Genomic DNA, 72,089 nt, shown 5'->3' with positions numbered 1-72,089 from the left:
AGTGAGATAGAGTAATAATTGTTTCGATTATTAAAACTACACAAGTAGATAATCTAAATTGGTTCTCACTTATAACGTATCCATATATTTTATATCTCACTTAGTTTTAACTCATACGTGCACACTTCTTATAAGCGTATATTATTATCTCGTTGATTGTAATATATTTTTTAGAACGTTGGGTCAACAATAATTTAATCGGCAAACCGTTAACACTATAATCGTTTGGTAATATCGAGTTTTATCATGAAATACTATTTAAAACGTGACCGATGAATAAGTACAAAGAAAATGTGATTTAAGCAAAGTTCCACTAAATATTATTTTTTTAAGTACTATGATATATTTTCGTTTTAAAAAATTTAGTGAGTATTTTACACCAATGATCTAAACTTGAGTATCTTTCCAGTTAAGTTTTAATTACCGACAAAATTACTCTAAAAATATCTTATTTTATCTTAACAATATCCAATAGCAAATAATTATAAAATATATTACAATATAATTAAAATATTTTGTAAAATAAATATAATGCAAATAATGTTTATCATTGAGAATGATCATAAACTGTACTAAAGCTTAAAATTAAATTTAACTTAACTATGGATATTTTAAAGATAACAATATTATATTTTACACTAATTCAACTAATTTCAATATTAAAATTCTTTAAATTGTAGTTATAATTATAAACTTAATTTGATATTAATTGATTTTCCTTTTTGATTTTAAGCAATTTTTCTATAATGACTATAATAGACAGATGCAAAGAACGTTGACGTCATTTTTTAAAACCATCTTGACTTATAGTTGTTAACACACATCGTAGTCTTTTTAGTTTAATAACAAAAAGAGGAATTTAAAAAAAAATATGCACTTAGCATAATTCAACTACATAAAAAAATATATAAATCGTAAATGCTTAAATAATAATTTTCTAGCTTTGGAATAATTTTCATTTTTTGAATACTTCAAGCTGTTTATAGAGAATTTAAATATTTGATTTTTTTTTGATTTTTTTATATATAATTATCAATAAAAAAATATAGGATTGGTTAAAAACTTGAAATTTAATAAAAGATTGCTCATGATATATTTTAATAGTAGAAATAGAAAATAAAGTTGAACATAATTTCCCAAATAACTTTTTAAGAGTATTTTAAAGTTCAAATGTTTAAATAACATTGCATATTTTCTACCCCGTAAAATAAATTTTTCACCTTAAATTATTTTTATGGTATTTTTTTGCAATTTAAAAACGAATAATGGTAAATATTTAAAATTTTAATCAAATGTTTGTATTAGTGATTTCCAATTTTTTTTCAACGATGCCCTTTTCTGTACTAAATTTAGGCATGGTACCCTGTTGTGAGAATATCATGTGAAATATACATAAAAAAAACAACACTAATCTTCATTGATAATCAGCTTTTATAATTTTTTTAAATATAATATTAATTATTGTAAACGTGAAAAAATAACATTATTATTAAAATTTGTGTGGCTGCTTATGCTGACAGAATTTAGACAAAAAAATTTTGCGTTGATACGATACAATACTTGATTTTAGCAGTAGTTACGCCAAAAATTCTGATTCGCATAAATAGTGGCCAAAAGGTAATAGTAATGTTTTTGGCTTTTAGCTTAAAATTTCGTACAAATTGTTGTTGAATGATTTTTTTAGTATTGAATCTAAAATCAAGACAATCAAAGCTTTGTACACAGCTGAAGACAGCCTTGAAAGCTTTGCATTAACTAAGATACAAGACATAATCATGGTGTGCAATTTGGGAACCACTGGTTTATATTATAATTTTCTATACATTGTATTATTTTCAAAATATTTTGACTTTTTTGAAGTGAGCTATTAAAAACATGAGTAATTTTTATTTTTTATTTTGTTTTTTCATAAAATATGTTGATAAATAACTGGATCGACATTTTTGAAAATTTAGTACAAAATTCCACATAAAATATTCTTATATTTTGTATAAAAATATGCAGATACAATTTCATACTGTACCTATAAATATGAAATTGAAATAAAAATTTGGACAAAATTACAATTATGAATAATGGTTTTCATTATTTTGTTATAATTAAAAAAAAAAAAATTGACATTTTAAAAATATGTACCAACGTAGATTAATTTTAGATATTATCTATTTATAACATATTAAGCTTATTCACACTATTTTACGGTAAAGTCGTATTGACTCAAAATAAATAATTAACCATAATTTTAATAGTATAATAAAGTACTTTAGTAGCAATGTCAAAAAATTCATCATAACATGTAATATGTACTTAGTGATGTATATACTATATTTAGATCGACATACCGTCTCAACTAGAGATAGTTAATCGTTTACAAAGATAATACATTAAATCAAACTTAACATAATATATTCTTAACAGTGAACTACTCCACAACTATTTTAAGCTGAGGTACCTAATCCACTGGTAGTCTTTTTGATAGTACATTCTATCGTTAAAATTATTATTTTTTTAAATTTAAATGTATTGAAAATTCTATTGAAATTATAACTACTAGATATTAGTGTTATAAAGTACAATATTTATATTTAATTGATTATTTAATACAATTCTATTTCTAAATATTAATATATCTAAAACTATAATGCAATACAATTTGCAGAAATATTTTAAAATGTAATTCGAAAATGTATAAAATACAATCTACAAATGCATATTATGGTAGTTATAATATAAAATAGGTACATCATACAACTGATAAAAAGTAATAAATAAGATATATAAATTTTGGCAGAATTTTTAATTTCAGGTCATTAAACCTTATAAAATGTAATTTTAAATAATTTATATTTCAATTGTATCTATAATCATAATAATATTATCCTTACAACAATTAAAAAATTTTAAAATTTAAAAAAAAACAGAGGTAACATTTACCAATCAGTAGTATTTTATTATTTATTCACATATTATAAAAACAATTCTTAGTATTTTGAAAATTAATTTGCTATACAAAATGTTTTCATTTATATTTTCATTTTTTCTTTTTTCAATATACAAGTACTACAGAATTAATTAAAAAATATCAATAAGTTATACTGCAGTTAACTTATCGAGGTTTTTTAGCGCTATCAAATATTATTTTCAAACGTTAGACAAAATAAATATTAAAAAAAAAAAAATAAATAATATTATTATTATTATTATTTTTTTCATTAAGTAATACTACTGATTTTAAATACTTATTATTTTATTTTAAAATATTTTATAATTAATTAATTAAAAACTGTAGTGCCAAACAGAAGTTTTCAAAAAATATCACAGATAGAAAGTACTATACTGTCATATGAAATAAAATATACAACGATTTAATATTTTAAATCAGAATTCTTTAAACTATAGATAGTGGACAGCATCTGGCATTAAACAAATCTTATCCGGGTCTCTGAATGACAATAAATAATTTAAAAATATTCATAATATCTCGTAACTATTATTGTATGCCCTTTCTCAAACCTCATCATGATGTGTCGTGTATTACATATGCGATTTACAACTTTACCAAATATAATTATCATCTAGCTATATCATAATTTAATATACATTTTATAGTTAAAACGATATGGGGTTATATTAAAATTAAATATGTATAAAATAAAAATATAATAGCTACAGTTTACATATTGGTTTATACGATGATGCACTGTTGACATAGGTAAAAGATTATATTGTATTTTTATTTTTGAGTACAAATAAATATTGGCTTAGAATTTTAAAGTAGATTGATACCAGAAATCAAAAAAGTAATTTTAGTACATTAGAAAGATATAGAACTTATTTAAAGTCATTTTTCAAAAACGGTCGAACTAAGGTCAAATATTGAAGTTTATAGCACATAGAATTTATTGTTCACGAAATATTTATTATTTTATTTTTAAATTACAATTAAGTTTAAATGATATAAAATATATATGTTTATTATCTTTATAAACACCCAATCGAAAAATAATTTTTGAAAAATGTTGCGTTTAAATAGTCGAAAAAATTTGTCGAAAATAGCATCTATACACCAAATCAAAAAACCAAAAATATATTTATTCGCACGCGTTACACTAAGCTTAGTAACACTTTGTACAAATTGTGAATTCTTTTGATAAAATCTAACTAGTAGTTTCATTATTTCAATACAGGTAAAAAAAATATATATATATTTACAGTGAATTTTTAAATCAAAGCTTACATAATTGATTTTTATTTTACCAAATTTAATTTTTAAGTTAAATTCAAAATCTTAAAAGTTCAAATATGTGTTCGTTTATATACTATTCTATATTTTGTAGTTTTATAATCTCAAAATATATGATTTAATAATTGAAAAATTAAGTTTTTATTTTTAATGATAGCTTTTTAGATTCCAAATCGTGAAGGTGGAATCGGAACCGACAAAATTTAGTACAAAAACATGCCTCTCGGGAAAGGACTCTCACACCTTGTGAAATAGTCAGATTACGATAATTGTTTATTTTTTTTTGAAAAACATTATTAATTCGATTTGGACTTCAATAAAATCATTTATATTTTTGTAAAGTAATAAAACCTTATACGCAATAAGTTGTTTAGTATTAAGGTTGGGTTAAAGTCGTGTTTTACTGATTCATCATTTGATCGGTTTGATATTATTTTTCTGTACGATCTATTGCCAGTCTACACGACATAAGTATAATTGTATGCGTTTTGCCTCTTAATAAATAACCCGATACGATACTCTTGAATGTAAAGCTAAATAATAATCAATAGTAATCTATAAAGCTGTACATAGCCAGCTATATTTATAGCTTACTTTTTTATATAACAAAAGTATGAAAAAAAAATGTTGGTACAAAATGTAATAAACTAAAATTTCATTTTATTCTTAAAAATGAAACAAATGTATAATCATGTATATCTATTTAAATTTGACGTGCAAAGACAGTTTAAAGCTAATTTTTTTTTTTTTTGGACACGTATTACAAAAAATAATTAACAACTTGTGAAGTATAAATTAAACAATCAAGTAAAAAAATTAATTAAGTTACATTTTTAAATCGTTATCGTTTTAAAGTTAAAATAATTCAACTATATTCTCTTGTAATAATATTCAGACCATTCGTGATATGAGCAGTGTTGTTTCCTGAGTAATCCATGTTTAACTGGCCAAAAATCCACCATCTACTGGAATTGAAACACCATTTACATAGGTAGAATAGTCACTGAGCAAAAATAGAGTGACATTTGCGACGTCATCACACTCTGTAAGTAAATGTATAAAAAAATTATATTACAATAGTAGCTAAAGCTATATTAAAACAATAACTACATATTATTATTTAATTTTACTAAATGAATTTAGTAAAAATATACTATTTTGAACAATACAGTAAAGTGTGTTTGTGAGTATGACAATTGTTAAAATCATATTCAAATATTTAATTAGGTAAATAATCAATTTTATATATCCAATCAATATTTATACTGTTTAACATGTTTTTAGAAAAATCTAAGCTTTGAATTAAATTATTTAAATTTAGTCTAGCTGCAGTAATATATTATACAAAACTAAATAATACTATAATATAACATTTAATACTATTATAAAATCTAAATTGTCTAATATTTTTATAAAACATTAATTTGTCTATTAAATTGAATACTTGTGAATAGACTGGATCATTAATTCCTTCAAAAATTAACTGTATTGTTTTTCTTAATAAAGTAGGTATAGGAATTTTTTTAATTTTACTTATAAATTATATTAATATAAAAATTTAATTTAATTAATTTTGACAAAATATATTTTTATTTAGTTAATTTATCAGAGTCATACATTTATAATAATTTAAAATGTATATATTAAATTTTTATGCTACATCTAAAATTAAATTGTGCACACAATTTTTCAAAATCCTGTTCAACAATTTTTAAATGTAGATATTTAATATAAAATAAATATTTTTAAAAATTAAGTAGCTACTCATAAGTCATAGTTTCTAATTTCTATATTTTATTAAAAAAAATTACTTGTAAAAAAATTGATGTAAGCATATATCATTTAATTACTGCTCAGAAGTGAATTTTAAATATTTATTTTATTTAAAATACTTTAAACTTTTACATTCCTCATATTTTTTAAAAAAATAGGGAAAACTGCTCTAGTACACTATTTATAGTATAATGCTCGAGTAATCGATAAATAATAAATGTATTATTGTATTTATATTATAATATTATACATAATACGAGATAGTTTATAATTAATTTTAAAACTAACATAACATCATAATATTACTATGGTTTTAAATTATGCATTTTTTAAACTTTATACTTTTATGGAGTCTTATATTTTATAATAATATTTAATTGGGTTATAATAAAACAGAAATACATTTATACGTAATACAGCAATAATTACTACCTACTGAAACTCATTCTTAGAAAAATAAGAGAGGTGATATGATTTACTAGAATGTAAAATACTGTTGGAAGTATTAAGACATATTATAGACCTTCTATACGTATGAAGAAAAAGAAGATATAGTTGATAATTTACAAAATAGAACTACTAAGAATACAAGTACTTTAATAAAATATAGTTCTGTATTATGTGTATATATTTACCAGCAAATCGTCCAAGTGGTATTCTACTTAAAATTGGGTTAGATTTCTCTGGATCTGACCATGCTTTAGCACCCATTTTTGTCATAACCACAGTCGGGTTGACGTTGTTGGTACGGATACCCAATTTTCCCAACTCGATACTCATAACTCTTGTCACTTGATTGACTGCACCTTTTGATGCACAGTATGACGTATGGTCTGGAATAGCTCTCTACAATAATAATAATTCAATTAATATATTATGTTTATAGTGTTTACCTACTTGTGGTGATTTTAAGTTAATTCAAATAATTCACTACCTAAGTAAATATAAGTGTAAAATATTACTTTAAATTTAATGCATACCTAATATTAAATATAATATAATTATGTATTACGAATGCGCACTGTGCACTATGTATTTTATACATACAATGCATTCATAATTTATAATCAAACTATTTTGTTAATTTTTGAGAAATCATTGATATAAAATTTGTTTTTCTAAAATTATTTCAGTGTGTTTTAGGTAGTCACTTGAAACGTTTTGCTAAATTTAATAAATTATTGTATATAAAAAAAAACAGTTACCATTTTAAAACTGATAGTTTTTTTACTTAAAAATAATTAATTATGTATAGTATTAAAATATATAAAATATACGTAGTTACATGTGTATAATGATTAATTTACTATTAATATATTATAAGGTCATAGATGTGAGCATTTTATCAATTTTAAATATATAAAAAAAAAAATGTTGATATTCGTGAACTTATTCGTATTTAAAAAGTTTAAATATAATAATATCATATAATAGCTTTATAAATATTATTTAACTATCATTCTAGCCGTATTATTCCAATATATTATTAAATATTAAAATTATAGTTTGATTCTTACCGGACAACAATAACCGCCAAGTTCATCATTCATAATTATTATAATCGATATGATATGTATGTACTTTTTACGTACATCGAATAGATAACAGTTTATTAGTTGTAATAATTTAATTGGATCATAACCATAATAAGAAAAATATATGTACCTAATATTTATTTTATGAGCTTAGTGTGACTCACGGTTACAATTGATTGACGTTAAAAATATTAACAAATACACTTAGGTACAGGCAATCTGTGATTCTTAACTTTAATATAATATAATGTATAATACATACTTCAGAAATTGTCGAGGACACGTTAACAATGGACCCTTTAATTCCAGCGTCCTTCATGTTCTGTGCTACTGCCTGACTTATGCGAACGATTCCTCTTGCATTGATGTTTAATGTTCTGAGAAAGCAAATGTTTTAAAAATATTAAATCGATGGCTTTTAATTAATTCAAGCAAATAATATTACCAATTCTAATCTTATTTTAGTTGAAATTAGGTTTATATTGAACTCATATTTTATTAAATAATAAAACCAGCAGAGATGTTTTACATATTGTAATGTTGATGTTTTAAGTATGAATATATGTCAGAATGTACATTGTACATTTCGGAATAATAATTACTATTAATATTAAATGTACTTTTAATAATATGGTGTATACTGTATTTACGAAACTATAGAAAATTAATACGTTTTTCTGAATATTCTACCTTTTAAAATATTTAAAATCTACAAATTGTTAATAAAATATCAATAAAAATCATTTATTTTAACAATTCACAAAACATCAGTATTTGAATAAATTACGTTCAATAGTAATAATAATATTGTAATTTCATTTTTGACAAGTAATTTAAAGATTTTTTTTTTTTTTTTGATTTCTCTATTTGGTTATATTTTTGTTTTGGTAAATCAACAATATGTTACATTATGATACAATAAGATCTGTATGTACATAATGTAGTGAAACGTAAATGTAGAACCAGGTGTCCATTGATATCCCTTCAAATTTATTTTAAAAGATAATGTTATCTTATAACATTATTTAATTTTAATTAGAATAGATCATTTTTATAATTCAAGTTATCTTTCAACACCCATATAATATTAATGAGTTTAAAATTTTAAATGTTTCAATGTACATTAATTTATTTAATAATAGAATATGTTAAACAAATCACTTTGAATACATACGCTGATTATTACTCAAGCTTTTTGTTTTTAAAGTTAGACAATTTTAGCTTTGGAGGTTTAGAATTTAAAATTTAAAACTATAGCATAAAATATTTTATATCATATTATAAATTGTACGTTTGATTTAAATATTTATAAAAAAAAAAAAAAAATTATTAACATACATATTTATTATTTTTTTTAAGAACTTCAAGTCTTAAAATATCAACATAAGCAATAATATGTTCCTTAAAAAAAATGAACTTCGACTAATTCAATTTTAAAATGATCTTTCTAAACACTGTTATCAATATGATGTATAACAAAATATAAGTAGGTAATTAATAAGTAATAAATCATGAAATTATTAATTCTATAATAAAAGTATATTAATATTATTAATTATTTTTGCTAGAATACTATCGAATACTCATGTTAAATAATAATAATGAAAAAATACATACTTGTCCCATCCTTCTTGTGTCATGTCAAAGAAAGATTCAATGAATGCAACTCCAGCATTGTTCACCAATCCATGGACTGGTCCCAATTTCTTAATAATATCATATGAGTTCCAATCACCTACATCTGCACAAACTGGAGTTAAGTTAGGTCCGGCCGGTGGTAATTTCTTTGGGTCACGTCCTACAGCGAAAACGTGAGCACCCAATTGCACTAGACGTTTAGTGATCGTCTCACCAATTCCTATAATCACATTCTCAATATTAAAATACAATACTATACGAGATTTAATTTATTTTCAATACTTTAAAACAAATTGTTGTTCAACGAAAAACTATAAGAATATATAAAAATACAATATTTATTACTGAAATATCTTATTATCGCTTTCGCTTTGTTACATCAACAATTATTTGTTTAAAATGTTTATCTATCAATATTACATAATTCATTTAAAGCAAAATAATATTAAGTTGTTTGAGTTATTATTATAATTTTAATGTGATACGCAATGCAATTGAAAAGTCCTAATAATAGTATACAACAGTCGTTATAATAGTTTTTTTTTAACTGGGTTTTCCCTATGAACATAAAACTTAAATTAAAATAATATCTCAGCACATATAAATTTTTAACTACTGCAAATTCACATAAATACATATTTTAGGTAGGTATTATTACTTTTGCCTACTAATATTTTATTTTATTCCATAAAACTAAAAGCTTAAATATAATATTATCATGTTACATTTATTTAAAATCAGTATTTTTATAGAATTAATAAAATTGCAACTTAAAGTTATTCAAATACACTAACAATACAGGAATATCATAATTCATAGATATAACTACTTATGGCAAACCTATATCAAAATATGTCATACCTATGAGTATCATTACTTGAAATAAAATTATCACAAATTTAAAAGTAATACCTACTAAAATCTGTACACATCAAATATCCTAAATCAATGCGACGGTAAAAAATTATAAAAATTATCTAACTTATAGAACGGGGTGAAAAAGAAAACGAACACTGTAAAAGATTCTGGTTTCAAGTTTTTCCAAAGTCACGTAGATAAAATAATTTCGAATTTCGAAAGACCGACTAAAAAAACTCGTTTTTAAATATCAGTAGGTAAACCCGTCGGAAGATGTATAATATTCAGATGTAATTATCTTGTAAATTATTCATAGTAGACCTAATTGTTTGATGTTCGATAAAATACTATAATAATTATTAATATAATACCGTATATCCGATCGAAATAATAAAATAAAATATAATATTATTATAAACCACCGATCGCATTGTGTATTAATAAAAAAAAAATTTTTTTGTAAACGATTTTTACCTGCATTGGCACCGGTAACGATGAACTTTTTTCCGACAAAGAATTCTTCCATGTTGTCGTATAGTCGTGAAAGTTTGAGAGTATGAATGAACAGCAGTACGATTGCGCGGGTAGGTGGTACTGAAGGTATATGGTCCAAGTCGCTAGCCGATTGACGGTATTTATATTGTTTTCATAGCCGAGCCCGGCCCGTTATCTCTGGAGCACATTACATAAACATAATATATTATATTATTAATTTACCATACGTGCCTGTTGTTTTTGTTGTTATTACTTTTTTCCGATTTAATTGCCAGCCGGTGAAACCGATTTATTAGTACGTAGTAGTATTAACGTTCACGCGGGTCGAAGGGCAGTGTCAAATTGGTTCGAAACGAATATAATATTAATATATTATTATAATAATATTTTCATAATGCTACTATTGCCGTAGATGAAGGTTACACCGTAATAGATGTTTCCATTTCATCGAAATATTATACAATTATTTTCTTCTTTTTTAATTCTCAACACTTGTTGGATAATAACGAAAACCTTAAATTAAGTTTAAAACTAATACAAATTCGACAAACAAATTCGAAGACCCTGTTTAAAATTCATTAAAATAAATGTATGAAGTATTAATTAATAAGAATAATATACAAGTAAAAAATAAATTTTATTTTATCAAATTTAATTGATAGTAAATATTTAATACTTCAATGCGTTTAATGTATAAAAAATTATTATAATATTATCATCATACTTTTTTTTTTATTCTTAATACCAAATCAAATTTAATCACAATTTTTCGTGTACAATTCACATATTTTTAAAAAAATTTAAAACTGCGTTACACAAGTACAATATATTATCTATACATAATTTAATATATAAACTCATAATAATTCGGTTATAGTAATGTTGTCTATTTTTCAAAAGCCAATAAAAACTTAACATTATAAAATGTAACTTATAACTTAAATGGATTTATATAATAATTTAAAGTTAAAGTATTATTAAAAATAAAATAAAATGAAATGGTATACATACTATACCTAAACAAGCTTTAAACAATCACACTTAGTATTAAAATAATTATTACTTACTTTAAAAAAAATTATATTATTCTAATACTTGAAAAATCGGTATCAATACAAGTGAAATAAAATCCATTTGACAAATTAAATAATAATATGTTAAAAAAAAAATCATACGCGATATAATTAAAAGGTTATATTTTCAGAGCGGTTAGATACTTGTTACTTACATCATATTAATTATCAGATTATGTAACATCAACAATTTTAGGTAACATAATATAATTATACTTATTAATTCGTTCAATTTTTATAAGTGTATAGTGTATACCCACCAAACACCGTGTTGATGCTATTGATTCTACAATTTTTTCAATATTTTTCTTGATTTTTATCGTAGATGCTTATTTACAACAAATAAACATAATATTATACTTTGATTGTTTGAGCAAATAAAGGTCTTAATTGGCTTATAATGTAAATAAAGAGTATAAAAAATGATAAAAAAGATTCAAATTGCAGATACAATCATTGCAATTTCTAAATGGTACTTTTCTGTAGTGATGTATAATTTAAAGTACTTTTAGTTCACATCTAAGGGACCAAAAATATGTATCATAACAACCAAAAATTATAATTAAACTAAAAACAGTATAATATTTTGTTCATTAAATTATATTTTTATCACTAAATATCAACTCTAATAAATAATAGGTATGCATATTTTATAATTAAAAAGTAAAATAAATTTTCAAAATACATAATTTATTTTAAAGTTGATATATTATTTAAAAAGTAATTAAATTTTTTAGTAAAAAAATCAACAAAAATAAATCATGAAATAAATTAATAAAACTTAATTAAATTAATTTTTACACATGACTATGTGAGCGATTTACCATCAATATACTTATAACAATCAATACACATCCAATACGTCAATACGTCATAACCATATTTGAAAATAAATAATGCATTTTTAACTAAAAGCATAAAATATTTATTAACTTTTGAACATTCGTCATTCGTACAACCATTACATTTATTTTGAAAACGATTTTTTTTTGTCTTCAACGAAACTTAACTGTCTTACATATTTTACACAAACACAGTGCAATAGTTTGATCAGTTGAACTGTTATGATATATTGATATAGTACCTATATTGTTAAATATTTTATGTTTTTTGGAGACGTTTACGAAAGTTTTCAGTATTATTGTGCTTACCTATTACAAATAATATAATCTTGGAGCAATTCCATGTCAACATTTACGACTTAACAAAAACACGTTACCTACTCTCTAACGTTGGCTTATGTCCTAGCAGTTGCAGCATGTCTGTAATGGTTAGGACTTAGGGTAACTACTAACTGCTGTGTCGTGCCAACATTTTTTACTAAAGCTTTTTTCTCTTTTAATATTGTATAGTCTACAATAACTGCTATGTGTTGTTTTCGAGTACAATTTGTAGTATATTGTGTGGGCAATTCTATGTACAATTATAGTGTCGCCATGTATCTTCGACCCTATTCTATCTTATGCTACAACTATACAGTATTATCGGCTTGTACATGTTATGTATAAATTATATTTTTTGAGAACGTTGAATAAAAAATAACAATTTTATGATACTCATCACTTAAATAATTGTGAGCAAAAGTCCAAAAGTCTATTTGTTTATCATCAATAATTCACTATTGGATGAGATCGTCTTGATATTATATGCTTACATCTTGTATTCCAGATCAAAAGATAAAAAGTGCATTTTTCCTAATTTTAAATTTTATAGTATAGAGAAACAAAGTAGTAAAGTGAATATATTTTTGCGAAAAATATATCACGCTCCATTTGTTTTATCTTAACATTAAATCGAATTACTCATCTAAAGTGGATTTTTATCAGCTTCAATAAAAAAAATTTTAGATACAAAATTGTACGCACACATACAAAGTAAATTTTTAATTTGATGTGAGTATTATAATAGTAATATTCACGCCAAATTATAGCCACGTTTCGAGTTGTTATACTTATAAACCTCTACGTCCTTCAAAGTAGTGACTTACACTATGTAGATTGAAGGTATTTATAATACATACTATCTATAGTTACAATTTACCTATTTACCTCAAAATGAATAGGTTTTAACTATTATTGTTTAAGAGTATGATATTATAAAATATAAATTGTATTACACTTTTATAAATATTGACATAGTCTTATAGTTTTTTGTTAATTTATATTATATTTGTGCGTATATGCAGGTATATATAATATATAATATATACGTGTGTGTGTGTATGTGTGTTAAGAATAAATAAATAAATAAATAAATAATACCATTAGATGATAATGTTTAACAAATAAACACAATGTGCAATTAAATTTAAAATATAATTTATTAAAACATTAATTAGATTAGTTAAAAAAAAAAAAAAGATAAGTTCATTCATATTTATCAAATTATTAGGTATTTGATATTAATTTTAAGTTTCAGCCATAGTTCACAATTGTTTCTTATTGTGACTATTATTGATTATTGGTTATAAGTTTCTCGAATATTCTATATAATTCTAAAACATCATCGATAGTATCGATTAATAAATTAAATAAATTAAAATATTATATCCTTCGTATCATATTTTGACCTGGTGAGCTTTAAGTTATCGAATTATTTTTATCAGTTTAAAAGTTAAATGATTAATAAATACGTTTAAATAAATACATAAAATAACATTACCTACCAATGTGTCATACTAGCCTATAGATATTATTTATTTAAAAATCAAAACTAAATTGTCATATACTTCCATAGTCTTTTATATTTTTAATTGTATGATTATGATTGATGACAATAATTTGTCAACAAATAAAACACTTCTAGAATGTAAATTCTCCAACAAAATACAATTAAAAGAAGCAAAGAGTACTTAAAATAATTTAGAGTAAGATTATTTTTCCAAATAAAATATAAATTAATACAGATTATTATTACAAAAGTAAATAATAAAAAAAATGTACGTTTTAAAATTAGATATCGGTTAAAAATTGCAAGTTTGATGAAAACATCAATTGAATATTGATTTATCAGTTTAAGTATATAACTTATAGGTAGGTACGTTATACTATGTTAATAATTTTTGTTACTATTATTATTAATATATAATCATTTTGAAATTCTAAAAAATATTATGTTTTAATATCACGAGTATAAGTGTGTCGTAGGAGTCTTTCACGTAGGAAAATAGTTTAGTATGATTTAATGTAATTATAATAAAAATTAACTATAATTAGTAGAACACAGTACATTATCACCTAAAATTTGAAAGTTATGGAAAATATAACCTTTGTAACTTTTAAATCTATTTACAGCGCCCATCAACAACTGTCTAAAATATAGTAGGTTCATATGTTCACAAAATATTAAAACTTTTATACATTATTTATTATAATATTGTTGTTATGTATTTTACTATCATTATACGAAAATCCAATTAATATTATTTATAAATAGGACAGCAGTTTTATCTCCAACGTGATTATTCCAGTTAAGTTTTACTGATCGCACAGCATTAATAAGTATATTGATAAATAAATTATATATTCAAATACATGTTTTTATATCATATACCTGCTGTGATATAGGTTCAAATAATGGTAACCTATGGCCACAAAAGTCACGGACTTCTAAACGCAAGTAACTTATTAATGTACAGAAATAAACGAGGCTGAACAGTGAACACTCCTTGCCAAAGGATCATTGGTGATACATGTATATTAGTATATTAACATACGTCTTATACAATGACAATAATAAAAAAACGTAAATAGAATACCACCGTTGTGTATAGTAGGTACACGATTATATTATCAGGTTAATGAAAATTTCTACTTATACTCTCTTCAGAAATAAGTTATTTGCAAGTATTGCATTCACTGATCATGTTTGTTCATACTGTTCGAGGAAAATGTGCACAAACTGATGTAATCAACTGCAAAGAGCAAATATTTCAAAATAAACCTACGGATAATCACAAAAACTACGTCATGTTTGTAAGAAACTTAAACATACACAAATACCTCAATATTTGAGATCACATTCAAAATGTGATTTCAGGTTTCTTCAATTTCCCTCACAATTTAACAAGTTCAATACACAATATCGTTTCAACATAGGACTACAATTTCCACGCCACCTAAGATAAAATTAAAATATTAAAATATTCTCCCAAAATTATCTTATCACACCACTATGGTTAATAGTTTTAAGCTACTAATAATTACTTAGTTACTAATCACGTCATAATTTAATACTATTTTTTCGTTTATCGCATTTAACAGCATACGTATTATAACCTTTAGATCACCCTTAGATATAGATAGCGTAAGGAACGAATATTCTATTGTAATAATTAATAAAACAAAAGAATAATAAGATATTAAAATGCATAGCGTTATTCCTTTTTATCCGACTATAATAAATAAATTAAATTTGTATACTTAAATAACAAATAAAACTAAAATGTTCATTCTTGACGATTATAGAACCAATAAAACAAAATTAAGAAAACCAATTTTTAACATTTTTAATACAATAATACTAACTATATAATATAATTTTGCTATTAAACTTTCAAGCCTAAAGATAAGTTATTCTCAACTTCTTTCTCGACAAAATTTACAATTTTTTTTATTTTCACAATTGTATTTTAAGTGCATACAAGTATAAATAATTGTATTAAAAACAATATAAATTCGTAGTCCCATGCAGAATCTAGTACTTAAAAATAAACATCAAACGATCTACATAAAATTAAAAAATCCATGAAACAAAATATATAGGTAGTGTGTAAAAAATTATTAATTTTTTTTCTATATTTCTATTAACTAATAAAAATTTAAAAATATACTAAAACTGAAAATATTTTTTAAGACAATCATTGTGAAATGTATTAGCTAGTATCATTGAATAGTTCTATAAAGGTTATAGTTATTGAAAAATAATATACTATTTGCCAATATTTTTTTTTTATCTAATTAGAAAACCCGTAGAATCTATTGGAACAGTCGATTGCGATTGCGAACTTAATAATATTATAATTAAGAGTATATAATATAATATATAAAACTACACGTGAAGCATCGGTGTATAATAACTATCATATTATTAAAATGATATATAATAGGTATGCATACAGGTCGTTACTTTTTATAGTTAATACAGGTAGATTTATAAATATATTTTAATGATGTTGAAAATAATGATAAATTTACTGTAATATTATTGTGGATTATTATTTAATTGAAAATGTATAATAATCAATACAATTTTATGAAAGCCTGACAAGATACTAAGCATTTAGTAGAGACGTATTAAAATATTTTACGCACCAAGTAAGAAAAAAATCCACCCCGAAAAACATCTACCCATTATTACCTTTATTATTATTATTTTTTTTTTTTTTGTATCAGCCAAAAACCAACAATATAATGTCAAAATTCTCTCCAAAATTTATTGCGCGGGGCCCAAGCCTCCCTACTCACCGCTAAATACGTTACTGGTATTTTGACTATAATTACGTTTTACGGTATTAATTGACAAAGTTCACATTATTACTTGTTTAAATTCTTGACAAGTTTTACTCAAGTCATAAATTTTAAAGTTGTATATAATGTTCATATTATCACTCTTGGTTAAGTATCACATAGTGTACACCATACTACTATAGTATACAGTCATGTATACACGTCATACTCATAATAATCTTAAACGAATTCATTCACATGTTTCTGCATGTTAACTTTTCACAAATTTATATGTTTTCACTATTAATACATTTTACGTTAAATATTATTATTATAAATATCTTTACCACTAACATCGATTGTATTATTATTTATTTACGACATAGGTATGGAGTACTTGACTAAAACAATAAAATTAGCGTTATTAGATTTTAATATTTATATGAAATTTGATGCTCAATAATTTGTAAATATAATAATAAAACATTTTACAAAATAATTGTATATACACATATCATATTATAATATTCAATTTTAAACCAACTAAATTGCAGTAGGTATAAATTATATACAATCCACACTACCTATATTAATGTCATTCGAAAGAACATTAGAGCCTTCCTACCCACATAAATCATATATTAGACAGAATATAATACATACTTCAAAAATTCGTGTAGAATATACGACTTTTTAATGTATTATTTTCCCAATTACAAACGCCTAAGTTGTATTATATTGTGTAAAACATATTTTTATATCATTATGTCAATGCGATCGGTTGAACACAATTAAGTGAAATCTATCGGTTTTTTGGTCTTACATTATTATGTACCCCCTAACTCACCTAATAGGTTTATTGTATTGCATATTTATATCCCGTTTGTTGTCAATCTGTCATAGGTAACGAACCGATGACATAACACTACAAACATTTTCGATGGTCTTTAAAAAAGATTGTTTCAAAACGTGATACAACAAAACATGTACTACACAGACGCATTATATAAGTACTGAATCCATACATTGAGATCGCCTCAAGTATTCTCCAATTATACGAATACGATGGAGATATGATGTTATTATGTTATAAAAATATGCATGAAATAATAATATGATGGCGTATTCTCAAACCAGCATTTAATTTAGTTACCTTCTACAAATTATTAAAATTAACAATGTAAAAGAAACTCGAATGAAATTATTTATTTAATCTTTTTTCAACCGAGAACGACTGTACTACAATGTTTAAACTATAGGAAATCCGTAGAAAATTAATTGCATTGCTTAAATTATAACTATCATAGTATATTTCTTATAGTTAGATTGAATACAAGATAAAAATAATAAAAATAAGCAATAAAATATTGAAAATAATTTCAGTTTTTGATTAAACAACTGGATATCAGAATTTCCAAATGTAGTTTTATTTATGAGATTAAAAATTTCAAATCATTACCTATAATCGTACTTCTCGATGATTTCGAATTTAAGAAAACTCAACATTATTAATATTTTTAAAATAATATATTGATAAAATGTAATGTACAAAGAATTAGGATCATTAGGAACACTCAACTTTGTATAGTCAATTATACATACATAGATGTATGTGTAGTGGCCTACCCTATGTATTTCGTTAAAATTTAAATTTACTAACTTCGTTTAATCCAACATTACTTATGCCTTATAGCAATGAAACAAAATACACAAATAATATACTGAATAATTACAAATAAATACTATATTAAACAACACATGTATTTCAAATGTTGAACTCCGTAAAAAAAAAATATATTACAAATACTAACAATTTCAAAATAACAAAGCATTTGTAGATGGGTCATGAACACTAAATATTCACTAAAACATCACAATTTATAACAATCATTTAGAAAACATAGTTTTCACATTAAATTATATTATACGTCATATAGATAATTTAAAATCAAAAATACAATTTATGAATATTATAATTTATAAGTTAACATTTTTAAGTATAAAACATAATTTTTAAATAGCGAATGTTACATATTTAAAATAAATCGTCTTAAAATTGACCAGAAAAATATAAGTCTATACGTAGCTTAAAACTCGATAAATTAATCTGACTAGACAAAGTAAATTCACTTAGCAATATTTAGGCCTTAGGGTAACAATATAGAATTTTGTCACATTAAAATAAAACAAATATTGTAATCAAGTCTAACGGCGATATCAATTCAGCGACCCCTTTGGGGTGACAGTCTTTTTGTATAAATAAATTCTGGCGATAACATAAAATTAATAAACAAGAACTCGTTAAAATGTATAGCCCGAATGCTAGGTTAAAGAAAAAATTTTACTAGAGAAGGAAATTTACCCGTATAAGGAAATGATTTATACTAAAATGATTAATATTGTATTAAATTACGGTTTTTGGATAATAAAGTAAAATGATTTTGAATAAAAGGAAATATTATGTTATTAATTATTAAATTTTTGTAAATTTGAAGCTTTGCGTTAAAAAGATTACTTTTCGATCAGATTTGGACATAAATTATCCTATAAGTATATCGTCATATCGTTTTTTCTCTTATTAGTTCTTATTTTCGATTCAGTATTATGGATGTAGTGAGAATACATAATATTTCCAATTATATCATTGAATCAGCGACGCCAGAATTTCATTTACCTTAAAATATTTATTAGTGAATGAATCGCCTTTAAAAATTGAATTACGAACTTATATTCAAAACTAAAAAATACTGATTTTAAATAATACTATGGAATTATACTCATATAATAATTCTTAGATAAATTTTAAAAATTATTATGGCTTTTAAAAAACTTAAATAGACGACTTAAAGTACACGTTAAAAGTAAGTCGTCGTCATTAAACTAATAATATAGGTATAGTTAAAGGTAGGTAATACAAAATATTGGTTGAGATTTGTATGACAATGAACGTAATCAAATTCGAAAAATCAACAATAATTCCGAATGACATAAAGCTGAATTTGAACAGTTGACTTTGAAAATATTGGTATCCAAATCACATTTCTATGCAGATCTCAAGACTTTATCAATTTTGTTTTTTGCAATAACAGTACTTATTGAGTTGTGGTTGAGTTTTCGCGACACACCAACTTTGGTTTCCGTACTCATTAATTCTGCTGATGGCTTTTTCCTGTAACGTTAAAAAAAAACCACAGATATAGTCTAAGAAATATCATATTATATAATTATTCTATCGTCATCTACTTAATTCAAATCAGACGAATGTGGACATAAATTGGGGCAAAACTCACGTTAATCGTATACCGCTTGGTATTGTTGTTATACTGACACGAAAATTCGAACACAGCCTTGGCAGGTTGTCGCGTGATCACTTTGATTTGCAGATAGATATCAGTGATTTTCGTCTTACCCGACATGTCGGGCACAAACCCATCGGGATCAGCGGCATGGTGGAATTTCAATAGCCCTTCGTTGGGCGCCATCTTGTTAGCCCATTCGATCCGATCGATCTCTATCGGCGCACAAAGGTCAGTGTACTTAGCGTTTAACCTGCGTGATGAGACATCTGAGTATAAAATAATACGATGCACAAAGTACATATAATGGGATCGGGACAACTAGATCTACAAAAAATACATTTTTTTTTGTCGAATAGAGCCGGTTTGATATTATAAAGAAAATTAGCTCAACAAAAAAATTGTCCACCAGATGACAGCATACGTTTGCATTATGATTGTACTGAAATAAATTAATTTAATTGCCCTAAATAAACATAATATTCCTAAATAATTAATTTCGTATATAGTAGGCAAGTTAATCCATATTTAGTACAGATCTATGCCCTAAACTTTAGATATTTTTTAAAGACCCTTGTTAGATGCGTATGGGTTATTCTTTCATTTTTTTTTTTTAATTTTATTTCATTTTTTAAAGCTGCGTAGTGTTATATTTTGTTTTTGAGAAAATTTGATTAGAATAGAAATATGTAAGTTTGTAAAATACTAATTGTAATATTTGATTTCAAATTTACAACTGCAAATATTTTGTGCTTAAAACTACTTCTAAAACAACCTTAAGTAATATTATATAGATATACTTTTTTTACTGTAGATAGTCATCAGATAAAAATAGTTATCGAAACAAAATCATACAAAAAATCTCGAATGTCGATTTGATTTACAATCATCATTAAATGTTTCAAAGTAAAGTGCGTTTTTGCCGTTTGGCTATTTCGTGCTTAGGTATTTTTAGCTTTCTATTAATTAATTTAATTTGTTCAGTATTGTGGCATACTTTGATAACTGACACAATTTTATACTTAATTTAATTACATTTCATAGAATTTGTTTGTCGAATATAAAACAGCTACTTACAATATGTTATTTACGATTGCGGCATTATACACACATTTTACGCATATGTGAATATGAATAATGTATTTATAAGAGTTATTTGTGACTACGCTAAATTTAACTTAATATTTAGTAAACATTTACACTGGAAAAAAGGGACTCAAATAAGTTTTTTTCCGGGACTACATTCCATAAACCATGGCCTGGTACTAGACTGGTAGCAAAATAGATGACGTATTAACGTGTGAGACATCGATCGTTTTATACATATATACATATATAATATATTTAGCTGCAGCCTGCAGGCTGTGCGCTTTTCCTCACCTGTTAAGAAACTGTACAAAGTTTGCGACTGCATCAACGGCCAACGGAGCATCCACGCTTATTGGCTGCCATTTTAGACAAGCACACCAGTGAGGTTCAATATAAGCGTCTCTGCACGTTCTATCCAACGGTATCTAAAAAAACATGGAATATTGAATTTATGTGATTATCAGGCGCAATGCTCCTTCCCAAATTTACAAAAAAATGTAATTATATGTCATGATCATTACATTTACTTCACACGATAATAAATGTATATAATTGAATGTTTACTGTTGTTTTGATAGGTACCTATACTTATATAATATTATTTTACCAATATTATACGACATGGACAATACTACGATGTTTTACGAATCGTTTTATTTATAGGTAATTTCTAAACGTGGTGACTAACGACGTGACGTCGCGCGCATTGGTCTTGTATACTATTCACCCGCACCTATATACGACCATACATTGTAATAAATATTATAGTAACAATTAAATTCTTGACAGGTTTTTAAAAACCAAAAAAAATTAGATTTCACCTAAGAATTTATGATCTGTATGGTTATACAAATATTTACTTTTTTTTTAATATTTTTAGTTATTTATAATATTTTAAATTTAATAACTTACATAAAGTGTTTTTTTGTTGAAATATTATTTCCCAATTTAAATAAATATGTGACGAACTACGTAGTTCAACAATCATCTTATAATATATTTATATATAACTGCATGATATTCATAATACAAAAAACCCCCCTCATTAATACTCTAGATCCGCACCTGATGATTATTAAGAAATTTTTCAAAACAGATTCTGTAATACCTACTTATTGCGGTGATTGTCATTTATGAATGGATCACGTAGACGAGTATCAAATTTAAAGGTGATACTCAACAAATAGAATATTTGAGAAGAGCAAAGTGTCCTTCAGTAGAAGAACCGTGTTATTTTTAATCTATTTGGATTTTTTTAATATTAATAGAATCATCAATTCAGCGTTAAACAGAATCAAAAATTAATAATATAGTTAGTGAAACAAAGTTATTAATGGGTATCTATTGAAAGTTGTATTTAAATTGAATGACTCTCCGTCACATCTTGATCAAACTTCAAATATGCTACTTTAGCCTATACCAATATACCATCACTATATATGGCCTTAAAAAATACTTGATTAAATTATGTCTTTAATACCTCGTTGAACAGCGATATAGAACGCTTGTTTACATCGTCAGTTTTAAGCCCATCCCGATGCAGGACACTCATTAGTGTTGAGTATATATCAAATGGAGTCGTTAGACGGTTAGTGTTGTCGTTAAAATTTGACGCCATTTTTGGATACTTTCGGTCAAACCACTTCGGTAGTATGAACGAGAAAAATGGCATCCGTTCTTCGAGTTTTCCCTGTTGCGTGTCCCTTATGGCCGTAAACCTAAAGGTTGACGACAAATAATGTATAGATATCCATTAAATCGGATAAATCTTCTTATTATACCTTTGACCGTGATCACTCATAAACACCAGCATAGTATTGTTCAAATAACCAGACTTCTCAAACCATTCCAACCACTCGACCAGATCATTTTCCGCGACTGATACTTTGCTAGTATAATCATGAGACAATTCACCGTGAAATGCAAACATGAATTTTGGTTTGTCTTCGTAAACCCGAAACATGTCTTTGATATAGTTGAGCATTATCTGTAAATCAACGGATACCAAATTATTAAATACTAAATTGAATTTATCAAGTCCACTTTAACTTAGAATATAGGTAATCCCCAAATTTAAAAAAAATATATCAAAATATTTCTTTTAATAAAATAAATGTAAGTTCATTTTTTGCACAAAAATAATCAATTATTCGTTTATTATATTATAGAAACGGCCTTACAATAAATTATAAAATCAATTTTTATTATCAATTTATCCATTATTAGTACTAACAATAACACTTTTTCTAGTTCTAATCATTTAGGGTTAGGTTAGGTTAGGCTGCTAGCTATGAGATCACGGGAACACAAGGATGTACTAGATGTATTTGTAAAACAGGGTGCACAAATTATAGATGTGCTTGTAAAAAAAATAATGTTTTATGCAATTCAAAGTATTACAGCTCATTAAATTGTGAAATAAATAATTATGTATAATTTATCTTACATTACATTATTATTAAAATGTTGACCTATTACAAATTAACGAAAAATTCTAATTTTTAAAGCCATTTATCCATGTTTAATTTTGTATTTTGTGAAATCATTTATCGTAAATTTCAAGGTATAATAATATATATTTGATTAATGTGTTTTATAAACAATGTTTATATATACACTTTAGTCATAATAATAATAAGTACACGATAAAGTAACCGATAAAATACTATTTGAAACTTTTATGTTTATATGTTATTTGCTCATCATATAATTTTCAATATATATTAATTATTAACTATTTTTATCTATTTATAGGTGCGAGAAATTTCCGATTTTTTTTATTTTAATTGTTTTCTATAAATGTTGATTGGAAATTACTTACAGGGTTAAAATTCTTTAAAATTCAATACAAGATACTACATAAGTTTTTTCTCCTGTTTGTATAAAAAAATCATTAAAATACATAGAAACTATTTTTTTTATATGTATTGAAATTAATATATTCAAATTCTTACAAAGTTCTTCAAAGTCATGAAAGTTTTTTATATAAGAATAATATTATACTATGATCCTATTCACACTGTTTTACGGTATCTTTAATGTAATGTTGTATTATTAACTCAAAAGTTTATAACAATAACATAATGGATTGTGTGTATATATATACATATATATTATTATAATAGTTAAATATTAATTAAATAATAAATTTAAAGTATTTAGAAAAAATTTAATTAACCTAACATAGTGTCATAGTACTAAAACTAAAATAAATTACTTAAATATCTAAATCAAAAAACATAATATCATGAATTATGCTTTTAGTAATATAGATTTACAGACCATCTCAGCTCAGAATTGTTTTTCGTAAACAAAGATTGACGTCTAATAACAACGAAACGGTACCCACCAAACTACCTTTTTTACGTTGCACAAGAATTGCGTCCCGAATTTTCTTCCATCAATTTGAAAAACCTGAAGGTACCCTTTCATTTGACATGATGTCTACAGTTCTACACTATTAATAATGATTTGTGGATTGCTCTTTCAATATCGGACTTAAATTTTAAAAAATCAAATAAAACCGGACGCAATTTATATAGTCGTTTTACGTTTAGATAAAGACTGACGCAATTCGTGTACCCACTTATCAAATTTTTATTTCGAGACACAATTCAAATGTAGCCCTTTTTTAATACTATATTCCTTTAATTGGACTATTTATAAACGCAATACTAACTATTTATTCATAAGTTCATAACCATTCTAAATATATCACACAGTCACATAGTATGCATCGTAATTATACATAATTATCTTACAATTTTGCTTTGTCCACTAAGTATGTTAAATAAAATGCATAAGATAATAAAATAAAATATTTAAGCCGTTTAGAAATTACCTTGTGCCTGGGTAGAGAACCATAACAAAAAGGTTTTTGATGTTGGAACATTGGAGCGGCGTCTACGTAATATGATCGCATATAATGATCGGTCGGCTGTTGGTCGAATCCTTTTAGTCTATACGTAAAAATGCCAACATCTGGAACGTCTTCAGCATAACCTAGAAAACCCCGAATAAATAATCAATTAGCTAAAAGAAAATACATTTTTTTCTGATTTTAATTCTCCGGAGAGATCATTTGGATTTTTTCACAATATTTATATAATAGCACAGTAGTCACCGCTAAAAGTGAATAATAATAAATACTTCTACGGTTCAAATAACCGTTAAGTACAAATAAATATTTTCGAAACGTTTCAGGCATAACATTAGATCATTGGATACATTAATACATTCCACGATATTCAAATTTATATTTATGTTCGATATTGAGACTTTGTATACGATATAATGTATACGATAGCAAAAACATAAGAAATGGCTCAGTTAATAAATCTTTAAAGAAAAATTGGTTTGCGATTGGAAACAAAAATATTATAGTTTATACTAGTTTCCATTTGTCATGCATTCATCAACTTCACGGCACCGGCACCGAGATGACGTGTCGGAATTCAAACGGCGTCCAAAACGACAACAGCAGCCGGTGCCCAGAGGTTCAGTTTAACACGACACACCTTCTCAGCAAAATATAAAATCGAAAACGTCATTCAAATTGACTTACCAGTGACATAACCGTGTTTTTTAAACTCATTCCATATGAACGGATAGACGTTTACGTATGTTGCTTTGTTCCCCATTCGTTTCCTAGTGTCCGGAAGTTCCAGTTCAGTGCGTCCTGTGACGAAAAGAATATTGCAATGGTAAATTGTAAGCACATAATATGATTATAGGCCTAATAGAAAATATTATTTTAATTAGACATTAATTAGGCCATAAATATATAATTATAATCACCATAATAAAAATCATTACCTGTCAAAATCGGTATCAACGCTTGCGGAGTCCCGTCACCGACAATGTTATAGCCTTTTAACACACGTGCGTTCATAGACTTGAGTTTAGCATACACCTTGGGCAGTCCTCTCTGTACCATCATGTGTGACAAAGAGTCCATTCCAAACATTAAAACGTTAAGACCTAACCCGTCTTTAGGCACTTGATCCCATCCAGCTCTATTTATCACATCTTCGTCAAATCGTATACCAGCCATACGACTTTCCCAACTGAATTAAAAAAAAAAATAAGCCATTTAATATATTATACGAACTGATGATCGTGTGATCTAAAATAATATGAAAAATTAAAGGGTTGTGGATAAATATAAATAAACCAAAACTACGATTTTAATATAACTAAATTATTATTAGTGACCGTTTGACAATCTTAAATAAACATCAACCGTTGTAATATTACATATTATAATGAACTTCTGTTAATACTTTACAATGCCCCATTGTAAGATCATTAAATGCTAAATAATAATTACGTATTTACTAATCTACATAGAAGTTTTACTTCGATAAATTTTTACTAGAGGTCTCTATTCCACGTTTAGTTAAATTCGAGATAGTCTATGAATTAATTTCACGCAAATCTATGAATTTATTTCACATACATTTTTTTTATGAATACACGTGACATTATATTTTAAGTGCGTTTAGTATATTCCAATGGTTTTTAGTTTCTAGTGTTTTTACACAACAGTGATCGGTAATCAGTTATTTTTTGTAAATCCGAAGTATTTGCTTCACCCATCCTGCCTTTTTTAAGACAATACTACTCATGAAATATTTTTTTTAGTATAATAGGTAGGCACAGTATAGTAAGATACTTTAGTTTTTAGTTTTTTTATAGCAATTACCAATTATTAGATAGCACACATATTTATATATTTTATATTTATATTTATTTTAATTTAATATAATATATTATTATAATTTAATATGACGTTTATTAAATATTATGTTTTAAATATACACGTGAAATATGTATCCATGATTCACTAATTAATTGTACGCGAATTCAATTCAAGGATTTTTTAATTAAAATACACGTGAACAAAAAATACATTATCACGTCAATCTTGATTCACGTTCAAATTCAAGAGATATACTTTTGACATTGTATTTTTAATACTTGGACAAAGACCAACTTCAAACCAGAGGATTACAAAAATCTAGTCATAATAAATATTAAGGTTGTATATTTTACCCCTCATTAGTAGATGCACGATTCTTGGAACATATAGTATTTGATATTAAATTTATATACGTTAGGTATTTAAAAATTAAATGTATTTCACCTAAATTTGCCATTTTCCGATTCACAGTAAACTCTGAAAAAATCCGATGTCTCCAAATTGTACTCTGTATGAGTAGTGGTCACGACACCCAGTGATGAAGAGAAGTCGTTGGCTCTCAAAACGTCTAAAAACCGTACAATTTTAAAAATAAAACAAAAAAATCTAGTGCAAAGTTATCTTATTACCCATAAATTTGCACTGTATATCGCCGTATTTCTTGAGCGCTTTATCGGTGATACGCGCGATGTTCCCTTTGACTGTAACCCAATCCTCTTCTTCGTCGCAAACCAAAGGCGCCTCTTTTTTGAAAAATTTCATCATAACTGGGTTGAATGGATCCAAATTAGGAAGCGGGCATGCTGTATAGTTTTCGGTTTTTGAACTTGAGTAGACAAAAGAACAAACAAATGTTCATAACGTTATTATATTTTCATATCATACATCATATTTATGATTATAATATTAATATTATATTGTAAATTATTTTTAATATAGATACAGAACAATACGCACTGAACACCCACTACAAATTATATTATACGTATAATATCATTGATTAATCAATGATAATATATACGTATATATATATATAGAGGTATAATAAGTACCTCAAAAAAACTTATGGTAGAAAAAACTATTTTTTATATTTGTTATTATAATTATTTTTTTAAACAGAATTTTTTATGATAAAGTATAGCGGAAAACTAATCCAAAATCCAAATTATTAGTTATTTTATATTTAGATATTTAGGTTAGCTTATTATTTAATATTCAACAATTTTATATTTAGATAGACTAAACAATGCATCACGAATTCGTAGGTATGACCTACACTATACCTATCTAAACTTTAAATCAAAAACAATATAATATAGCGTGACAAACTGTTTCTTTCTAATTTTAAGTAACTAAAGTTGACTTAAGAGTAGAATATTAAATGGATCGCTTTGTTTATATAAATATAACATTTTATTAGCGTACATTTATAACACTGTGTATGTAAATATTTTTTTATACGATGTTCAAGAAACTAAATTCGGTAAACATAAAATAGTGCGTGCAATAACATATTAAGCCAACAACATAATATAGTTTAACAATACAACCGATACATATTCCAAAACAAAGTATAACATACTTTGCATACTTAATTAAGAAACGCTGCATATTAATGTAGGCAAAATTTATAATAAATAATAATATGAACTAAAAATAAGAACAAACACATTTTCATGTTCGTCATAATATGGATGTTTATAATTTTTATTAAAATAATTTACATTGAAGAATACACGAAATATTTGGCGCTTAAAATATTGTACACACACGAATAAATAATTTTTCCTAAAATACATGCCAAAGTTCACATACCAATTTAAATTAATAGAGTAAGTTTTTTAATATTATACTTGAGAAACAATTGCCTCAACAAATTATTTATATTTCCACGATTAATTACTTACAGTAAATCAATAAGTTTTTAAAAAAAATTATAAGCTAAAGATGAATAATTCCATTTGAATACAACTGTTACGCCTAATGAAAAAATATAGGTACTAAAATTATTGATGTATTGATGTAGTTGAAAAAAATCTATCGCTAGTATGACTATAAGAAAAACTGGACGTGTAAACGAAGTTTTTAAATATATCATTACAGCCGTCGTCAACAAGCACAGAAACAATTATAGTTACTGAAACGATGTTAAAGCCGTTTAATTTCAAAAATAAAATTAAATAACAATAGACTATCAAAATAACGTATACTTTGCAATGTATACATTTTATCATCCTAAATCTTAATTTTAATTGTCCGATTGCACGAACATGTTTTCCTTAAATGCCGACGATGTACTTATATTTATACTTCTGGTTAATAACGAGTTACGGAAGGGATCAAAACAGGTAAAAAACAAAATCCAGGTTTCAGTCGTGGATAACAATTATCTAGTTTTAAATATTGATAACTACATTATACTTAACGAATAAAAATACTGTCAGTGAATCTATTTTTTTTTTAGACATTGTTTAATTCTATTTTTAATACATTTTTAATTAATGCTCTCAACGCTTTTAATAGTTTCCAAATCTACTGAAATAATAATGTTTTTTACACATTTACAAAATTTAAATATGTTAGCATGTGGCAATTCTCAGTTTTGAATTTAGAACTGAAAGCTTCACTTCCATTATTCGTTCTCCAAACACTATTTTCCAAAACTCCCCAGAATGTACTTGGAAAAGTAGCATCATAGTCAATATAGTTATTGATCAAATAAGCGATTTATTCAAAAACGTATTTCTCACTTCACTTAAAAGAATAAAAGTAAATCCAAAAACTTAATGGAATCATTTTCCAATTTCCTATTTATTATTTTTATACTCTATAGTACGTCCTAATTCTAAAATTTTTCTCCACCAAACTTGACTGATACGAAATTTGAATACAATCAAATTAGTGTTCATAAATTCTTTCTTAAAGCTTCTATAATTCCTTTTTATATATATTTATTTTAATTAATGGAAAGATAATAAATGATAGAAAAGAATAAACGTACATAACTGTTAGGTATGTCTACACTGAAAAGTATAAATGCTTGGAAATGAAATTAATACTTTAGCAACAACATATAATTTCTGACTTTTCTAACGCTAACTACAATAATTAAGATAAAATAAATGCTTATCGAATGATCGATACCTTATTAAATAAGGGCCACGATTAGGCCGGTAATTTCGCCTTCAGTATTTTTAAAACCGAAATAAAATCCAACTATTATTGCGACCGCAACTAGGACACAACGATACTTCTTAGTTATTTTACTTGCAACGAAAAATTACGCACCCAAGTATGATTAGGAATGGCTAGATTGTCCTTATACACGCCACTTATGTTTCCGTTTAACACTATTTTATTATGGCAATACTATAACTGGCACACGGACCATAGTGAATGTTAAGTACTTTGGATATAATGATGATATATGATGACACGTGCCCCGTGTTCAGATAAAGGTGTAAGTAATGCTTATAAAACAGACTTTACATTCATATAATACAAATTTATAATATTGTATAAGACTTCACTATGGAGAGTTGGAAAATAATAGTACAAGAGGTGTGTATATAAGAACTTACTGTATTCAAACATCGTATACAATAGTTCTGCAATACCTATCTATAATCCTAAAATATAGTTGTCCTTTTTGTAATCAAATTCCCAATTTTTACCAAAAATACAAATGCCATGCTAGTTAAACATTTTATTTATCACATAATATCTATATAAGACGAAATAGTGAAAAACTCATATCTACTGCAGATTATTAAGTTTTAAATTATCAAAAACCATAAGTAATTAATAGGGTTCGGATTTGAAGAAGATATAATTAATAAAAGAAAGTATTTAAAATGTAAAAAAAGGTATTTAATTTATGCAAAAAAGCAATTCAAAAATATATTACAAAATTAAAATATATACTAACTATAGTTAATATTAAAAAAAAATGATTCGATGAATGCGGACTGATGAACAATCTTGAATCTACGCATTATGAACATATTTTAATTTGTATATAGGTAGTACGGGTACTTTTATGGCCATACCAAATACTCGATAAGACATAAACGGATAGAGTATTCAGCGATAACGATTAATATTGCAAACAATGCAATGAATAAAACCGATTTGTACAGACTACCGATAACACGTAAGCTGTGTATAAAATTATTTAATCAACTGAAAATTAAACACAAAAAAGGCATTTACAAGTACAAAAGGCAAAAAAAAAGCAAAAAATAAAATACATCAATCGTCTTAGAAACTAAATGATACATATTATTGTACAAATATTATTTTTCTATTATGATTATAAGAAAAGCTTTTGACTTCAAGTCCGTACCTATAACTAATACTGATACCATGACAATCAGATACGCTATAAATGTTAAACATTTTTAGAAACATTTCATTTGTTTTATCTTATGATTTTAAATTCTGAACGAAGTGATGAATGTATTGATTTTACAATGATGTGTTGTTTTTTTTGTTTGTTTGTTTTTGTGTCTGTGTACACTATACAGCATAACTATAGTCGAAATAATGCTTCAATTTCAAACTTCGAGGATGGTCTCCGATGGCAAAGTAAATATCCTTGATACATTATAAAAGTCAAAAGACGAAATTTTCCAACCGATTTCAAAAAAATTGAGAAAAAAAATGACGGATCTACGAATTACGAATTTTTACGCAAACCCAGTTTTTGATCAAATCGATTTTTTTATATAGTTATGACTCAAAGACTAATCACTTAAAATACTTTCACCAAATGTTTATATTAGTATATCTTTATACAATTAAATTTTCAAAATATTTTGACTTTTTTGAGCTATTTATAGACAACTTAAATTTTCGACTTTTCTAAGAAATTTTTTTGAAATGTACTTAAAAAAAAAATTTTGGGTTACTTAAAAATTTGAAAATTTAATACGAGGTTTCTTATGAGTTGTTCTTATTGTAGTTAAAAAAATCAAAAATCGTTAGCCACATTTTTTTATAAGCGTTTATAGTTCAAATTTTTATAAAATATGTCAAAATCGCGAAAATTTGCAAGTAATTTTGTAGTTGAAAAATTATAAAACTTTTTGTGTTTATATCTAAGGTTCAAAATTCAATAATAAGTTTTCCTTCAAATAGCTGTAGAGAAAAGTAAAAACTATTATAGAAAAAATGTTATGTGCGTTTGAATTTTAAATATTTGTTATTATTCAAAATTAAAAAGTCTAAGTCGTAAATACTTGAACATTTCTCCAGTTATTTAGATTGGCATTTTCCTTGAATGATTTAATTTTTAAAATATTTTGCTTATTTTAATGCTATTTTTAGGCATTTGAAATATTCGTTTTTGTTTAGTTTTTTTTTTAATAAATATCGATAAAATTTTTGGCTGAGTCAAAATACTTGAAAATGTAATACAAATTTCCTCATAAGCTTAGTCTTATAGTGATTTAAAAATTATAAGAATATAATTGGCACAATTTTTTTTACTAGCATTTAAAATTCAAATATTGACAAAAATTCGTCAAAATCATGAATATTTGCCAATTTATTTTGTAGGTTCAATATTTCATAAAATTTTTTGTATAAGTAGCTAAAAATTGAAAATTGAATACAAGATTTTCCATAAGTTTAGCTTACAATAATTTATAAAAGAACTTAAATGTTGGTGTATTCAGGTCATTAAAACATAAAACTTTTTCACCAACCACTGGAAATTATATCCTAGGCTGACAAATCATCTCCGTTCAGGTAAACACAGGTCAAACACTTATGTCATTTAATTAACTCCTTAATTAATAACTTAAATAATAATATTAAAATAAATCATTGAAGTGAATTTGTCTTATACTAATTCCAGAATACCTTTAACAATTTATATGTTAAGGAATTCTTGCATACAAGTTAAGTTACCTTAGGTGATAGTCCCCTTACCCCTTCCATATTCCATTAATCCAGAAACATAATATAGTTGCATTTAACTTGTTTTCATATAAGTAATATCAGTATTATATTGGTACGTTAATAATATTTATATAAATAAAAGTAAATATTTTTTTCTAACGTCAACAATTTACGAACATCTCAAAATAAATTAAAATGTACTAAAATAGATACCAAACATGAAAAAATACGTAAAAAAATTGAGGTTATTTAAATTATAACGATCTAAATATTACTTATACATTTTTTTCGTCAGATTAAAAATAAGTAATTAAAATACAATTTGTTCCCTACATTTATCTGTAATTTAGTAATTATGAATACATCCGACATCGTTAATGAATTAACACCTTTTTGCGTATTGCGAACGTTTTATCTGCCTTTAATCATGCGGTGTTGCCAGATTTGGCGTTAGTCAATTATTACCATAGACATATAAAACAACTAGATAGCGGACTGCGTATTACATTCCCATAGGAAAGTTGAAGTCTTGCGGCCATAATATGCCAACAGGGCAATGTTTACAAATAAACTCAATAGATAAAATAGCTATATTGATAATAATAATACAAATAACGAATTTATTTTCATAATAGTATACAATTTCGTAAACATTGCCCTGTTAGCATATGGCCGCTGACTTCAATTTTATCGTGCACTCCACTATCTAGTTGTTTTATACGTTTATTTTTATAACAAAATTATAAATAATCGTTATTTTACGAGTAAAAATTTAAACTAAGGATAAAATTTCTTTCATTAGCCAACGTTCAAGTTCTTTTATAATTATTGTAAGCCTAACTTTTAGCTACTTATACAACATTTTTTATAAAATTTAACCACAACATAATTTGAAATATTCATGGTTTTTGGTTGAGTTAAAATACTTGAAAATTCAATACGATACTCATCAAATATTAATTTTATAGTGATTCAAAAATTATAAGAGTACATAAGCACAATTTTTTTTTATTAGCATTTGAAGTTCAAATATTGACAAAAACAGAAATATTGTTCGTGCGGTTTCAAAAAATGTAGTTTCAGAATTGTTATCGCTTTATTGTATCAATCGGTACGTTGGACAAAAAACACGTCTGAATTTTTATGTATAATAAATGAATACAACAAATATAATAATGCGATAATTTTTGAAAAAATTAAAATAACCATTGTAATACCTACTAAAAGTAAAATAAGTGAATTTAATAGTTAGCTAGGTAGGTATATCAAAAAACATATCATAAAATATATACGGTAGATATGATATAAGCTGACAGGCCGTCTCCACTCAGAATCACTTTTCGTATATACAACGATATATATTATAATAATTCAATTCAAATTGATCACATATATAAGTGACCTACCAATGGGTTTTTTTTATTAATTATTTTCTATTGAAATAAAACAGCTATATCTACGTTATAAATTCTAATACATTTTATAATTATATAATATATATTCTGAATGTATTACTATGTCTAATAAGAAATAAATTATTATTTTTATCAATATAAATAACGAAAGAATTGAATCGATTTTAAAATGTCAAAACCTGAATAAAATAATTTAGGCTCAAAGCCATAAATAAATAATACTATTTAATATTTATCTAATGTAATAATATGACATAATTATACGTTACTTTTTAACAGGAACTTCATTGTTTGATGATTTAATAATATCAAGTTCGATTTGTTTTCTAAACATACAAAAATCAAATCATAGTTTATTAATGACTCGTCATGATTAATTATTACAAATATATGAAAATATTATATTTCATAAATTATACTGTAAATTATCATTATATTATTTTAATACTGATTTTTTACGTAAATGGAGATCTATTTTGTATAACATACAGATTTTGTTTAAAAATGTTTATTTTTTGTAAGTATGAAATACAATAAAACATTTTTGTGATCAATACAAAATATATGCATCCAAACGGATGTCAATTATATCGTATATACGATAAATTTTCATGTACACCATATACAATTATTTTAAGTTAAGCCCGAATGATTTAAAACTGAATTCTTAAAAATAGTCACCTTTTTTTAAATACAACATTCAAAATAGATGTATAAATATATTACACATGTATAATATATATAATTACATGAAAAAATGTCTTCCAAAAATATGAAATATAAGTATAGTTTACCAAAGCAGGTTTGACGGAAATAGGAAACAAACCTTTGTTAAAATTGGCGGAAACTGGTGATGACGGAAACAGTAATGTTAAATGTAGATAAGCGGAAACGGGACATGGTCAATTATATTCGTATATCGATTGTCGACACGCTATACAAAAAGAGCCCCAGGTACAATATTAATTGGGGGTAAATTAAAGTTTTAAATATTTCTTATATTAAATATATCATATATGCAAATATCTATCTGAAATCTGAATTAAGAAAAAAATAGTTTTACGTACCGCATAATGCTTCGATCTGACATATCGTAATATGAATTGCTGCGGGTCATTTGAAAAATTGAATAGCCCATGATTCCTAAAAATATGAAGGCACATACACGCCGAACCAAAAAGGACGGTGCCCTTACAGTAACCATCTTCAACACCAACTGTAAATAAAAATTATTTAAAGCTAATAAAATCGACTATTTTCAGTTATTTAAATAAAAACATTTTCTATTTAAGACAAGAAATATTGAAAAGACCATATTAGTTTATATTCTATACAACCAATTAAGTTTATATTATACAAGGTATTTTTATTTCACTTTTTCCCCTTCTTAATATTTCTGAAGACGCCCTTGCTTATTAATATCTATGAAATATGAATAATGAATATATTATATTATATATATTAGTAAATACTAAATAATTACATTAAATTATAAAACCCAAATTTAATAAATTAAATAAAAAATTAATTTAACATAGTTATTTGTTATAAGACTACACAGTGAAATTTTTCAAACTAAAACTAAAAGTATTATGAAATATAAATAAATACCTAGCACATAGTTTTTAAGATAATGTGTTTTATTGATTATATTTCTGAAGAAAAATAAAAAATAAAATAATAGTAAGACAGGAAACCTATATATTTATGATTATATAATTACTACCAGGCTTTTAGTCAACGTTTACCTATATAAAAGTTTGTCTTATTTGCTTACCTGTTTAATATTATATTTATGAATACTCATAATTTATGAGCCCTAAATACACAGTAAGTGGGTTATATACTTATATAGTTATATTATCACTTGTATTAATGCCTTAGAAATTAAAATAGAAATATTTGATACAATGTCGCGTCGTAAAACAAAAAGTGAAGTATACTAGTCACCTATACCAACTAACTAATCGAAAATTTATGAATTTACATTTGAATTATTTGGTAGCAATAGCATAGACTAACAGTGGGGAGAAGTTAACATGACTCCCAACACAAACAAAATGAAATTTTATATGTGTCACTAGTTACTTGTACAGTATAATATTTATTTATCATGATTTTATCATACAAACGGATTCATAAAAAAAAATTCAAATTATGAATAAGCGAAAACTCGTCATTTAATAATAATAAAACAAAATTTGAATAATTTATTAATATAACAGTTAACTGTTAATATAGTTTCATCGACTTATCTTCAATTTTTAATGAATTCTGCAAATTAAATTCTACCATAGACCATAGTAATTTTGATTGCACGTATGACATAGGCAATTTTTGACAGGTGCGGATCCACAATATATATATGGGAAGCGGAGGGGAGGGGCGATGACCAAGTTAATGAAACGAAATTGACAAGAAAACTGGCATGCTAGAATTCACAAGAGTCTACAAGAAAGCTATCACCCCTTCCCCCCTTAGATCCTCACCTGACTTTTGATCAGTAACTGATAAATGAAAAGTATCAGATAAAGAATATTTCTGAATAATACTTTTTTTTATATGTTATACAAATAAGTAATTTATTTTCTAAAAAGATCACGTGGTGATTTTTCTAACATAGAAATTTCTCCTCAAATTTAATGCAATAGCAGTAAAACCTCGACTAGTGTAAAAAAGCTTACTCTCACATACCAAAGATAAAAATATTATATAATATAAGAAAAATATATAATGTATAAATGTTATCCGCACGATTATAAATGATAATAAACAAAATATGTTTTTTAGTAAACAATTAATGATTATCCACGCACCAATAGCGATAATTTACTTTTATACAACTGAAAAAAAAAACAGAAATTATAAATAGATAGATTTATCTTTTATAAATTCAGAAAATAGTAACGAAGTAGTTAAACAATAAAATTCGTTTTCAAATTTTTTTGCACACTGGTTTCTGACAAAATTTATTTTTTATTTAAGCTTTTTCAAAATTAAAAATTTTACAGGCTGTAATGTTCACCAAATTTTAAATTTGCATTTTATAAAAATATAATTTTAAAAATATTTGGTAACTTTCTGTGTTATTTATTAGTATTTAAAACTTTGTAATTTTCGATGTATGTAAGATCCAATTTTGGTTTGTAAATTTTAAAACTTCAAAATTCAATAAAAATTACAAAGTCGCATAGGTTTTTCTCAAAGCAATTCAAAAATATTAAAAATACATACATTTTTCTTATATAAGTGTTTAAATTTCAAATTTTAACATAAGTAATTCATTAAAATCATAAAAACGTGCAAATTATTTTACAGTAATACACTTTTAAATTGTTCCATTCATTTCGAAGTTTGAAAATATATAAACTCCACCCCCCCCCCCCCCCCGCCAAATTACACTCACATATTGTACTCCTGTGGGCTGTGGACATCATATGTGATCAAGGCCGTAACTGGGGAGGTCCAAGGGTCCGGAGTTCTTCCCGCAACTACCGAATTTTTAAAGTAGATATATTTAACGTAAATTACAGATAAAAATGACAAGTGTTCAATATCTAGATATTTAAAAATAAATGTTGGACCCCCCTCCGATTTTTTTTCTGTTACGGCCTTGTATACGATAGCAATCCATACAAAACTAATGCAGTTTTATGATGGCAGAGCTACGAGGACGAACTACGATAATGTGGTGGCCGACAACTGATCAGACTATGTCTTGAAAACCTTATATATAAAGTCCTCAATCGTGTCGACGCTAAAAAGGCACGTTGTTATCCTGATCTATAATCGGAGTATCAAGAATGAGGATGACGTCCATAGTAAATATACTTCTAATAAGTCGTGATCCAACATTTCGTAGACAAACTGCAAATGTGTATAATAAAGGTAATATTTTTTTCAGCAAATTTTTGGTTACGTTTCTACAGTGGCGGATCTAGGATTTTCTCATAACATGAATAGGTATATGAGCTTTATTCTACTAAATTTAAAAAATAATATTTAATTTCCATACCCCCCCCCCCCCCCCGTAGATCCGCCACTGCGTCTTTATGATAATATTATGCATGGATGATTGTAATTCAGTGCGATAATTACCAAAATTTAAAAAAAATTTGTGATGTAAATCACAAGTTGCGCATTCAGGCAAGTGTATTGTGGGAACAATACTTATAACATGACATAAAAAAACTGAGAATATTTTTTTAATATTAGAAATTTTGAAAAGTTTTTAAGTATACCAACACTGCTGTAATTGTTTTAAATAAATTAGTAAATAGTAAAATAGTATTATTATTTTTATTTTATTAGATTCTAGTTATTTTTCTAGCATAATTTTTTATTAATAATTTCTGCATTTAAGAGGACCCCCACTTTCAATGGCCCCTAGGGCTACTAAATGCATGCTAATAGTAACTGTGAAATACCTAAAGTTTCATGTTTGTATATAGTAGTTATGTGTAACAGTTTAATATATTATATAAATAAATACATTAAGTAAAATTATTTAATCCATTCTCTAGATACACAATACACATAGTGTAAACAAAAAAAATATTACCTAACTCAAAGAACGAAAATCAGAATAGGGTTTGTTTTTAGTAAAATAAACCAAGAACAGTGGAGGAAAACAGATAATCGGATTTTTTAGGGAGGAAAATGGCTACAACTTGTATATCGAGCACGTCACGCTGTGGAAATCGAATCATGACCGCCGCCGCCGCCGTCAGGTATAACAGAGAAACCTTACAAGTAGATATTTGAACTTTTATTCCGATCGTCTACCCACGTACGATTATCGTGGTATAATAGGTACCTATATCACCTATACTACCCGTCGGGAAACAATATAGAAAAAAGTCATCCCTTCCACCACGCGAGCTCTACATGGTATAATATTATGTTGGATACAAGAAAATCACGACGGAAAAACACGCATATGATAATGTATAACCCATAAAATTAAATATCAGCTACCCATCCCAGTATAATACTCGATCGATTCCCAGTGTTTTGTGTAAACGATACGCCGATACAAACAAGCGCCATAGTACCACCGTATTTTTTATAATCATCGATGACGATGTCGCGGACAACTTGTCGTCACCGTGATAAATTACTTTTATACTTATACTTAATCATAATCCACCTACAACTACCTGCGTTATTGTAATTGATAATTCAATACATGGTATTATTGCGGCGTACGTGTGGCGATCAATCGCCGAGCGTCGTCTTTTTGGCCGTCGTCGGCAGCACGGGGCGCGCGGCTACAGCGCAGCTCCCAGCGCGGATGACGTTGTAGTCGTAACGCTCGCGCTCTCTTCTCTCTCGTCCGTGCTTCCTGCTTCGCCACCCTCGGCGTAGGGCTCCGCGATCGAGTGGTCGGCGGCGCGCGCACGCACGTCCCCAGCAAAGATAATAATATTGTTTATTATTACCGTCGTTTCTCCGGCGAGTAGAGTACAATATTTATTATTGAAGTTACGAAACGAAATCGAGATGTCGTTATGTCGGCAACGGGAAAAAATCGGAAAGAGCAAAAATATAGTATAACGTTTAGGAGAAACGATTTGAAGACGACAGTATATGACCGAGGAACGACGGCGACGCGAACTGATGGACAACCGCGGACCGACTGCCGACGTGCGCGCGACGTCTTATCACTATCCTGTATAATAATATTCACCACAGTCGACCGTGTCCAATGACAACGCCGCCGCCGATGCCGCAGCCGGAGCTCAGCTGCGGCTGCAGCTGATAATAGAACGACCCCAAAGCCGCCGCCCACCGATAGGGGTGACAGATCGAACTGCCACCCAGCGCGTCGAGGCTGATACTACACTTGAACAGTTTAATATAAAGTTTATATATATCTATAACAGTGATAACGCGAACACATGATGTACTTACTGCGTTTACAGCGTGTACCACGCCAGTTAAACGCCACCACAATGTCTGTGCGCGGTGAGCGATTAAACAATATAATAATATCTAATTGTTTTTCAGAGTTCCGTGTTCTACTGTAGCCGTTGGACCTAATAAGAATTAAGTATAATAAACATAATTGCATATTACGTAATAATTTACCGCATTAATTTTATTATTATTGCAATAATTTTAGTTTTAAAATTTCGTGAAATACTTGTTTGGTTCTGGTAAACAATTAAGCCATGGTGCACATAATTCAAATTTAAAATTACACTCAGTAAAGCGTTATTCATAAAGTAATCAATACTCAATAAATAGGTAATATATTATACTATTCTATAAATATAAATTCTGCGATATAAGTAAAAATATGTCATAATAATAATAGTTAGGTTCATTATAATATACAGGTTTAACATTAAATATTACTAAAATACTAAAATACTATTATATTATTATTTATTAAATTTAAATGATTTTAAAGTATAATAAAATACTAATTACGCTTATTCTTCACAAGGTAAGTACTTACATTTCAAATTAAGAATATTCACTATATAAATTTATTTAACACGCCAGTTATTAAATTGTTTTTTTATGGTTTTGTGATCATTATAATAACATAATATTACTACACCTACACTTTATTGACTTATCTAAATACTTGTATTTAATTTAAAGTCTTAAGAAAATAATTGTTGATTATTTTTTTAATTGAATAAAAATATGTGCATAATTGATCAATGCTGAAAAAATTTAATTAAAAATTATAAATTTGTAGGGAAAAATACTTGTAGAACATTGGAACACTCCGTATGCATACTTAGGTACATACTAAATACAATCACATAATATTATGTGTTTGGGTAATGGGTATTATAGTTTATAATTTTTATATTATTATAGATTCTGGCTATCTAATTCTATAAATGATCTTCCACTGCCCACAATATTATTACGTAATGTTGTGATACAAGCATCTAACTCTGTCTATCATAAAAATTAAAAAATTAAATACTACTGTTATATTAATTTATTATGACATTAAAACCATTGAATATCGATTAATATTTTTTGATAAATAACTTATGATGCGGCATGCCAGAATTGTAACAAATCTGTTTGCCATCACAACAGTGAACTAATACCAGTGGCGGTCAAACGGGGGGGGGGGTGAGGGGGATAGATCCCCCCTTGGCTTTTTTTCCTTAATATTTATAACAATTACATATATGTTTATTGTACTATAATGCTAATGTATTACATTTTGTTTTAATTTTTCTGAAAATAACGCTTATGAGCGTATATTATTATTATCTTGATTCTAGACTCGTTCTAGTAAGAAGGCTGTTATTATTATTAATATTTAGTAATTAGTTGCTTAATATACAAAATTTACGGGAATTACCCAGCTCGGTGATCGTGAATATTCAATAACAACACACCCTTGACCGGGCCATCGGCCGAAATGTATTAATAAAACGGTTGAAAACATATTTGAGAAATACTATGGGAGAGGTAAGTTAAAATACTATGGGGGAGGTAAGTTTGCTGTACTTATTATAAAATAATATAATATATTAACCTATAATATTGGAATAAGTATTAAATTAACAGTTCAAATATAAATATATTATACACTAACTTTGTAGGTTTTGTTAATTTATTTTATAGTAAAATTATAACTTATAAGAATCTTTGAAATGTCAATATAATGCTTTGTATATTAGTACATTATGTTAATATATGTATATATATATATTTTAATTGTGTAATTTTATTATTCTAGAGTCGTATCAATGGTTTGGCCACTATGGCTGTTCATCGTGGAATTATAAATATAACCTCCAATGAAGTGCTGGATGAATTAGCAAAAAAAAAAACAAAAAATAGATTTAATAATATAAAACAAATATTGTTAATATTAGTAATATTACATTGTAATAATTTTATAAATAAAGTAACAATTTACCTGAATTTAAAAAAATTGATATTAGGCATAACCATAAATTATATTTTAATGATTAATAGTAGTGCATATTAAAAAATCAGTCTCATCCTCCCCCATGACAAAATCATTTAACCGCCACTGACTAATACCATTACTAACAGCAACATTAGGCTTAATCATTGCTTCTTTTTTCACTTTTCTTTGAATAGTAGGGGATACGTTTCTTTATTGTTCTGAATACTCAACCAGATGATTCTGTAAATAATAGTATAAATTTATTATAATAATATAGACTATAGAGCATAATATAGTGGACAGGCGCGTACACAAAAAAATATTTTGGGGGGGGTTTTGGTTTTAAATTTTTATTCTTATATAATCTAACCTAAGGTTATAAATAATAAAACTTATTTCCTGAAATTTCGGGGGGGGTTTGAACCCCTAAAACCCCCCCTTGTGTACGCGCCTGATAGTGGAACAGTGGACGTATCTATAGGAATATTTTTGGATATTTCTGATATGAGACAATTTACCACATATTATATAGCTACAACTAAAAAATTTTAGGGGCTGGGTGATTTAATATTATGAAATAAATAATATAAATAGAGAAATTTTAATTTATAAATACGTCATGTTTATTATTAAATTAATACATTATGTAATAAATTAAACATTTTTCAACAATTTGTAGACTTAAAATGTTTTAAATGAATCCACATGAAAAATTTAAATAATATTATGAAAAATTCATTTTTGTATATTTTTAATAAAAATATTAACAATTTCTTTCATATTTATTAAAAGTCATCAGTGAGAGGCTCGACAATCTAACGTTTCCTAGTTGATTCTTTAAAAATGTTTTCATTTTTTCTTTGAAATTCATTTTGAAATCATCGGGTTATTATTGTAATTGTTATTAATTTAACGTCCTAATAGCTATTACTGCTAATGTGAGAAAATAAACGAGGTACAACTGTTCAACGATCGACGAAGCAATTTCTAGTAACCCATTATAAATTGATAACATTTTTTTTATAACAATGTTTGTAAATATAACAGTAAACGGAAATCTATTTCTAAGAATAGAACGCACTATCGACGTACCATTTAAACATAAATACGGGTTCAGAGTTACGTCATAATTTGTGGTTTTTCGTGTCTTACACTCTAGTGCTTTTTATAGTTTTATCGTATTTTTATTAGCCATTGCAATCATGGAGTGGACTAAAGTATCAAACACCACTACATCAGTCAGTTACGTAAAACTGTACCTATAACTATGGTGACCAGTTATAAAAATTTTAAAAAAGAGTACTTTTTAAAATATAGGTCTTCCTCTGTCGTAATTGCCAAATCCATTACTATTCTACCTATTTTGCCCATGTCATAGCCCACAGGATAACTCCTTCTATAAAAATTGTTTTTTTCATCTGATTACTCTATTTTTTATTATTATTATTATTATCAACTTAAAAAAAAACTAATTATTTGAAATTATTATCTTATAAAAGTAAAAATATCTAGAATAAAATTGAAATAAACAAATACAAAACTTTATAAATATATGTTTCCTACATATTAACAGATTACAGATAACAAATTTAATTAACTATGCTATCAACCCATCAGAATAAATTAGGTATAATACATTAGGCTTTATTAGAGGGGTGATTTAGGTGATAATACACCCTCAGGTCTTTTTTTACTTGTTGTATAATTTATTTTTACTATAATCTAACCTAACCAAGAAAACTAGAAATATTATTGTAATCAATACCATATAATTAATTATAATTTGTGAGATACCTATATTCATATAGGTAACTAAATATTTTTTTTTTTTTAATAATGAGTTATGACAAATATTCATATCGCCCTTCACAAAATGCAGGTCCTAGTTACGCCACTATACATTATGTTGAACCATTCAACCATAAATTAATATAAATTAAAAACCAAATTATAAAAAAATCATAAGCACATATTAGCCTATAATACTTAAAAAAAAAAAAATTATTACAATATCATGTACTTTACACTATTGTTAAGGACACTAGGACATACATCAAAAGAGTACTATCAACAAAAAAAGAGTACGTCTGGTCACCAAACCTATACATACCTCAAAAACAACATAGGAACGAGCTATGGTTGACGCCTTGACGGTTATGTAATATAACATAGTTTATATTATATTTGTAGGTAGGTATATTAAGTAATAAAGCAATATGCATAAAATGTTTTAATTTAATTTGAAATTTTAGTATGGGCTCGAGCATAGCGAGGGAGCTCTATTTACAGTATACGATACGTGATACGTCACTGCGTATACCAGTTGTATTATATAACTAAATAAACATTTTAAAAATAATTAGGGTATAAAAAAGATCGACAAAAACTAATTACAATTTATCAGCCATTTAATCATAAATAATATTTCTATACTTAATTGCAGTATAATAAAAAAATAATTATTCACACATTCATATTATAATAAAACATTCGAGTCATGTTCAACAATATTTTTAACTAGATTGGTATTTTAGTATCACGCTCTTCCGACAAAAATGATTCTCTAAAATTATTTATTTATATTTAATTTTTAATAAATTTTTATTGTTTTTTATGCTAATATCTCGTCAATAAAACTCGTGTAAATGAATTTGCACGCGGGTTTTCTACCGTCTACTCATCAAGACCAGATAATAAGCTAATTAGTGATGGAAAACTGATGGCTGTTAAATCAATATGATGCAAATTTCCAATGCTCAAAATAATAGGTAGTTTCGAATTCGATGATTTTTTTGTAACATTAATTTAAATATTTGATTGATATATGTAATACTGGCAGTTCGTATGACTTGCTCCAAGTGACCAAGTCTATTTATTTTGTTAGAAGGTAGAAATCGTAAGGGCGAACTAAGATACCTAACCTATCTTATAGTTCGTGCCGTTTGTGGTCGCAAGTTTAGTTTTGTGAAGAGGTAGGTGATAACGATGCTTATGACCTTTGTACCAATGATTTAGTAACATCCTGTTTGGCCGAATTCAGTCACGGTTTGTAAATACACCTCCCGTCAATTGTTTGCTTATTTCCAAACGGCTCCTGTCAAAAAAGGTCTAACAGTTAAATACTTAAACGGCTCCCGTAGAAAAAAAAAATTAAATTAAAACTCAGTCATGTTTTTTTTTTTTTTTTTTTTTTTTATTATAGAAACTTTGTGTAACAATTAGTTTCGACAATTATTTAATTACATATATACGTCAGTCATGTTAGTGCACCTAAATTTTTAAAAGAATTAGAGTTCATTAGGAAAAAAATTTTCATTTAGTGAAATAACACGTATGGTTATATATAAAAAAAAATATGTCTAAATAAATTGCCAAATGTATGTTTTTTATATTTCTACTAATACATGCATTTTTAAAAAATGTTTAACACTAAAATTTAATATTATTTTAATAAAAATTCACAATATATGATTTTTCTGTATAAGTTTTATAATTTACTTAGTTTACATCAACAAAAGTTTAACCACACCTTTTTTGAGACAGTTTTAAGTCTGTATGAAATGAAAATGAACTTCCGAAATTAATTTTACCTTCCGGTAATATTTCACTAAAGAATATTTACCCACCGGTAAAATTTTCCTAGAAAATATTTACCCCCCGGTAAAATGTTCGGGGGTAAAATTTCACTATAGATATATTATTTTAATAGTTTAACATGAATATTTGTACAGATTATAGGTTAATTTATTATTACATAGTATGAATAATGTTAAATTTGTTTATTTACTTCTCAAATTAACTATACTAATTAACTATATTAATTAGTTTTTTTTTAATTTTTGAAATGTGTATAAAATATAATGAAAAAAAAAGTTAAATTATATAAATAATAAAAATAATCAAAGCAATGAAAAATACAAAGTAAAAGTAATACACATATAAATTAATAATTTGTGATTGTCAGGTAAATATCATCATCCTGAAAGCAAATAATATTATAAGATAACTGAAATGAAGTAATAGTGTACTTATAAGTTTAAAATACTTTACTTGTTTATCAAAACCAGCTATTTTTTTCACTTTCAACACAATTTCAAAGTGGTTAGAATTTTTGTGGTTGAGGTATATTGCCATTTTGTTGTAGTCTGGTTTAGTTGATAATTGCAACGAATGTGAAAATCGTAACCATTGATTTGCCGTGAAGGAATATATATCTGCACTAAGAAATGCAGCAGTAAAGTGCATTTCTACTTCAGTGGCCCAAACTTTGTCACTTTCCATATTACTTTTAGTTATATAATTCTGGGTGTTCGAAAATTCATCTACTTTTTTGTTATGATTTTTCATAAACTGTATTATTAGTTTCCTAATTTCAGAGTGTTGCACTTCAGTTCCTGTGAGACACAACGAAATTGCTCTGAAAAAACAATTACCATCAGGTATAGTTGAAGCACAGACATTGGGAAAATGAAGAATACTATTTCTTGTCGTTTTAAAATCATCGCTTTGAACATAAACCAGGTTCATTTTTTTGCACTGTTCTTTTTGCCACTTATTATTTATAGAATGAAAACGAAATTTTGATCCATCTGAAAAAAAATTACGTATTTTGTTGTCTTGTGATTGTATTGTTTCTACAGATATTTGTAAATTCGGTTCTTCTATTGCCACTATTGGTTTATCTGCAACCGATGTGTATCTATCTTGTTTTATTTTAAAACGTTTTTTCATGGATCCTTTAGTCGAATAATGTTTTAAATTTGAAATAGGATGTTGCTTTTGAATTAATTTTCCTTTCATTGTTTTTAAAATGCAGTTTTTATTTTTTTGAATTTTTAAAATTGTGTAAGGTCCTGTAAAAGGAGCTTTAGACCACCCACCTTTTCGATCGTCTCTGATACAATTACGAAGCAGTACTAAGTTACCAATTTTAAAATTTGGTTTATTAGAATGACGTGTATCATATGCTTTTTTTTGTTTTATTTGGCTTTTTTTATTGTTATTTGCTGCTTGAGTAAAAACAGAATTTTTAATTTGCAAAATTTGTGCTAATCGTTTTTCAAACAAATTTTGATCAACTTCATTGCATAAAATATTTGTATCTTCTTTTTTCAAAATTCCATCTTCTTTCATTTCATTTGAAGTGATTTCTTCCAAAGTAATGTCCATTGATAATGTTGGTTCTCGATTATATAACAAAAAAAATGGTGAATATTTTGTACTTTCGTGACGAACTGTACGGTGAGCAAAGAGAACACCGTCAATTATGTCTGGCCATCTAGAAACATAATTTTCATTATACAATGTTTTTAAGATCATGTTCTTTATTGTTCGGTTCTGTCGTTCGACAAGCCCGTTGCTTTGAGGGTGGTAAGCTGATGTCACTCGCTGTTTTGTACCAGTGAATACATGTAGGCGATCCGATACCCGGTTAACAAACTCCCTACCTTGATCATTTATTTGTATTGACATGCAGGAATGTCTACAAATAAGTTCAAATAAAAATCTAGCAACAGTTTCAGCAGTTTTATTTTGAACAGCTTTAATTTCTGACCACTTACTGAAATAATCAATTGCCACAATGATATATTTATTTTGGTTTACTTCAGGTAGTGTGGCTATATCTATACCTATTTGTTTCATAACAGCAGTTGGCACAGATACTGGCTGCAGTTCTGGAACAGCTCTTAAAACTGCTGGATTAACTTTCTGGCAAATATCGCATTCTTTTATAAAATTACATACGTCAGAATAAATATTAGGCCAAAACATACGCGATTCTATTAAAGATATACACGCATCTCTGCCACGGTGAGCAGATAAGTATATTGATTCTACACTAGATTTTGTACCTCGATGAGTCATTGATATTAGTTCGTTTTGTTTTTTTTTGTCTAAAATAACTGGTAAAAGTTTTTCTTCATTTTGATTGGTTAATTTATTCTTAATTTTTTTTTTGTAGAGTAATGTTTTTGATTCGTCTACTGTAAATGGCTTACATTGTCTACGGAAATTAGCTTTTTGATTTTTGGTGGTAATATATGACGGATAAATTTTGTCTAATAAATATTGACGAACTGATGATAAGTTTAATGCTAAATAAGTAGATGAACGTACTACAGGTGCTTTATCTTTCTCAGCTAAGTTATTCTCCTTTGAGACATCAGCATTTTCCCACGGCCGAAACATATTGTCCAAATTAAAAAGAACACAGACACTCTTTATATGATCTGTAAAGTAAATTAAGTCTATGATTAATTTACTAATTATTTTTATTATTTTTCCCACCTTTGAAAAAATATAATATAATATCAGTGTTCGGTATTGGCGATTAATTATAATGGTCGGTCGCAAAAGCAGCAACGATAATAATATAGCGAACAGCGTGTTCGACTGTTGAAGACACCTAACCTAAATGTGTCGTCAATTGCCAAATCTAAAATTACATATATATGACCCAACTCAATAAATATTTCAATAACTAAAATAAAAAAATATATAGGTATACCTATATACATAATTATAATATATAATTTTAAAATGTATGATATATAATTAAATAATAAAATGTATACATCTTGTTTATAAGCTATTATAAATATTATTTATATATATATTTATTAAAAGTTCTTGACTTACCTGTAAAATATTGCAGCAGCAATATGAGTGGCAAAATGATTGGTCTCACCAATAACTAAAATTCTGGACTGTATAGGTAATTGCTGTTGTATGTTAAATAGTTTAAAATTTGTTCAATATTTTAAAGCACTACACACGGACACGGTACACATTAGAAAGAAATAACTATTATTGACGACATGAAGTTACACACACACACGAATGAAAAACGAGCCGCGCGACAACTATAAGCAATAAGATAAAAGAGATTAGGTTGATACTAGATACCTACCTATCTATGCTATTACACTATATCATTATTTACATTGTAGGTACTATTGTAATAAATTAGCCTAATTTGGGTTAAACGGAACATACCATTACTGTTTCAGTGGCTTCATTTTGTGAAAAAACGTGTATGATTGTGAGGTAAACATATTATTATTAAAGAACTTGGGTAATTAAGAAACTGAAAAAATATAAAAAAAATTAAATATTCTATATCCTGTACAAATACTCATATAAAAATATAAAAAAATATACATAGTGCAATTTTACCCCCAAACATTTTACCGGGGGAGTAAAATTTCACTAGTGAATATTTACCGGGGGAGGTCAAATTTCACGCGGTAAATAATCGCGGGTACACCGGTCAAGATAAAAAAGTATTAAAAGGTCTAATGTAAACTCCACAAGTTTGTTTTTCTTAGGTATCTGTATTTTGTAATGAGTATATGTAAACTCCGCCAAATGCGAAATTCGAAATAAAAAAAAAAAAAATGACATTGTTACAGGACGCTATAAATAGGTACACTAATGGAGTAATACGACAAGACTTTAAATATTAACAAATTATATCACATATCATTTTAGCTTACATTTATGACATACCTACTTAACTATATATTTTTGGATTTTTTGGTATAACGATTATTTGTATTTATTTTGATTTATTTGCTGTAATTTAAATATTTAATGTGGACGCATGGGCGCCGCAGGGGAGGGCTGGGAGGGGCCATACCCCTCCCTCGATTTTGTTTCCAATGTTTGTATACCTATTACAGTATTTTACCTAACCTAACCTAGCATTTTATACATATATGTATTATGTATAATATACACCTTGTCTCCCCCCCCCCCCGGTAAAAATTTCTGCGGGCGTCCTTGTGTGGACGATTATTAATTATTATTATAAAAAATATGATTTTATATTATTAATATTATTAGGTATAACGATTATTTAGGTATTATGATTTCTTTACTATAATTTAAATATTTAATCTGAACTATATGATATTATACTATATTGTACAACTCCCTATCAAGTGCCACTAGTGGGTGGTTTCTTATCAAGTAGGTACTCATCGTGTTATTTATAGCCCTTATCACATATTATTATTACTTTTTTATTCTGTAAACACTTTTTCTCTCCCTAAACTTGCTCAAAAGTACAAGTGTAGCATATTTTCTGAAGGTAATGTTCTTGAGCTGGTACTTTAGAGAGGTCATTTTTCGATTTTCGATATGATACTCGAAATAAAAGCGGTTAAAGGAGAAAAAATGTACAACTTCACGATTATGTGGTGTAAAATAATTACGGCTTTGTTTACCACCATAGAAACGAATAAAATTAAATAAAAAATAAGATCCTCTCGTCCGCTCAGAATCGTTTTTTTATCGAATGCAATCATATTGCATTCAAATCGAATACCTTCTGTAAAATTACACTATCCTGTCCGAGGACTGAAGGGAGGATGGACAAACATCCACCACCGAAATGCGCTGACCGACTTTTTTTTTACTCATTTTTATAACTAGTTCGTGATAATTTTTGGTCATACTTTTTTTTTGATTTTTTTAAAAATAAATATGCTTTTTTTGCTTTTTTAAAGCAATCAAGTGGTTTTTAGTTGCTTATTATGCTTTAAAATTCGAGCCCTGGTAATTAGTATAGGTACTACAAAATACAAACAGAAGTAATTTCTTGTTAGCTGTGTAGAAACTCGTAAATATCATTTGTATTTTTTCTGTCATGTAAGAACTTTCATGTATCATTTTATATTTATTTTTATATGCTTTAGATCTTGCCATATAGAAACTTATATTCGACCATGAATTTACAACCGCAATACCACCAAAGTATGATATTTTTGTCTCATTTATTTTTCTAAATTTATTATTTTAATAATGAAATAATAACATCTAAAATTAATTTAGTTAAAATTTGTTGAATATTACTACATAATTAGGTAGGTATACAATAGTTACTTTTTTCTTATGTATAATAAATTGGTCTCTAAATAATTATTCAATATAGCAATCATGATTTGCTTCTTAATTTGATTTTTTGTTGAACGTCAATAAAATACCGCAAAATTCTACTTTAATTTCCATAGATAAATATTGCATTTATGACTTTTGTCATATGTGAATAATTCAAATAAAATAAATACAATAAGCACTTTTAATGCGTCATTGCTTATGCATACTGCATAGATTTTCAATTGATTATAAATATTTAATACTACGATAAACATAACAATCGACCAATAATCAATATCTGTTCTAGGTTTTTAGACCTGAACCTCATTATTACGCATCAATTTTGTTTTTCATTTTTAAAAAGTATTTGACTCGGTCACTAATTTAATTTTCTTAACAGCCAACTTATTATTAAATAGATCTCACCAACGATCATCCAATTACAAATTAAACTATAATAGTATAATTTAACAGAGGTATTCAAACTGTGCGTCGCGGCTCCCAGGGGCGTCGTTAGAATTGTCGAAGGGAGCCACGTCATATAATTGAAAACCATAATATTTTTACGAAAAACGTTTATTACTATCATTCAGGCACACTGGTTGGAAAACGTTGAATTGTCTACAATAATCATTCGCTAAATATAGCTTTAATTTGTTTCTATAATGTTATAGCGATAGTGATAAATTGAAGTTTTATATTTATAGTACTTTATTATTACAACCAGTTACTATTATTATAGCAATTTAGCGGCTAAATTGTTATAATAATAATAGCCCATGTTGTAAGTTTGTAACCATCGACTGGCATCGTTAAATTATCACTGCGTATGTCGTGTTTGGCAGTACTAGTCATGAGTAATAAATAATTAATATAAATTATAAAATATAAATTACATTCATATAAACATTAATTTTTTTGTCATTTTTAATTTGGGAGCCATCAATATTTTGTGAAGACTCAAAGGAGCTTTGGGATGAAAAAGTTTGAATACCTTTTGTATAATATATAGTTTTGATTAGGTATTGTAAATTTTCTGTAGTTGAACCATTAACTTGTGTACGTATTTTAACTTCCGTTTTTTTTTTTAAATGATTTTTATTTATAATTTATTATTCATATAAAATAAATTTTAATTACTATATAAGAGATAGGGTAAATTATTGATACCTCTATAAGTTTATTATTTCAACAGCAGTCTACGGTATATTTAATAAGATTGATTAAATTACCTCTAAAAATTGTTTAGTAATAAAAAACATTTTTTAATAATATATCATATAAATTTTACACTACTACTTGAGTTTCTTCACAGGCGAAGTTTACATTAACTTAATTTTACCTGATTTTTTTCAGTGACGGAGTTTACAGTAAAAAAAGGTTCTTGTAGTGGAGTTTAGGTACATGCGCCCGCTACTACCAGTATTTTGACTCGTCTTTATTACTATAATTATCAGGTACTATTTTTACTATTATATTATTTTCATTTTTTTTTTATATATAATATGATATACATGATATATTGTAATTATTGACTTTATATTATGTGAAATTTATATTTATAAATTTATTTAAATACCTTATAAATTATTGTGATTAATATATTTTAATCTTACTTTGTTAATAATAATATGATTAACAAGACACATTCGAAAATTTGTAAACAACCAGACAAGTAATAAATGCATTTTATAAAAAACCTATTACCTACCTATATACGGTTTTAAATGAAAAATAAAACATTTTTCAAGCGGAATATACATAAGTACGTATACAATATACATATATATATGTACATAAGTTTTTAATGCATAAGCGTTTATGAAGCAGACTTTGATAGTTTGACTTGACTACTTGAGTGTCAGAGTGTCTAGCATAGCAATCATAAATCGGTATAAATCGATACTGGGCAGAGCAATCCGGATTTCAATTCGATTTGAAATAATCTTAGTTTAACAAGTGCAGAAATACATCTTAAAATTATATACCGGATTCCTATTAAAAATAAAGCGTTAATCATCTTCAATATTTTTATGAACCCGTCATGGATAGGCTAAACCTCTGTTCTTTCGAGGATAGACGTCTAAGGGGGCTGATCATAACTTCTTTTTATTAAAATTAATTCGTGGCAAGATTGATGCATCTCGACTCCTCGAAATTATAAGCCTCAGACTTTCAATCGTTCTTCCTAGATCCTCTTAGACCTTTCACATCCATAATTTTCGTTCAAACATTTTATCGAATGATCCCTTTGTTAGATCAATAAATTATTACCTAATTTAAATTTCAATAATGTTGATGTATGGGCATATGGCCTTACATTTCTGTTATTTCTTTTAAAACTTTATTTTATTTTGTTATCTATAACATTTTTTTTTATCTAATGTTATAACAACTACCATTTTATGTTTTATATCATCCTGTTTATATTATGTAAAAAGCTGACAGGCGTTTATCAATAAATACATTTAAAAACATACACTATTTGAATGTACCAAATTTATTCAAAAACTATGCCCATACAAGATGTCTAATGTTGCATTATATTATACACTTATAAACAAATAGTTGATTTTAATTAAATATTTACAATTTAAATGTGTATTATGTTTAATTAAGTGTGTATTATATAATATAGCGTATAACTTATTTACTATATAAGTATAATAAATTTAATTTATTCAAATAATTTAATACCTATATAATAAAAATTAAAATTAGTTTTTTGTTTAATATATTTAGTATTTATACAGTTGGGTCTATAAATTATACTCAAGGTGAACTCATTTAATTACCTTAACTCAACAACTCATCTAAACACATTTTTTAAAAAAGCTACACATTTTCTACTTAATTAAATTAGATATATAATATTAAATAATAACAGTAAATTATTCATTAAATATTAAATGTACACTTGAGTGAATACAGTATACTCATGGTGGCTGTATAATTAATACTATATCGACCTTATATGAAATAATGGCGTATAATACTGCATATTATTATTAACAAATAAAATTTAGCAACATCAAAAACAACATGACGTATGCTTAACACTGCTGTTGTGCTTGTTAAAAAATAAAATAAAATACTATTATTATGTTGACTTTTATTAGGTTGAATTTTTTATTAAATAATAAAAGTACAGTTGATTTATACAATATAAATTATAAATCAAACAACAGAATAATGCATACGTTTACCAATGTACAATTGAAAATCAATGTTTCATAATGTGGATCATCATTGATATTATACTGTAAGCATGTTTCAATGTTTGAATAAAATGTTTATAATTTATTGATTACCAACCTATAAATACTAGTATTTATAAAAGTATCAAATTATATTCATGAGGTACCAATGTAGCTACTCAACTACTTCAAATAACTAATTCACCTATAAGGTATATAATATACTTTATATAAAATTAGACGCAAACAGTACAGATGGAATTTAACTTAATCGACAAACACTCTTATGCTACCAAGTACATCTTGAGGTTAAAGATAAGTCTAATGATGTTATGGTTAGGCTACCAAAGATAAGACAATGTTAATTAAATGATATAATGCAATTTATTGAATCAAAGACAGTAATTTAATTATATTATATTGTAAACGGGTAAATCAACACTACACGTCGAAACAAACGTCACTGCTCTAGGATGATTGACCATAATCCTGCATTGCATAATATAAGAATAGATACCATTATAATTTACACATATTCCATGGTACTTAAAGAAATACTCGTCCAAACCATTCTTTGATTCAAATAAATGCATCTCCAGTGTCGACGTAATGGAACGACAGTGCCTCAAACACGACTTTTATTCAACACGAATATATGAGCCTATAGCATACACGTACAGTAATAAAATATACATTATATCCGTCACGCCGTGAGATTTAATCAAAAAGTTTAATATACATCCTTCGTACGTGGTATAGCGTCAAGTTCAGTCTAATCACACGAAAATAATTATTGTACAAACGGCACACGAAAAGCATTTAAAGGACAAGCATTACGCGAAGATGAACATAACGAGTGTGAAAAACGCGAAACGGAGAGAATAAAACGAATAAAATCGAAATAACGTTGTTCTGCGACCTTATTCGTGTTCACGACTTCGAGCTCGGTGAACAAAATCAGAATTTAAACGAGACTTTCGAATGACTCGCTTTACACGAATAAAACTATTATCGGACCAAAAAACGCCTGGTGGCCGATAAAGACAAATTATAATATGGGCCTTCACTGCTTCATACATCCAAATTTCGACTAAGTTTTTGAATAATATCGATAAATAGTTATAAAAACTCAACGGTATCGAGACAATAGATCTTATGACTTATACTAATAGACGGTACGTACTACGTGATAGTAGTTCCGGCGGTCATACGTGAGGGCGCTGATCAAGGTATACTATATATATATTATGATGCGCAGAAGAACCACGATTATAGATTATATAATCTATAAACCTTGATAAGGTCTATGATCGAGACAGTGATAACGGAACGTGGTGATAACGGGTCGGCTGCTGTGCCTCCACGATTCTGTAATATAAAGCGAAGGAGAGGAGATGTTATCAAGGTTAATAATAAATAATAAACATTCTTAACAGTCAAATGTTATTCAAAAGTTGCACGTAATCAGTTTATATAATTTTGAAATAATCAAAACTCAAAAGCCATAATATAAATACCAGTATACTTATTCGCTCAACCACCTATTTAAGCTGAAGAACAATTGATATCAAATTCACGCGTAAGTTTGTTAATATTTTCTTTTGCCTTAATATTTTTATGTCGCGCGACATAGTAATTGCTTGGATAAAAGTTAGTGTTTTTATTTATTTTTTGACAAATATAAAACAATATAAAATTGTTTTCAGAATGGCCAAAGTCATTTTAGTTACTGGTGGATCGGGACTAGTGGGCAGCGCCATTAGAACAATTGTTGAAACCCAAAATGAAGCATTACCTGATGAAAAATGGATATTTACTAATTCTAAAGAAGCAGATCTCAAGTGAATAACAGACAATGATATTCTTACAATTTTATTTTCTATTTAAATTGTTTCAGTGATGTACAAGCGACAAAAGATTTATTTGAAAAGTATAAACCTACACATGTCATACACTTGGCGGCCATGGTTGGTGGTTTATTTCATAATATGAACAACAATTTGGACTTTTTGGTATATAATTCAATCAGTATTAATAAAAACTGTTTTGGTTCTGATTTTGGTACTTCCAATTTACATTAAATAGCTCACACAACATTATAAATAAATACAAATAAAAATCTTTAATCTTTTAATTCTTTTTCATATTTTAATAAACGCTAATATATTTTAATAATATTTGATTTCAAAATTATTATTAATTATTCTACAACACTAAATACTGCATTTTCTAGCACTTAAATTGAAAAAATGATATCCCGTAAATTATATATTCTAAAAAATATTGAATATTTTTTTTTTAAACTAAATTATACCTATCCTTAACAGATCTGTAGAATAGCTTAAAATTTCCACACATTTATGATTTATATTAATATATAATATAACTACTTTAGGCATATTCTAAATAAAATCTATATTATAATATTGGTGCCTTACTGGAGTGCTATACTAGGATTTCTTAAAATATAATTAATAAATTGTAATAAAAATAATACTAGGTAACAATAAGAAAGATAGTTAATCTATTATAGTATTATACTATTTATATTACCTTCTCCTTCAGGATGAGTTATTATCAAGGGGCTCGTAATTTCTTTAACAAAATAGTTTCTCTATAGAGCAAACCTTGCTAATCATATATGTAGCTGATTATTAATTCACTGCAAGACAAATGATTTGATAATGTAACTTTTAACCTGTCGTGAATGTCCAAATTCTTTACTTGTTCTGCAGTATACTGATCATTAAGTTTCAGGAATATATAAGAATAGAAATTATGTATTTGTAATTAATGAAAACTTAAATAGGTAATTTGTCATGACTTTCTAGAACACAATTTTATTTATCTATGAAATAAATGAATCCAGAACTATGCATTGAGTACTGTTTTTTAATTGGTGGAGCTGTGAAACATCATTACATAAATTACACTGCAATCGCCAACCTTGTTGTGTAGATTTAGAAAATATGTTTTTGAAATAAACATATTGTACTACTCAAAAAAAAAAACCGATTTTTTGCCTACTTATTACTAATTAACTAAATATAGAAAGAATCTATTATATTTTTTTGTAATTTGTTGAAATATGTAATAAACTAATAAATAAAGGGTGGTGGACAAAATGTATTAGTTATTTTATAATATAAGTACTTAATTTTCTTAAAAAATCTTCAGTAGACGACAGTAATTACTAATATAAACAATACTTATTTTGAATTAGTCCAGACCATCAAGCCTCTTCTGTACATCCAATCATCAAAAAAAAAAAAAAAATAATAAAATATATACAAATTCATAACTACATAAACTAAGTAAATATTAAATACTCTACTCACTGTCTAAAAAATCATATTTAAAATAATATTTTTAATTATAATAGTACAATAATAATTAATAATTATAGTAATATATTTAATTTTATAAATTAATGATTCACTTAATAAATTTTAATTTGTTTATTTTATTTCAGCGCAAAAATTTACACATAAATGACAATGTACTAGAAACTAGTTTTCAATACAATGTAAAAAAAGTAGTATCATGTCTATCTACATGTATTTTTCCAGACAAAACATCATATCCAATAAATGAAACTATGGTAATATTATTTATACTTAAAAACATTAAGTTTTGTAGTTTATGTATACCTGTATGGTGTTCAAATATAATAGATTAAATGCAAAAAAATAACTGTCATTTTTGTTTCTATGTGTAGACAATTTATTAATTATTATATTATTTGTATTAATGAATATTATCAAATAATTGTATTGTCTCATATCATTTAAACTTTGATTGTTTATAAAAAACTATTCAAGTAAATTTATAAATGTATTAATATATATATATATATATAGTTCAAATTATTTGAGTTTTATTGATAGTTTGAATAATATTTGATCATTTGATAAAATTGATTAGTAAAAAAATGTAAATAACTATTTATTTCATACTTTGAACTTGCGTTTTTAATCCAAAGTATTTAATTTGAATTTTGAATTTTTGATTTATAAAATAAAACAAACTAGTATTGATACTTCATATTTAAATTTTAAATTATAAATCATATTTAAAATAATAATTATTTTAATACAGAAATATTACTTGTATTATAATTTAAAATAACACTAGAATTTCCCTGTGGCTCATATTAAAACCAACTATACGTAGTATCTAATAAGCTAATTATCAGCAAGTATCACACCACAAAATATATTATACTTTTTCTTAAATATTTTTTTTCAAAATTTTATTTTTATGTAACCTAAAATTACGAAGTTACTAACATAAAAACATGTATCAGTTAATTTTAATTTTATTGAAATTTAATACTATGCTTTAACAGCCACTTTTCTGTTTCTAATTTATTTTATATCAATCACCATATTATATTTAATTGGTTATATAATTTTTAATATAATTTATTTTAGATTCATAATGGGCCTCCTCATCCATCCAATTTTGGTTATAGTTATGCCAAGCGACTGTTAGACATCTCAAATAAAGCATACCATCAAAAACATGGAGTAATATATACTTCAGTAGTTCCATGTAATGTGTTTGGACCACATGACAATTTTGACTTACAAAATGCCCATGTAGTTCCAGCTCTCATTCATCGACTTCATATAGCTATAGAAAAAGGTAAGTTATTAAAAGAGGAACTTACATCTATATAACTAACAACAATATGTACATTTAAATACAATTTTTATTAAATAAATTGTATTGTGATGAATCAAATGAAGTCTACGTACTATTGTTCAGTTACCAATTTTTCTTATTGACACTTTTTTTAAACACATAGGAAAATACAGAAGTATATTTAAACTGTTAAGTGTGTGCGTTTAGTATTTACTAATTTTTATTTTAAAATGTTATATTTAATTTTTTTCATCAATAAATTATTAAATGATATTACAGTTAATATATATTTTTATACTACATAGTATATATTATGCCAGACTGATTTTTTTAATTTATGACATCCAAAGTGTAATACTATGAATTTAATTACAAATTTTGTATGTAAATTATAATTTATTGATTGAACCCCTATTTCCATATAATTTTCAGGGGATGAAAAATTTGTGGTACTAGGATCTGGAAAACCTTTGAGACAATTCATTTATTCTTTGGATCTTGCCAGACTATTTGTTTGGGTTTTAAGGAATTATAATGATGTCGAACCTATCATATTATCAGGTATTTGATGAAAATATATATTTATTACTATAACATATAATAATTATCTATGATCTACCAAATATTATTTTAGTTATAATAAAACAATTAATCTATGAAATCTTTTTTTTGTATTTTTGTAGTGGATGAGAAAGATGAAATAACAATTCGGTCATTAGCTGAAATGATTGCAAAATCATTTAATTTCCAAGGAATTTTAGAATTTGACACTAGTGCTGCAGATGGTCAGATCAAAAAAACTGCTAGTAATGAAAAACTTAGAAAATTGTTACCAAATTTTAAATTTACCAATTTAGAAACAGCTATAGCTGATACTGTTGAATGGTTCAAAAATAATAATAAACAAGCAAGACTGGTTGCACCGTAAAGAATATTATTAATTTAAAAATATGTTTTTATTTATATAAGAAATCTGAATTTATCTTACATTTTATTTTTGTTATAAGTACTGTTATTTATATTGTATGGTAAACAATAATCTTAATTAAGTAAATTACTATATTTGATCCTCAAAACTGTTTTCTTACTAAAACTGTTATATTAAAGTACAAAATAATTATTATAAATAGTCCAGAGACCAGAATTGTTGGTTAGTTGTAATAAACTATAATTGTATTTTAGTTTAAAAAAACCCTATAATATAAAATAGTCTTAGTTAATAATATAGTTGCAACACTAATGTAGTAAATAAGTATTATTAAAACGAATGGCGATTTTATATTCGTTAGTATCTAAAATTAATAAACTATTAAAAATTAAAACAGGTACAGTTTTTTTAACAAAAAAAATAAATATGAAAGACGATTACAAAATATGTGCTTAGATATTAAAAAAGTATCAGAAATTAAATGTTTTTTACAAAACATATTATTTGTATGTCGAAATTTTTAGACTATATTTCATAAATATTTTTTAACCTTTTATACTTGTATAATTTTTTTACTTTTTATTATATTTATGAAAAAAAAAAATTTATTAAATAATAAACTTAAAAAAAAAAATGGGGGGAAATTGTCCAGTTACCTATTAAAATATAGTACTAATATTACATACTTAAATCCATTCTACTAAAATCATGCTTGTATTGTACATTTGTACATGATCCATTACTACCAAGCGACCTGTTTTAAATATATTTTAATTTAACACCTTTACTTGCCAATTTTTTAAGCTATTATTTATTTATATTTTTCACATCTATTTAAAAGTTGTAGAAAAATCACCTTATAAAAAGTTAATATTATGTTACATCAATTTTGTGTTCAGGCTCGGCTCAAGGTAGGCAACTTAAGCACACCTGGGGCAGCATTTAAAATTTTAATATTATAAATAATTTTTATAAAGATAATACCACACAACATGTTAATATTGTGTGGTGTATCAAAAAATAATAAATATTAATTGTTTTGCTATCATTTTTAACAAATGCCATGTTGAAAATGTAAATACTCTTGAATTTAAATACTAATAAATATTTAGTAATATTGTAAAATTGTTGAAAATAGAGAAAGTTGAGAATTGAGATGAGATGTCCATCATTCTGCTCACATTTCTTTTATAATATTGTGGTTTAGATCTAAAAAGATGAAAAAAAAAGCATCAGCTCATAATATCAAATGACGATTACTGTCTACTGATAATTATTTATTGGTTTATTTTTATTTTGCCATTTGTCCATAAATATACTAGGTAATTGGTTTATTTTTGATGATTAACCGAGTAACTAGTACAATTAAAATGGATGTACAGCACCTGAACAAATTATGCTCATATTATAATATAAATAGTATAATGATTGAAAAACCTCTCTAATATCGGGGATGATAAGGATGTGTCTTTAAATCAGTTACTTATTGTATTATAATTTAGTCATATTACCTGCCCGATTCTTAAAAAAACTTGCTTGTTGAAACTGTGATTAGCGTCTGATATGTGAAATGAGATGACCGATTTATATTTTAGAGTAGAAAGATTTTTTTCTTTGATTCACTGCTTGTTAATTTTATTTAACTTTTTGACACACATTAATGCATATATTTTAAATTATTATTACAAACATTTATAACTAATTAACTATGTCTTACTTCCCAGATAATCTCCGTAGTCTTTTACACTCGCCTTTAGCCGTTCCGATAAAAAGACAATAATGCGAAAGACGAGTGACTGAAAATTGGGCTCCTTATATCTAATTTTGTGTGCATGTATAATTGTATCTAATGTAACATTTATTGGCTTAATTCTAAAGGTTATTAATTAAAGTTACCATATTATAGTAATTTGTACAATTATGATGTATAATATGATATGATGATCTAAGATCTTTAAATTTAAATGTCGTTGGATAAATATTATATATAATTAAATATAACATACATACACCATATATATATATCATACTTAAATGTCGTTAGATAAACATTATATATATAGGTAATTAAATATGATATATATATATATAAATCATTACAATTGAGAATATCTTAAAATAATTCAAAAATATCATCGCATATAGAAAAATTAGGTATCTAATAAATAATAATAATATATTCTTAGTAGGTAGGTACGTAAATGTTTTTATATTCTTCAAGAATAATGGAATAATGTATTTTATGTATAACAAAATAATTAATGTTGTTAAAATAACTACGTAATTTTGTAAAAATTTAAGCTTAAAATGCATAAATAAATAAATAAATCTGCCTATATATTTTTAATAATTTAATGTAGATGTAAAAATAGCTTATAAAGTTATTTTGTATTAAATATTCAAGAATTTCGACACATCGAGTTTTTTTTATTGACTTTAATAGAAAAAAAACTAAAAGAAATATTTATAAATGAAAATTATTTAATTAATAATTGAATTATTATTATATTAATTTTTAATTATATAATTAAATGATAATACCGTGATAGTTCTGCTTAATGTGATCACATTGATCCAAGTCATTTTGATTCCATAAAACATTTTTTTTTATATAATTTTATATTTGTACTTATGCTTAAAATATAATAAAAAAACTATATAGCTACAAGAATATTCGTAAAAGTGATTCAATTATCCGGTACTTTGTATTCTAATAAAAGGTTAATTTAACATTATTAACATAAAATTTGGCTTGGGATTTTTAGTTTTTATTCCAATAAATGGTTAATTCTAAAAACCAATGATCACATTAAGCGAAGCTCGCTGTATAAACATTTAGTGAAAATTTAAAGTATCTGCGCCCTGCAGTAATTTGATTTTGAATTACCATGAAAAACGAAAGTTTTAGGATAACCGAAAATAGTTATTATACAGGTAAATAACCAATGCCATTAAAATTTGAATAACGTCCATAAAAAATTACTTTGACTTTCCGATAGAATTTGTTTTAATATAGGTTACAAAAAGTATAAAGAACCTTGTATTACATTTTAAAATCATAGGTGTAAACCGACTTTTGAATTTCTATAAGTACAAAATAATTTGTAATTTTTGAATTATCGACAAATTTTTGTCAAAATTCAAACTTTAAAAACTTATAAAAAAATATTGTTACTCGATATTTTTTAATTGAGAAATTAACCACTTATTAGGAGCTTTATATTAAATTTTCAAGTATTTTTATTCATTCATGAATTTTCGTCAATATTTATAAAAAAAAAAACAATTTTGTCAAAAACTGGATTCGAATAAAAATTCCAAGTTTTCCTTAACTTTTGTTTATTTTTCCATTCTCTTGAGAAATAATGATAATTTTATATTTTGACGCTCTCCTAACTACAAACTAAATCCAGTTAGAAACTTCCCTCGATGTTAACATTTGAATTTTGTTGACTAGATACTTTTCATATATATACAAATACAGACTAAGAAACTTAGATATTATCAATAGATAAAGTATATTGCTTGCTGTGTTCGCGTGTTCTTTTTATCTTTCAAAGTTGTAACTTCTAACCACTGTATTTAAGTTCTTATAATTATCAAACATTGTTTTATGTTTTGTTTCGTTACGGTTATCTGCACACTACTATTTAGTAGTAGGTACTTACAATATTATATTTACGGCCATTGAAAATGTACCTACTTAAAAATTTAAAAATACGTCTACATTAATGCATTTTTGTTAGGTATAAAAATATATTAGCAATTGTTTTTATTTATTTTTACGTCTGATTTACAACCTTTTCAGGCTACTCAAGTACCGACTATAATATTTAACACATAATTTTTAAATAATTTGTGATATTTTAAACTAGGCTATGGTTATTGTGCCTGTGTCTACTATCTATACGCTCCTGCGTTCAGTTTATTTGAACAATAATTGAACCATACCCTTTGAATTTTAACCTAACAATCAAATGTAGATCGGCCGAAAAGATGAGGTCTGATCTGTGTGTTGTATTATAATTTATTCACCTGATCAAATATTAATAGAAGTTTTTACATATTATTATTTTGAATTCAGTTAAATGTTACAATATAAATTAAAAGATAATTTTTTTTTACTTTTATGCATTTTACTGGTCGTAAGGTAATTTTTATAAAATCATCAAGACCAATTAGTCCGATTCAGGATATAATTTTTATAATATCGATTGAAAAATAATATTTGACCGTTCGATATAATCTGGCGGGATGAATATTTTAGGGTGAGATTGACCTCTATTAACTACCCTTAAAAATGTTTTGTTGACCTAAATACACGGCAAGTTTTTTCTTATCAGATTTTTGTTAATGGAAAGTAGATAGGTACTTATATAGTTATATCAATCTATATTACTAGGCAAATTTGTGGAGACAGTCGACCTTTATCATTATAGGTACTCATTAAATAAGGAGAGCACTGTCAGATTGGCCAGTACCTATAATAGGTTTATAATACTATTAATATCAACCTAGTGATAATATATTAACTGAAACTATTTAGTATTATCACATTTTGAACGATGGACCAGTACAGTTATCGACTTTATTTAATATTAATATTATATACCATTGTCCTTTCAGAATATATTATATGTATGTATAGTACTCAATATTATACAATATACTGTAGTTTGCATATTGCACATTCCGAATGATAATATATGATACCAACATGGCAACATACATACATTTAATAAACTTATCATAATATTATTTTCTCATGTTATGGATCTTTTAAATTTTTAATACATAATATTTTTTTGGTATATCCTTTCAACAACAAATTCACGATGATGTTCATCAATAATTTCTAAAAAACCTAAAAAAAAAAAAAAATTATTAAAATCATCAATGTCATAAATATACAGTATCTACTTAATAGTTAATAATTAAAATGAATAGTGAAAAAATCTGATCTGATGTACCTAGATAACCAAGAAAAAATCTATGATATGGTGAAATCGAGAGAATAACTTTTTGTGACCTTTAACTTAAACCATAAGATTCCATAAACATAACTATTCGTACAAAGTAAAATGAAAACAAATATTTTTGCTTTTTAAGCGTAAGTGCCTATTATATTCTTTACCATATATTACTGAGTTATTAGTCATTATTCATTACTCATTACTCAACCTATGCAGTCATATATACATGGCTCATTCGTACTTAACATTCAAGTAAACCTTTATAGGTATACTTGCTATAATATTAGTGTCGTAGTCCGTGTATAGATATAATATTTATTATATATTTTTATCAATAATAAGTAAAATAGTAAATACTATATAATATTATTTAATTATTGGTTTTTAAGGTTATTAATACAATATTTTATTTTATAGTATAATATGTCACCCGATAGCTTGTATATTTACTGATATGGACTATTGTTAAATTATTAAATTCGTTGTTAAATAATTCAATATGTGATTAAAATCAAAGTATCCGAGAAAGAATTAGTATACGTGTTATGGATATTTATATGTGTACAAGACGTGATGAAAGAGTTTTGGATTTCATGTTGTTTTAAAACTTTATTAAAACACAACACACAAATAATAATAAATAATATTGCATTAGTTGCGGCCAAGTGTGACCTAATTTTGTTTGTTTTATACATTTATTATTATTGGTTTATTAACGTCAAATAACAGTTTAACGTAATTTACACTTGATAGTTAGGTAGTTATATTGGCGGATTTTTCCTCCGAATGAAAAACAGACTTGTAGCATTAATTGATCAAGACTAGTTCGTTTTAGTTTATTTGCTATACGACTATTATACCTATTACCTACTGGCTACTATATATACCTACATTAATTGTGCTAGGACTATTGATCTAGTCCGTCAATCTCGTATTCTCGTATATATTCTATACAGTAGGTAGATAACCGTGACTTCAAAGGACCTACTTAGTATTTTATTCCAGTAATTGCGATTTCACTTTATACAATATACATATTATATTATTATTTTATTTTAAATACATATAAAAATTGCACGTACGTCCATACATATTATTAGTATACAATAGAAACTACATTTGACACCCAGCTATAAACGCTATAGTTATAAAATACTTTAATGCATCACTTGGTGGTATAGTAGTAAACTGCAGGATGATTATTTCGAAATGTTCATAAAATACTTTTTTACGCTTATCGGAATCAGGTTTTTTTCTAAATAAATCTTATTTTTTTTTTTATTGCAGGTACGGTGAAGTATTACGTAAGCTCCAATGATATAATTACTATAATCATTATTACGATAGACAATAATACATGTATACAATAAATTTTGTGCAAAACGAATTAAAAGAGTAAAACACTACTTAATTGATTACTTTTATATTAGCTACAAAGGATCCCAATAGTTCATTCTCTAATCAGTAATCACTAACGAATAATGACCATTACGTGCATTGTCTAATCTTTCGTAAACGACATATACACTACTGAAAACTTAATATTTATATATTATATTAGTTACTAATTTTTTTTTATACAATGCTATGGGCTAGTCACCGTCAATTCACGATGAAAAAAATATTCATAATGATTCAACACAGGTCTAACACAGTAGTACTATTATATACTTACTAAAGTAATCGATACCTATGTAATATTTATTCATATAATTTGTTTTAACAAAGTGCTTATTGAAGTGCACACTCGTCTCCTCGCCTTAACCCATATACACATATACAATAATGAATACAACAAATATCGTTTAGAAAAAACTACTTATTTAATAATAATATATGTCAATATACCTATTAATTAGTCGTATGCATAGACATATTTGGTAACTTCATTCTTCAGTTCTTCACAATATAAAATATACGTATGGTTATATAATGTGTATAGATATTAATATATAATATGTATTTATATACAAGTGTTATATGTACCCTGACTAAATGTTGAGAGACAAACCTGCATAAAACTTTATCACAAATGTTCCAATGAAATGTCGGAGTTAATGTGTAAAGGATGAGTTTGCTCTCCATTATACACTAATTAATGAAATTTGTTTACGTGGTTCTTACGAAATTTATACCTATTCAACTACCTAGCGTATATAAATACTATATTATGTATATAGCATATTATATATCTACAGTATTTATGTGTAATTGCACATTTGTTAGATTCATATTTATGGGTAAGTATATATTTTTATAAAATTATATTTATACAAGCCTTGAGTAAATTTCGACAAAATTAAATCAAAACAACGTATTTTCATTTTTGGTATAGTATTATTATTTGTATACATCTCATAATAAATTATAAAGTGTTTGAACATCAAAATATATTTTACTTGTAACAAACACGGATAATATTGTCTAATATATATCAATAAAATCAGTTTAGATATTACGCAGTTGGGTTTGATTCATAAGTCTTTGAAGTTAACGATTTATGGGAAGATTTGTTTGATACTACATAAATAGCGCTGTATACAAACCCATTTTTTACATCTCTAAATTGCAAGGTTCTTATTTATTTCTTGGTTTTGATTTGAAGACTTGGACCACTCAGGTGTTATCGTTGATTTTTTTTTTTTTTGATCATTCTTTAATAAAAACCATAAGCGAAACTTTGTGCACCGTGGTATAGATACTGCTGATTCGCATGAACAACGCTTGGTGCAGAAGAAAAAGCAAGACGAGAAATTCTATATAATACAGTATTATACACTTGTATCGAGTATATTTGGATACAATACCCGTGGCGTTCAAGCACTATAATTATAGTCAAGTTTGAATACTCAAAAGTATCACAAACAGAGGACAAAAGATTAAAAAAAAAAAGTAATTTCACAGATTTTCTGCGCTTAACATTGCTTTTAGATATTCATTATCCTGTGTTCAGGAGAAGAAAAATTACATATTAATATGATAAATATAGCAGTGAATCCCGCAGTTCTTCACACAAGAGTGAGCGTGTATCTCGAGAATTTGTCGGTTTGACATTTAAAATTATCAATTCCTCTTTTTATTATATTATATCACGAATAATATATTATATAGTTGTTCAAATCCAAGCACCGACTTGCAAGACTACATTACATACTATATATTATACATTTATACGTATATCGGTCCTTATCGGTGAAAGAGTATTGTAATTTGTATAATGATATTCCCATATTTTACTACAAAATGCAATATAGACTTTTATGTATAATATTTTACGTAGGTATGATAAATTATAATATAAAATGTATTCTAAATTATTCTAAATTATAGCTAAATTTGTTCACTGCGCCATAATAATACATGTTTAAAAATAATACTGGAAAGTGAAAAAGTTCAATATTAGTAATTACAATAATATAGGGAAGTATACCTATAGTATGTATAATATTATACCTATACAAAAAAAAAAAAAATAAAAAATACGTAACTATATTCACTATAATGAACGAAATATATGATTTTATATTTTTCACACTATTTTCAATCAACTAGTTATAAATCAAATTGTTAAATAAATTAAAAACTCTGCTTGTATCTACTATCCCAAGCTTTAAAACACGCATCAGATAATATTTATAAATTACCTGCAATAAATAATGTTAATAATATCTGAATAAATTATTAAATTTCAATAATAAGAATGATTTGTCAAATTTTTACAAGTTAATCTTTCGAAAATAATAATAAGTATTAAATCTATGATTTAGTAATTCAAAACTAACTACTTTTAATTAATAGTTAAAATGAAAAAATACATTAAGTTCTAAAAAATAGATTAAAGATTTTCAAAAATATTGACTACCTAGTAAAAAGTTAATTACGATGAGAAAAAAAAGGCATCAAGACACTCTGCTTAAGGATATTAAAATACATGATATTTTAAGTTACCATCATGAGTTTGTAACTATTTCATAATTTTTGTGAAAAAATATCTAGTTCGATTTATATTTATTATTTAATAATACATTTTATTAATTACCAACTGCACGCAATGAGACGAAATTAGTCGAAATTATAGTTTTGCATTATTACTGTAAGTATAAGGTGTCCATCTTGGTCAGATCCATATCCAATTTAATTTGATCCAGCCAATTAAAGAGGAAGTTCTTGAAAATCGTATTTGATAAGCCAGCTTCTTTATGATGCCGCTCGTAAACCAATATACGAATAGTGTGATCCAGCATAGCAGTTACCATTGCTAAAACCCAGGGACAAACGGATTAGGGGCCTAAGATCTGTGACCCTCATTTATATGCACCATTATATTTTATAGAACGAGACCTCTCTTATCTTGATCGACATGCCTCAACAGATCTTCTGGCGACCGATGAGACTAGAGTTAAAAGAAGGATCTCTCAAGATGTCCCAGAAGGCGCCCCTCTAAGGCTAAAATCAACACAACTAAGTGAAAGTAAACCCTGGTGAGGTGAAGGGCTTAAATACTATACCTAATTACTGTATTTTTTATGATTTCAATAAACGGTACTATGGGGGCAGACCTTGTGTAAAGCTCTAAATGTTTAAAATAATATACCTGCTGCGAAATTAGCTCGTCGACCTTGTAGCAGATTTTCCACCGAGTAGAAGTATTTGTGTGCAAATATAAATAAAAATAGCAATCGGGTGATTACGAGAGTAGTATATAAACGTAAAAACGGATATTTTAGTATTATGTAATTACGCGGTATGTGTTTCATATTATTAAACATAAAATTAAATAATCGAAAAAAACGTTATCGATGAAATTTAACACCAAAAGAGTTTTCATTACTAAGCGCTCTAGGGCCCTTTGTAGATTCATGTTAAAAGAATAATATTTTAATGCACATTTTATTATTATTATTATCATATTATTATCATGTTGCGTATAATAAATAATAATATTTTAAAATCATATACCAAGTAAAAAGTATATCTAATTTCTAATTTTCGAAATCAATATTATTCGTAATTTATTATTTTAATATAATATACATAAATAATAGTACATAACGTAACACATATATTGGTAAGTATACAATATATACCTATATTCAGTACTTATGTGCAACTAGTTTTTAATCTTGATAATAAATAAGACATTTTTCAAGGTCAAACAATTATTATGATTTTTAATTTCACTCGTTTAATGACTAAAGGTGCATATAATAATTATTATTTGTACTGCTAATTTAGTGCGTAAACGTGTACTTATACACGTTTATTATAATAAACAGGCGTATTGGAGATATTAGGTACCTTTAATAATAATATAATATGTTTGATGATTATACTATAGTACATATAGTAATTATTCTATGTTGGCGAAGTAATATGTATAATATGACCTGTAGAATGAAGTTATCCCGTAAAAGTTATATGTATAAAAAAGGTTATCGGTTACCTATCCAATTGAATTTATACTTAATTAAAAGAATTTACTATAAAATGTGCATACATGCATATTATGTTTTATCATCAATATGTAGGTATATACCTAATCTAGACTAGACAAAATTTAATTGTGTGTGCCTGTTATTCAGTGTGCAGTAAATTATTATCGAATTTTCCTTTATTTACAGCAAAACTATATAGCAAGTTTTAAGTTGTGTAGCCGATGGTAGGTATAAAACAAATTGCATTTTTTATTAATAATATTTATATTTTATATTTTCTAATGCAAAAAAAAATTGTATAGTTAAAATTATTGTAGAGAAATATTTTTCCATATTTTTAATTATATATTATACCTATTCAATATTGTATTTATATAGTATAATAAACATATTTCGTTTATTATAATGTATTCATTTCCAACATAATGTGCACTGCATAACTACAGGTTGGTTATATTTAAGCTGACGCGAAGTTAATTTAATGCTTTTTTTAATTAGATTTACTTTAGACTACTATTAGAGTAACTAGTATGTTTAATTAGACTAATTAGTCCAGCAGTTTAAACATAATATAAGAACATATTATAATAATTAAATATTAAGCAGGTTATTGTTTCTTTTATAAAAATAAATGTATGTTATAAAATCATTGTTTCAACAATATCATTTTTAGAAAAATTTTAAGTGCGTTAGATTTTTAAATTGTTACTAAATAGCGTAACAACAACGATTTATCCTCAAACGATTTTAAATATTTGTAATAATTCAAAAAGTTTAAGTCGTAGATACTTGAATATTCACCAGTTATTTAGATTGTCATTTTATTTACATGATTTGATTTTCAAAATATTTTGACTTTTTTTTAGCTATTTATCGACAACTGAAATTTTCAATATTTCTAAGAATTTTTTTTTGAAGTGTCGATAAAATTCATTTGGCTAAATCAAAATACTTAAAAAAAATACAAAGTTCCTCATAAATTATTCTTATGGTGGTAAAAAAAATTATAAGAACACATAGGTACAATTTTTTTTATTAGTATTTGAAGTTTAAATATTGACAAAAATTCGTCAAAATCATGAATATTTTTAAATTATTTTGTAGGTATAATTCGTAAAAAATTTTGTATAAGTAGCTAAGAGTTGAAAATTTAACACAAGATTTTCCTTAAGTTAAGGTTACAATAATAATTATAAAAAAACTTCAATTTTGGTGGATTCAAGCCATTAAAACATAAACCACCATTTTTACCAACCACTTGAAATTATATCCTAGGCTAACAAATCATCTTTGTTTAGAATCGTTTTTCGTTAACAATGATACCTATTATTGGATTCAAGTTTAACACTCCTAAAATATAATATAATAGTGATCCAAACGGCACCTAATGTATAGCAGAACGGTACCCACTTACCCGTTTTTTTTAACTTTAATTGAACATAATTCAAAGTAAATCCATTCTGTAATTTTATTACTTGTCTTATTTTTTTTTTTTGCAAATATAATAATATATTATATATATTTTGTTTACCCAGTAAAATGTAATAAATTAAATATTTATACCTGAGAAATTGACAAAAAGTCAATTAATACTCAGTTTCTATAAAATACAATCGTGATAGTATAAAACATATTCCCAGTATACAGTCTATATTATACACATTA

At 25.9% G+C, this 72,089-nt stretch overlaps 3 protein-coding genes and 2 long non-coding RNA genes across 7 annotated transcripts; 2 read left to right on the top strand and 3 right to left on the bottom strand.

The window, feature by feature from the left end:
- Positions 1 to 4,883: 4,883 nt before the first annotated feature.
- On the bottom strand, positions 4,884 to 10,862 carry LOC114128017 (L-xylulose reductase-like). Its single transcript, XM_027992423.2, has 6 exons — positions 10,796 to 10,862; positions 10,522 to 10,719; positions 9,169 to 9,409; positions 7,814 to 7,928; positions 6,652 to 6,862; positions 4,884 to 5,286 (listed from the first exon to the last, which is right to left on the bottom strand). The coding sequence occupies exons 2-6, from the start codon at positions 10,571 to 10,573 to the stop codon at positions 5,183 to 5,185; spliced, it is 723 nt and encodes a 240-aa protein (XP_027848224.1). The 5' UTR covers positions 10,574 to 10,719; positions 10,796 to 10,862; the 3' UTR covers positions 4,884 to 5,182.
- A 4,146-nt stretch (positions 10,863 to 15,008) lies between these two features.
- LOC126549675 (uncharacterized) lies at positions 15,009 to 18,046 on the top strand. Its single transcript, XR_007603801.1, has 3 exons — positions 15,009 to 15,115; positions 15,182 to 15,299; positions 17,966 to 18,046. It is a non-coding gene; the product is annotated as an uncharacterized LOC126549675 (long non-coding RNA).
- A 779-nt stretch (positions 18,047 to 18,825) lies between these two features.
- LOC114128015 (uncharacterized) lies at positions 18,826 to 40,267 on the bottom strand. Of its 3 annotated transcripts, none has more exons than XM_050199663.1 (13): positions 39,656 to 40,267; positions 35,535 to 35,683; positions 34,737 to 34,793; positions 27,778 to 27,974; positions 27,593 to 27,716; positions 26,263 to 26,513; positions 26,012 to 26,125; positions 25,289 to 25,449; positions 23,229 to 23,434; positions 22,928 to 23,165; positions 21,739 to 21,872; positions 20,353 to 20,611; positions 18,826 to 20,231 (listed from the first exon to the last, which is right to left on the bottom strand). In XM_050199663.1, exons 2-13 carry the CDS (start codon positions 35,669 to 35,671, stop codon positions 20,127 to 20,129), a joined length of 1,983 nt encoding a protein of 660 aa, XP_050055620.1. In that variant the 5' UTR covers positions 35,672 to 35,683; positions 39,656 to 40,267; the 3' UTR covers positions 18,826 to 20,126. The 3 variants fall into 3 exon arrangements, with proteins under 3 accessions (XP_050055620.1, XP_027848221.2, XP_050055618.1); XM_027992420.2 differs by having other exon boundaries at positions 39,627 to 40,266; XM_050199661.1 differs by lacking the exon at positions 39,656 to 40,267 and adding an exon at positions 36,245 to 36,462.
- An 855-nt stretch (positions 40,268 to 41,122) lies between these two features.
- Positions 41,123 to 44,568, bottom strand: LOC126549676 (uncharacterized). Its single transcript, XR_007603802.1, has 3 exons — positions 44,475 to 44,568; positions 42,371 to 42,604; positions 41,123 to 42,256 (listed from the first exon to the last, which is right to left on the bottom strand). It is a non-coding gene; the product is annotated as an uncharacterized LOC126549676 (long non-coding RNA).
- Positions 44,569 to 55,721: 11,153 nt separating this feature from the next.
- Positions 55,722 to 60,533, top strand: LOC114132283 (GDP-L-fucose synthase). The gene is made up of 7 exons (XM_027997695.2): positions 55,722 to 56,020; positions 56,148 to 56,282; positions 56,339 to 56,453; positions 57,914 to 58,042; positions 58,875 to 59,088; positions 59,521 to 59,649; positions 59,772 to 60,533. The coding sequence occupies exons 2-7, from the start codon at positions 56,149 to 56,151 to the stop codon at positions 60,014 to 60,016; spliced, it is 966 nt and encodes a 321-aa protein (XP_027853496.1). The 5' UTR covers positions 55,722 to 56,020; position 56,148; the 3' UTR covers positions 60,017 to 60,533.
- The last annotated feature ends 11,556 nt before the right edge of the window (positions 60,534 to 72,089 follow it).

Source organism: Aphis gossypii, chromosome 2 (assembly GCF_020184175.1).
Source record: "Aphis gossypii isolate Hap1 chromosome 2, ASM2018417v2, whole genome shotgun sequence".
Lineage (NCBI taxonomy): Eukaryota > Metazoa > Arthropoda > Insecta > Hemiptera > Aphididae > Aphis > Aphis gossypii.
Note: the sequence above shows the minus strand (reverse complement) of the source record. Positions and strands in the feature narration are given on the sequence as shown.

Excerpts from the sequence above, each read along its gene's own strand:
- LOC114128017 (XM_027992423.2), bottom strand. The coding sequence starts at position 10,573 with ATGGAAGAATTCTTTGTCGGAAAAAAGTTCATCGTTACCGGTGCCAAT. Across the intron at positions 9,410-10,521 it reads CGTTACCGGTGCCAATGCAG|GAATTGGTGAGACGATCACT; the intron begins GTAAAAATCGTT and ends ATGTGATTATAG. Across the intron at positions 5,287-6,651 it reads ACCACTTGGACGATTTGCTG|AGTGTGATGACGTCGCAAAT; the intron begins GTAAATATATAC and ends ATTTACTTACAG.
- LOC114128015 (XM_050199661.1), bottom strand. The coding sequence starts at position 36,274 with ATGAGTATTCATAAATATAATATTAAACAG. Across the intron at positions 26,126-26,262 it reads GTTGATACCGATTTTGACAG|GACGCACTGAACTGGAACTT; the intron begins GTAATGATTTTT and ends TTTTCGTCACAG. Across the intron at positions 25,450-26,011 it reads AAAACACGGTTATGTCACTG|GTTATGCTGAAGACGTTCCA; the intron begins GTAAGTCAATTT and ends GGGGTTTTCTAG.
- LOC114132283 (XM_027997695.2), top strand. The coding sequence starts at position 56,149 with ATGGCCAAAGTCATTTTAGTTACTGGTGGATCGGGACTAGTGGGCAGC. Across the intron at positions 56,283-56,338 it reads TCTAAAGAAGCAGATCTCAA|TGATGTACAAGCGACAAAAG; the intron begins GTGAATAACAGA and ends AAATTGTTTCAG. Across the intron at positions 56,454-57,913 it reads ACAACAATTTGGACTTTTTG|CGCAAAAATTTACACATAAA; the intron begins GTATATAATTCA and ends ATTTTATTTCAG.